Below are 72,089 nucleotides of genomic sequence, written 5' to 3' on the forward strand. Positions count from 1 at the left end.
GCGGAGCCAGGGCTCCAGCGAATCTCCCCACCACGAGGCGATGTCGTCGGCGAGGCTCCCCACCCCCACCGCCCGTGCTCCTCGCCTCCGCCTCCGCCCCCTGCCACCGGAAGAATATGGAGGCCCCGGGCTCCCCCTACACGTCCTCGCCCGACACCGCATCCAAGCGCGCCCCGCTCCTCCCCGCCGCCCCCACAGGACCGCCCCAACACCGACCAAGACCCCGCCTCGTACCAACGCAGGCGACGGATCCGTGAGATCCGAGCCCCCGCGCGCCGTCCCGGGCCCGAGATCTCCGCCGTCGCGGGGATGGGGTCGCGGCACCCGACGCGCATGAGCTCCCCGGCGAGTAGCCGTTCCCCTACGAGAAGAAGGTGAGGAGGACACACACCCCGTCCCTGCCGTAGCTTAGTTGTTTCCTCGATTCGGCCTCGCTAGTCTGTCTCATGCGGCGTACGGAGCTTCGGCAGATGCGGGGGGCTAGGGACCACCTGCCGGTTTCCGCCAGGCTCTCCTACGAGTCCGTTCGGTTTACGAGCTCGGAACCGCGCCTAGTTGGTGGCAGTAGCTTTGCTTGGGGAGTTGGTGCAGTTGGATTGCTGCTGATTGGGGACAGTAACAGTGTGCATTCATCCCCAATTGCGGTGGTTGCAATTTGGGGAGACTCCAGTTGTTGTTCTATGCTGACTAGGAGGACGAACTGCACTCTTGGTTGCTGTTAACCACCCCAACACCTCCCCAATTTTGGTGGCTGGGCTGGGGAATCAGTAAGGGTTTTGTGTTCAAGATTCTGCTTTTGGATCCAGGGTGACAAATGAAAACGCTACCCGTGATCAATAAATTACGATTCATCTTTTTCTAGGTGTAAATGTACAACTAGCTAATATTTTCGAGACGAAAGCTATTTAAATGTGGCATTGCCTTTTTAAGTACCAAACAAATCTGTGGATTATATTTGATGATTTGCATTTGAATGTTCTGGTTTGAAGGTAAATCATGTATATATGTTACAATCAGCTAACAATTTAAGTGCATAAGTTTTTTGAAGGAACTCCTGTAAGAACAAATCTATTTTAGAGGGCAAGTAAAAGTATTTCACGAACAACTCTGTGTGCCTTTCATCAAGCTGTTTGGGTACTGGTATTGCCTCTATATTGCATCAGGATGTTGGATATCACATACCATAGGCAGAAACAACTAGTTGGTCAAATACGAAGCTTAACCTGAACTGAACTTAAAACCTGAATTTCTGAACGCCCTGGTCCTTCTCCTTCGTGTTGCTGCTGCGTCACACCCTCATGCTACTATCTACCTAGACACATCTATTTTAACCACCAAAAATATATTTTAGAGGGCATGGTCAGTTTTTGAGATATTCATCTGCTCGCTCAATATACACCACCAAAAATTAATTTTCAAACTGTCGACGGAGGAGGTGAGAAACCCGCATGGAATAGCTGATAAATCATACTCCTATAGTAACGAGTGTTAGAAATTTGTTGTACCTATTGATACCAGCTTGGATTTTGTGGCCATGCGCACAAGAGTCTGAAAGTTTTGAGAGGCAAACCAGATCAGCATGCTGAAATTGTGGGACAAGTTATCACCGAATATTTTCAGGCAAGAACTAAATCACAGTAACGAATGGCCTCCTAATATAAGATAGTGTTAAAATGTGCAGCAATAAACCAGAGCCAGCATTCAGCGATACACTAGTTACTGGTGCAGCTCATCACAAGTAAAATCAAGGAACAAAATGAGCAAGAGCCATTGCGAGAAACCAAAGACGTGGATTGCCGAGTACAGCACCAAGATCAGAATCGCATTTGACTTCATAGGTCTTTTTCTCTTTTAGACAATTTCAATTTGGACGACCGATTTGTCACGAGCAGGAAAATTTTGCATCACCTTTTCGAAATTTGATCACCTCCTATGCACCTCCAGTTTGGACCCAAAGGTTGGAAAGAAGAGGTGATACATGCTTCCTGCCAGCGTCACATCCTCATGCTGCTATCTACCCAGACACTAACTCTAAGAGGCTATGCTAGAGAAACAATGAACCCCTGACCTTGTTTCGGCTAGCCAAGGTCCACAGCTGCCAACTCAGGCTGACTACCTGACTCGGAAATGCAAGGAAAAAAGTGTTTACATGTTAGAACAGGGTATTTGCCACACCATTGTGCCACATGAGTATAGTCAGTTTTGAGATATTCAGTTTTCTGATGTGTGCTCTTCTCACAGTGTAAGTCCATCGTCCATTATCCGATTGTTTTTCACATTCATTTAACCACTCGACGATTGTGTTGTTTTCTGTCTTGCTTTCACTCACAGAATTGATGTTGCCTCATTGATTGATTGCAGGCTCGCTCGACTTGCGTGTGTGTTCTTCACCACCATTCTTTTGCAAACCCTGGTAAGCTTCAGTAACTCTTGTTTCGGTTAATTACTCGCTGTCTGCGCTTCAGTAACTCTGAGACACTGTTACTCTGCTTTCACATTCTAGTCAGTTCTACACTTGGTTCATGCTCTGTTAGTCTGTCTATGTATTGTGTTGTGGAGTGGAATGGAATGTGTGAAAGATTTGTGCCATGGTTGCTGCGCAGGTTTACTTTAGTTAGAAGCATCATAATTCAATCAGCAAAGCCACACAAGCTACAAAAATCATTAAAAAATGATTGTTCCATTCAGAGACTTGCTCTGCACCATGAAAATGAGAATCAGAGAACCCAAAATTTTAATATCCACTTGGTCAAACAACAAAGAACATGACCATCGTAAATATGCTGCGCTTTAAGCTTCATATTGAAAATACTATACTACTCACAACATCCCAAGATAAGTGTCGCTGCTTTAGTATACTAACTCAATACTAAATTTTCGTCACTTATTTTGGGATAGAGGGAGTACTATTGTAGGTTTGCAGCAGGGTTGTGTCTTTTTCCAATAGGTGTATATATACAAACTGGTTTTTGGAATGCATTAGAAATAGCAAAACAAATGGTCACTAGGACGGATCGATATTCTCATGATAAAATTATGTTCTTGTTTCCTGTTTGACAACTCCACTTGGTAATCTTGTTTACATCATTTTTGATTTCTCTAAGTTGGTCTAATGCATTGCAATTTAGTTGTCCCGTATTACTTTTTTTCGATGCATACAGTTGTTCTTCATTTGCTACTAGTATCACATCATTTTTCCTATTTGGCCTGGATGAGTATTGCAGTACTGCTTGTGATGCTGTCGTCAAAGCTCTTGCCGGCGATGGAAGTCGAGGAAACTACAAAGAGGGAACAGTTGTTATCTGGAATAACGAATCTACCTGTGTCTTCTCAAATGGAATTCTGTTTGTTTTTGCTAGTGGAATGAAGTCCATTGTAGTGACAGTAGCAGATGTTTTTGCTATGGTGACACTAGTCCATTGTAGTGACAGCAACAGATGTACCGAAGATGGAAGTTGAGAGTGAAATGAAGTCCATAGTAGTGTCAATAGCAGATGTGCCATTGTTCTATTTCTCAAGTGGAATTCTGTTTGTTTTTGCTATATTTCTGTGTAAGGAAATGTATTTAGGAGATGTCTTATTGTGTTATGTATACTTGGAAGGTGTATTATGTGATGTTATATGATGGATGATCTAATTTGACTTGGAGTTCTGTTGATTTGAATATGAAATACTGTTGGATTTTATATTGGACAAATAATTGGGTTGAAAAGGCCCAAAAAATAGAAATGAAACCAAGTTCTCGAACAAAAAGTTGCTGAATTCAAAAATGTAAAAAGGCCAAAACTGAAACTGGATCAAATGTATTTGGGCATGAAAAGGCGAGGGCCCAAATTAGAATGATAAAAAAAATCGAAAAAATACTAAAGTGGCTGTAAATAGGCCAAGGCCCAAAAAGAAGCCCAATAAGAAAAGCCCAAAAAAATAAAACGAGCCCATGTGATCAATTGAAATGGGTTGGGCTGATTTCAACCATGACGTTTTGATTTCGTCATAATATTGCTACATAGGACTGCCACGTAGGACTGGGTTGGAATGCCAACGACAATTTAGGATCGTCGTAAAGGTTACGACGATCCAGGAATCGTCGTAAAGGTTACGACAATTTTGATCAAAACGTCGCTGCTGTTCATTTGTGACGCTCCGTTTTCGGCGTTTGGTTTTTCGTCGTGAGATCGTCGTAAACTAAAAACCGTGACGATGTAGCGACAAAAATATAGCGTCGTGTATTAGCATATTCCTTGTAGTGTCTAGAAAAACATCCGGGAAGTCACGGACTACCGGAATGTCTTCAAGTTCCGGAAGGGGGTTGGCATTGAGGGAATAGAGTTGGCATTTGGCAACTCGAGTAGAGACATTCACTATCTCACCCGGGGGATGGGTAAGGTGAACATTTCTAGAATGAGTATCAATCTTGGCATAGTGAGGTGACATCTAATCCATACCCAAGATGATATTAATATCCGAAGATTTGAGGGCTATCAATGAGGATAGAAAAACTAGCCTGTCTACTAGAATTTCATTGTCATAGGTTATCCGAGAGGTTTCCCACTTACTACCAGGGGTTTGGACAACTAATGGAATTAGCATATCACAGAAAGACATGTTATGCAACTGTGCATAACTTTCTGAAATGAAGGAATGAGAAGACCCAGTGTCAAAAAGAACAGCCACTGGGTGATGATTAACAAGAAGCGTACCCAGTATGATGTCGAGAAACTCTACAGCTTCTTCTGGTGAGACATAGTTCACACGGCCACGTGCAGGAGTTGGCTTCACATAGTAAGCTTTGCCCGACTTGCCTTGCCCGACGGACTTCCCGAGTTGCTTGGCACCCACATTCTGAGGACACTCACGGGAATAGTGCCCTGGTTCTCCACACTTGTAATAGATCACTTGGTTGGCACATGGTGCAGCATTGCTAGCTGGACCACCATAGGTTTTTGCTGGAGGGTTGGTCTGATTCGTCTGAGGCACCACATAGGATGGCCTCGGAGTGTATCTTGGCAGCACAGAACTGTTTGGAACCCATAGCCTGCGTTTTGGAAACGCGGAACCAGATGACGAGCCAAAGTCACGGGAGTGCTTCTTTGTGGCTTCGAAGTCGGTATGACCAGTCTCGGCACTAATCGCCTTGTTGACCAGGGCGTGGAAGCTTGTACACTCACTACTGGAATCAAAGAATTTGCCATCTGCCGGGACTTTGTCGTCTGCTGGCTGATGGCAAAGAAGCTCTTTGCCGTCAGCTACCAAAAAATATATGGCAAAGATCTGACAGATGGCAAAGAAGTGTTTTGCCATGAGTCGCTTCTTTGCCGTCAGCTAGCGGACGGCAAAGACGGTCCAAGCTGATGGCAAAGACATGGCTGACGGCAAAGATGACCCATGCAGACGGCAAAGAAAAATCGCAGTTGTAGCCATTACATTTGCCATCTGCCGGCTCTTTGCCGTCCGCCAAGAGCTCCTTTGCCGTCTGCCTCGGAGCACAGCGGACGGCAAAGACATCAACCCACTAACGGCTGCCCACTGTAACGCTCCAACCCCACGTTGTTGTTTCAAAAAAAAACCCCACCTCGTCGCCCTCCTCCCGCACGCTCCCTCCCCCATCCAGCTTCCGCCCACCGGCCGGCGCCTCCCCGCCCTCCCCACCGGCCGGCACCTCCCCGCCCTCCCCGCCCTCCCCACCGTCGCCACCTCCTCCCCCACCGGCCGGCGCCTCCTCGCCCTCCCCACCGTCGCCACCCCCCTCCCCATCGGCTCCCCCCTGCAGGCCGCACCTCTCCTCCGATCCGGCCACGCCGTCAGGAGCACGAGCAGCTCCCCTGACGCTCGTCCTCGCCCCGGACGCCCTGGAGCCTCGTCGCCCGCACCCTCCTCCGCCGCCCCATCCCGCCGGCGACTTCGCCACCTAGCCGGAGCAGCCACCTCCCCGGAGGAACTCCTCTCCCCTGCCAGCAAAAACGGTGAGATTCATCTGTATAGGAGAAAATGAAAAAAAATGAGTTCGTACTGCTATTTACCATCAATTTGGTAGTAATTCTTGGACACATGACACATCATACCTACACAAAGAAAATATTCTCATGCTAATATCTATTCTCTTTGAATAAATGATACAAAATAAAGGAGGTGACACCTTCGAATATGTAGAATGGCACAATGTTGTTATAGAAATTATGCAAATACAAATATATTTTTGTCTGCTGTGGAAATATGATTAACATATAAATGTCAGTTTTACTTAATGCGTTGTGTTAAACAAAGGCCATACCAAGTTCCCAAAATTGCTACAGAATTTTGTTTGTGGGAAATAATATTTTTAATCGGAATCATATACTTCAAATGGATGTCCTAATGGAATGAAATCAACTAATGACACAACTAATCTAGAAATTAAGAAGTGGTAAACCAATCATGCAAAAAGGAATCATGTTGTATCAAACACGTATAGACTATAGTATGATGGCACACCAAGATGTGGTTTTTGTACACGCGTGATAAATTAAACTTGTAAGGACAACTTTTTACCTCAAACTAAAATTCTGGACAGAATGGTCTAGAAAACAAATTTTAATCGCTGCATGGGTGAGTGCCCTGTGTTACAATTTCACCATTCAATGATGCAGAATGGATGGAGGCAGCCAGTGATGCATATTTTTATGGTAGTCCCTATGTGCTCCTAGTTCTTGCTTTTCCTGAATCAAAGCAACACATAGGACATGTCAACTGCAACATTATATACATAAGGCAAATAGAGGTACATAAGCGAGGAGTTGCTTTGATTCCTGTGTGTACCAGTGTAACACATAACAATTAGATCAGTAACCATGAGAGCTGTTGCCTGTAAATCGAACATGCCTTTTCTTGGTCTTTTTACTCGATAGCAAATAGAGGACATAAGCGAGGAGTTATGCAGCTGAAAGAGGTCATGAGAACATCACGTTTCATCCCATGGTTAAAAGTAAGTCATAGATCGATTTAACAGAAAAAAAATCCTTAACTCCAGATTTACAGTGACATGTGACAACTTTGGTTTAATTGATTTTCCTAATGATTTAGTGTTCAACAAAATAAATTCTGAGACTGCTGCGAATAATGGTGCGTGTCTGCATGGGGAGCATGTCATTAGCCCTCCATCCCCTATGGCGCTTAGTTTGTGTCATGGCTCTATGTTTGGCCGTTTTGATATGCGCGTGTTAACTTCCTGTTGGTTGTATCCATATCAATTATATAGACCCTGGCATCGACTCTCTATATTTACACCAACTCAATGTGATGTTAAGATGGGTAAAAGTGCCCCTAATATGGAAACAGATTCATGTAAAAGTGTACTATAAGAATTATATCAGGACATTCATTTTTGCTTGGTCAAGAAGGGAGAAAAGTCAATGAGTTCTTCAAGGAAGGATGTTGTATTGGGGCCACATATATTGCATCAAAAGAAACTATTTTTTCTCTTTTTCTTATATTTCAATGGATTAAATAAGACATGTGTTGGCTATAGTTATACCAGCATGTGTCAATGTATCAACATTCCAATGTTAGTATATATGCTACAGATCAATTTAAGTATCAAGCATGCGTCAAAGTATCAAAAGTATCAAAGTATATGCTACAGATCAATTTAAGTATCAAGCATGATAGTATATATGTTTGTTCAGTTTTTTCTAGAATGAGTTACTAAATTGAGTAGACCAAAATTACTATGAAGGAAATAAACATATTATTATAAATAATAGTTTTTTAAATATAATACTACCTAAATAAGTGTTGTTTTGGACACTCACATGGTCAGACATATCTGTAACTTATTCACAAAAACATATTACTATATGAATTAGTCATGATATCTCAAATCCTTTAGGTTTGAATGTTATGTCGGGTTAATGTTGTTTTACAAAACAAATTTCTATTTTCTATGGTATGGAATTTCTAAGTTAATATTTTACAACTAGCCCGTGCAAACGCACGGGTTCACGACTAGTATAGATGAACTTGCCGCCTTGTGCACTCGTAATATGATCACGAACTTCCTTGCAAATGAGCTTTCAGATTTATTTCCTCTACAATATGATCTTGCAGAAAATGCTTGTTTTTACGTGTATATAAATACTCATGTACAGATAATATTACTTCATACTATTGTATAAATCATATTGTACCACGTTTGGATCTCAATTGTTTTAGGGATACCCAAATCAACACTCACCCTCGACCCCCGACCCCCTACCCCCGACCCCCGACAACACTCACCCTCGACCCCCGACCCCCTACCCCGACCACCTCCCGCTCCTTCTCCTTCTTCTTCTCCTTCTTCTCCTTCTTCTTCTCCTTCTTCTCCTTCTTCTTCTTCTCCTCTTCCTTCTCCTTCTCCTCCTCCTCCTCCTCCTCCTCCTCCTCATTTTTCTTCTTCTTCTCCTCTTCCTTCTCCTTCTCCTCCTCGTCCTCCTCCTCCTCCTCCTTCTTTTACTTATTCTTCTCTTTCTCTTCTCCTATAGTTAGCTAGGGTTCCACCTAAATCACATAATTATCTTACTTAGCTAATTTCTCTCCGAAATAACCTATATACACACTACTTCATCTAGTATTATTTTTCTAACTTTCTTATTTGTCATTTTGCAGATTACCTTCACTTCACGGGAAGCTTGGTTGATGGAATGCTTGAAGATGATTTCTACCATGGGTTGTATTGAAACTATTGAAGTATATGAATATATGAAACTTTGTATGCACGTGGATGAAACTGTTGTAATATATGGTTTGGTACGGATGTAACTTGCATAATATGTATGCACTATGGATGAGAGTTATTTTAATATGGTTATGAGTATGGAAAGAAATTTATTTATGTCAAATATATATATATATCCTGATTATTGTTAAAAATGCTGTATATAACAAAAAATAAATAAAAAAGGGGCTGGTTCCCCTCTTTGCCGTCTGCCAACACATGGCAAAGGGGGGAAGGCACATGGCAAAGGGGGAATCTGCCCCCTCTCTCTCCCCTCTTTGCCGTCTGCCAACACATGGCAAAGGGGGGAAGACACATGGCAAAGGGGGAATCTGCCCCCTCTCTCTCCCCTCTTTGTTTTCTGCCAACACATGGCAAAGGGGGAATCTGCCCCCTCTCTCTCCCCTCTTTGCCGTCTGCCAACACATGGCAAAGGGGGGAAGGCAGACGACAAAGAGGGAATCTGCCCCCTCTCTCTCCCCTCTTTGCCGTCTGCCCCCACATGGCAAAGGGGTAAGGCAGACGGCAAAGAGAGGAGGCCTGCCGTTAACACTTAACGGGGACGTTGCAATATATGCCATCCCATTTATTTTGCCGTCTGCCCCCTCATGGCAAAGATTCTTTGCCGTGCGCTTTGTGAAAGCAGACGGCAAAGAGCCTCTTCACCGGATTTTTTTTTGCCGTCTACTTTGCCATGAGGGGGCAGACGGCAAAGGCTTTGCCGTCCGCCTTGGCAGACGGCAAATTTCTGAATTTCAGTAGTGACTCGTGGAGGCGCAAATCACGACGAAGCTCAGGGCTCAGACCCTTACGGAATCTTGCTTGCTTCTTGGCATTAGTAGACACCTCCTCTGTTGCATAGCGGGCGAGATTACCGAACTCGCGGCTATAGGCATCCACGGTCAACTTGCCCTGGGTGAATGCATAGAACTCCTCTCTCTTTCTGTCCATCAGGCCCTCTGGAATATGGTGCACACGGAAGGCTGCACTAAAGTCTGCCCACGTGGCTGCTGGTTCAGCAGGACGCATAGCTTCAAAGTTCTCCCACTACAGATTGGCGGGTCCTTCCAGAAAATACGCTGCAAAGGTCACCTTGTCGGCTTCAGAAACATTCGCAGAGCGAATCTTACGTGAAATACTGCACATCCAATCATCAGCATCTAGGGGATCGACAGAGTGATGGAACTTTGGAGGATTCAGATTCACAAAGTCATTGAGGGACACTGCAACATTCCTAGGCTGACGAGCCGTATTATGCTAAATACGCTCTAACTGTTGGTTGGTCTCCCTATTGTTTCTCTCTGCCTCAAGCATAACTTCCGCCAGAGAGGGCGGGTGAGGCAGGTCTTCCTGCGAGGCTTGACTACCCTCGCCTTGCTCATGAGCAGGGGCACGGTTCAACCTGGTGAACACCATCCTGACAAACAAACTCACAGCTTAGACCAATATCATCATCAATGCTAGCTATGGATTAAGAATGCACTAAACACATGGAATGCGGAAATGAATATCCGAACAGCATGGTAACAAGCAACTGCTATATATACACCATGGTTCATACACACCCTTACATAGTTCAGTACAACCTTAACTGAAGAGCAAACTACTGAAATTATGAAACTACTCATCAGAGGCTTTCAAGCTTCCTATACATTATTTATCTATGCCTCCGGAATTCATTTCACATCACAAGCATACTTCACAAGTCACACAGGACTGTGAACGTACAGCTACTACCATACAATCCTTCCACTCATGGTTCAGGCATCCGCATAGAACATCTCATAAAGATTGCCTCCATGGCCTGGAAGCTCAACTTGCGGATCAGGAAATACTCTGGCCTGAGATCCCTGGGATCCATAAGGACACGGATGTGGCCCTGGTCCCCTGACTAGTGGTAGTAGGGGTCCCCGAAGAGGGGTGAACCCTCCTATAGCGGGCAAGTCAACATGGGCCGGAAGATGGGTTCTAACAGGGTTCAACATCTCCATATCTCCGTACCCTGTCTGGACTACCGGTGCCAGCTGTGTCAAAGCTGTCCATAGACGGGCACGTGTAGCATAAAGCTCCATGCGGAGAGCACGAGCATCCCTGTCTCTGTTCTCTAGCATCTCAGCACTGGACTGCAATAGCGGATCCTTCGTAGAGGAATCAAAATAGACCCCACTGAGGAATCCCTCTTCACCAGGCTGAGAGGCAGGAACATAGCAGAACTCTGAGTTCTGCAGCAGTGCATGTCTCGCCCTCATAATGGTCAACATTGAATAGGCAGCATCTTGTACTGCCATGTCAACAGTGACTCCCAATCCATAGGACCAATGGATTGGCTCCTCAGCTCCAGGGTAGTCTGGAAATACCCTAACAGTGCAGATATACTGGCTCTGGTTGAAGTCTTGGTACTATTCCTCCACTGTGTACTCTGGGTACCAGCCGTAACCGCACACCGACATCACCCTGACCAGCATGGCCGTATGACCCGGCACATCAATGCACCTAGTCAGACGAACCACCTGACGAGAAGGACGGCTAGGCATATGAAAATAGAGAGTAATGCAAAAGCATTAGAGCTCTCAATGCAAAATTGGGCAGCATAACGGCTGTAAATGCTCAAAAACAATTTTGAGACAACCCAAAAATAGAATAGCGTAACCACTCAACTATCAAGTTTAGTTCTCTGATCATCAAACTTACTTCCTTTTCCTAGGGATAAAAGAAACCCAAATATCTCTCGACCCGTAGTCCTATAATCTACCGACCAGAAACACGACCCTAGAAGAAGATGAGTAACCTAGTCCATAATTCCCGCGGAAAAGACGAGGATGACCAGAATAGAATAACTTGAGAAGAGAAAAAGAGTCTTACGTTCCCTTCCACAAAAAATTCCGTTATATATAACTAAAGCAATTCTAGACTCAACTTCGACCAGTTTGGCTTAGTAGTCCTACAGTCAGTCAGGCTCTTATACCAACGCTGTCGGGACCCCGATCCTAAGTCATAGGAATCCAGCATATAACACATCGCATCTCTTTGCGGTCTCACACACGGTTATCTCCATGGCTGCAGCCTTGCCTTAGCCGGGACCGTTTGCGTCTTTTGACTCGCGTATGCAATTGTGTCGCTAGCAATCCAGTGACAGAGAACCCGGATCGACATGTCTAGTCATAAACCAAAGCGGCAGTTCCGCACACAGACAGGCATACATGACCTAGCAAAGCAGGTGTCGGTCACCAGCGAATGTAGACGAGTCGTAGCAAGCTACAGGGACTCCATTACATCACGTGACATTTCCCCAAAGGTGACAGACACATCAGCTAAGAAGGACACATGCCGGTCAACCAATGTGTCCGGAGGAGTAGCGAACTACCATGGCTCGTTGGATCACAAAGGGGCATTTCCCTGTAAGGAATGCTGCTAAAGCCTACGACTAGGTAATCGAACCCCATACATATCAAGTATGAGACACGTACGCATAGCATACTGATATGTATAGATACATCGATGGCATCACAACATAACCATAAACGTACAAGCTTTATTTAAAAGGCTCAGAAGAGCCTCACACATAATATTACAAAGTAGGGGTTTCACGACCCATCATAACAGTCATTCAAGTTACAAGCCAGCGGAAGTAGATAAACTGTCTGAGTACAGATAGATGAAACTAGAAGGCACATGGCCTGACTATACTACAGACCCACCCTAGGGCTATATCGTAGCTGGGATACCAGCTACTCATCGTCGTCGATGTCTACGAAGAACCCTCCATTAGGGTCATTAACAACATCTGCAACAAATATTAAGCAAACATGAGTATGGAGGTATTCAGCAAGACTTTAGGATAACTATCTACTCATGCAATATATCAATAAGGAATTGTGGGGTTTATGCGGAAAGCGAGCATTTGACTCGTGGCTAGACAACTTGCATTTTTTAAACAATTTTTGACAACTTGATTTCTCGCACACGAGTCCACTAACACCACAACAATACTCCATCGTCGAATCATTCCGTCTCCGTACGGAAATGCCGTCCACGGCACTCATGCTTATCTTGACAATTTTATGAATAGCCATTAAAATTATCTATGAACAACATATGTCTCCAAGTAGTCCATATCCGCGGACGCGGCTATTCGAATATATCATAACCCTGCAGGGGTGTACTTCTTCACACACGCTCTCGCCACTTATCGCCATGTGCACGTCATGCACCTCGGTAACCTTCAAGCGGCAGCCCAACGAGGGAGTCAGCCACGACCGTTAACCACACTAATACTTAGTCCAGGTCTATCGCCTATCTGAGGGTAACCCGCACGGATGTCCGGCCGAGGTTTCCGCCATGGCCCCAAACGATGTGCGCAGGGTTCCCAAGCCCACCATCCGGGTGCCACTTGGTACACCGTGCCACTGCCTACCGCATCACAGCCCACCTCTCAGGTCAGCGCTATGCACGACCTCCAACATGACTATAAACACTAGAAACTACTTGCAACTCCTGGACCGAGTACTAAGCGATTAACAAGTCAAGAGGGTCAATTAAGTATCCCAACATGTGGTAGTATCTAGTCTTGGATTACATACACGGAACTCAGTTCCTAAGGAAGGTTCCAATGAAACAACCCGCCATGTACTCCTACATGGCCTTTCACCGATACCTTTACCAAATCAGGTTCAGCACACAACCCTTACTTACTGAACACATTCTCACAATTATGTTCATCTCCCAGATGACAGACCATACACAACTCTAAGCATAGCATGCATAGCAGGAAAAGGCACATCATGGCTCAAGCATCTACCAGGTATGCTAGGTTGCAAGGTTCAGCTATTTACTGAGACAAAGACAGGTCATGCAAAGGGAGTGGGTTCAACTAACGTGGCAAAAGCATTTGAGCATTTGATCCTAATGCAATAATAAGTGCAGGAGCGAGAACATGGGATTTATCGGGATGATCAAAATGGTTGCTTGCCTTGTTGCTCAAAGGAGGGACAATATCCGTCAGTCGGATATTCAGTGGAATCCGGAGGAGCGGAGCCTACCGAAAGAAATGACAACAATCAATAACAATCATATGCAACAAAATGATGCATGAGCATGGCATGAGGACGCAAGGTGGTATGCTAATGTAGCTATCATTTATTAGGTTTGAACTTGATTTGAATCAGATTCAAATATCACTTCAAACGAGGTATTCTCGAATACCATTTTAATTGATTCGACCTGATGCTCAAATCAACTTGTTTTAAACATGCATGGAATGATATGTTAAGTTGCTGGTTGTGATTGAACAATGTTTGATCATAGCATTTGAAGTGGAATTCCAATGATTTTCAAATTCCAACTCCAAAGCATTTATTAAATTTAACCTATTCATTATTCTACATGTTTGGTTCATTAACATTTTCAAACATGTTTGAAAATGACATATTCAGATTCCTTGATTTTTTCTGATACTTTTCATATATAAATTATTTTCATTGGAGTTACAGATTAATTTCTATAATTTTTAGAAGTTTTGGGCATTTTTTGGAAATCTTTTTTTACAGAAAAACCACTTATTGTGTCAGCATGGCATCAGCAGGTCCAACTGGCCGTTGAAAGTCAAACCTGACCAGTGGGACCCACTGGTGAGTGACTTTGGTCAGTTTTAGATTAGTTTTAAACTTAATTAGCTAATTAACAGCACTAGACCCACATGTCAGTGACTTATTAGTTTAATTGATTCTATTTTTATTAACCCAAAACATCCACAGGCTGGCCCCACGCGTCAGTGGCTCAGGCCAGCTGAGATCCACCGGCGGCGAGGTCCTCCTCGCCGGTGATGAGCCTCCGGCGACCACCACTACGGCGGAGGGGCTCGGAAACGGCGCACAGGGGCCAAACTCTGCGCGGAGTGCACCAGAGGAACGACACGTCTCCCGCAGGTTCATTTTTGCACTTAGCCAGGGCTGATCTGGCCGGAGATGACACCGGCGACGAGCTTGGCGGTGGCCAAAGCTCAGGTGTCATCGGGGTCATCGAAACAGAGGGAGCTACGCACGAGACTGAGCTCCTACGGCATGTACGCGACGGCCTGAAGCTGCTGGTGGCCTCAGAAGGACGAGCTGTTCACCGGAAGGCTACCGGCGACGAGCTCCCGCGGCGGATCTCATTGGGCTCCGGTGAAATCAAGTCTAGAGGAAGGGATCGAAGGGGGAAACTTGGGGAAAATCTTGCTAGGCTCACGGGGAGTGCAGTGGAGGGCTTAGACGGCTCGGGGAGGCGCTGTGGGCGACGAATCTATCGAAGCTCGCCGGCGACCGAAGCTTGAAGACGACGGTACCGTGGGCGTTGCAGGGCTCGGGGGACCTTCAGCTTCTGCAGGGATGACTAGCTCATCGAGGCGGAGCGAATGGAGCACTCGGGAGGGAGATCCTGTGGCTAGGGGCACGTGCAGCTCGAGCTTGAGCTCCTGTCAATGGCGGCAGAGGCCAGTGCTCGGGGAGGTTATCCTCGCGCGTGCCAGCGTGAAGCGGCGTCCAGGCAGGCAGGGAGTTGCGTGGAGGCGCCGGGCGTCACGGCGGCCACCTCCTGCTCCTACTGGCGAGGAGGAAGACGACATGGGAGCTGGGCCTGGGCTGAGGTGAGCGACTTGTAAGCTCATTTTCCCTTTTTTCTGTTTTGTTTGTGTTTTGCTAACTATTTTGATTTGCAATTTATTTCAGCTCCAAAATAGTTTACAAAAAATATTTTGAACACACCAGAATATTTGTTGGAATATATCCAACCATTCCTGAAGTTTTCAACATTTTTGAAAACTTAAAGTTTTTGAATTCAAATTTAAACATGAATCCAGTAGCTTTTTTGCATTTAAATAAAATGCCAAATGTGTTATGAAAATAGTTTTCTTCACTGCTTATTTGCTTCCATGAATTATCAGAAAAGTTGAAATTTTCTTGAGGCCATTTTGGGTTCATTGATTTGAACAAGTTTAGAATTTCTTTGAATTTGAGAAGTGGCTAGGGTTTTTGAGTTTTGCTTCACCACTTTCTTTGATCTTGTTGAAATTTTCTTGGATGCAATGCAAAGAATATATGAGCACAATGCTATACTTGATTAGGGTTTCAGGGATGTGACAATCCTCTCATCAATAATAGTGTCCTTTTGCTTTAGAGTTTCCGAATTAATTCTTACGCGAGACCCAAGTTGAGTAATCTGATTATGAAGTTTCTTTTCTAACTCCTCAATTGGTTCATGCGTGATCATTTTATTTTCTATAGCATCAAGCGTTTGCATAACATGTTCCAAAGTTAAATTGGTTTCATTAACAATAATAGGTGGTGTTCCAACAAGGCTTTCAATGGCATTATAGGCATCTAAAGTGTGACACATTAAAAAGTTCACTCCAGTGATGGTGTCGAGAACAAACCAAAACCAAGTTTTCACACCAACATAAAAATTATGGAGAAAAGTAGTGGTGGATAACTTATTAGTGGATTTATTTTGATCATTGCAAATCCTATACCATGCATCTTTCAAACTTTCTCCTCCCCTTTCTTTAAAATTTATAACATCAATATTAGGAGTAACACGAACAAAAGAATAACTAGCCATGACTTCAAACAAGAGTACTAGTAACAAGCAAACGTAAATATTTTTGTATTTTTAGTTTTTATGTGACAAACTAAATATAGCAGCAAAGAAAAATAAGAACAAGTGAATAAAAATTTGTGAGAATCTACTTGATAGTTGGTGATGGGATTCCCCAACAACGGTGCCAGAAATCCTTCTTGATGACTGTGATCTGTGTTGGGTTTTCCATGAAGAGGAACGGGTTATCGCATCACAATGCGGGTAAGTATTTCCTTCAGCTATGAAACCCAGGTTTATCGAATCAATAGTAATACCAATCCTCAAACGTCTTCAGTGACTGCATACAGAGAAACAAACAACTTGCACACAACGCGGGCAGGAGGGTTGTCAATCCCCTTGATCTCGTTATTTGCAAGCAAATGAGATGTGTATATAATTTTTGATAATTGTAAATTGCAAAATAAAATAAAACACAAATAATGGCAGCAAGGTAGTAGTAACATTTGTAAATATATAAGTGAATAGACCCGGAGTTGTTAATCTTGCAAAGATTCAATTCCGTGCGAATTCAAAATTCAAAACCAAGTCAAATTGCAAAAGTTTTCAAACGTACAAACTAAAATGTACGGGATGCGATAAATAATGCCTAAGTAATTGCGTTGTGGGAATAAACATTTTTGGAAGTATTTAAATCCGCTAAATTAAAATAAAGCTAAAACTGGAACTTAAAAAAAACAAAATAATATATTTAAAAGAAAAATAAAAACACCCCACCCCCCCCCCACTAGGCCCCAGCTAGCCCAACCACCCCCACCGGCCCACTAAACCCTGGGGGTATAACCCCCTAAACCTAAATCCCTAGGCCCTCACTCAGTCTCTCCCCCGCAGCCACCAACGGCAACCCACCCCACGCTCCCTCCCCCTCCCGTCCCGATCGAGATCGGATTGGGGGTGGGCCGCGGCCCCGCCGGTACCCCGCCGACGACCACCTTCCCCCACGCCAGCCCCAACTGACCGCTTCCCTGTCGTTCCCTCGCTTCTCCCTCAACGACGCCAGCCTCGCCGGACCACCCCCTCACCGGATCCTGTCGTCCCCATCGGCCCCAGCTCCACCGCCCCCTCCAGTTGCCTCCACTGCCGGCCACCTCCACACCGAGCATGTGCCTCCCACTACATGAGCAGTGAGGCTCTCTCCTCCCTCTCCTCCCTCACCTTTGGTCGCCGCCCACACCCCTCCGGCAACCGCCCGTCGGCCGCTCCCCACCGGGCTTCTCCCCGCCTCGTCCCAGCTCAACCACACTCACACGCCCCCTGGCCTTCCCTCGTGTGCCGCGCTTCGCCCCGGCTTGCCTCCCCAACGCCGGGCCTCACCCCCCCTGTTACCCACCGTGTTGCCTTGGGCATCGGCCTCGGTTGGTCTCGGTCCCGGTCGCCCCTCCCTCCGTGTGTTTTAACAGTGGGGGTTAGCCCCCCACATAGTTAGTTTCGGGTAAAATCAGCCCTTACAATGAATGACAGTAGGGGCTGATACGTATCCAACGTATCTATAATTTTTGATGGTTCCATGCTATTATCTTTTCAACTTTGGATGTTTTATATGCATGAATATGCTATTTTATATATTTTTTTGGGACTAACTTATTAACTCAGTGCCAAGTGACAATTTCTGTTTTTTCCGTGTTTTGGACCCTTTTTCAGACGGAGTCCAAATGGAATGAAACTTTACGATGATTGTTTTTGGACCAAAAGAGACCCCCGAAGCTTTGGAAGAAGGCCAGAAGAGCCATGAGGGAGTCACAAGCCCTGAGGCCGCCACCACCCCCCTAGGTGGCGCCTAACAGGCTTGTGACCTCCTCGTGGGCCCAACCGACGTAATTCCACTGCCATAAATTCCTATAAATTCCCCAAAAAGAAACCTAGATCGGGAGTTCCGCCGCCGCAAGCCTCTGTAGCCACCAAAAACCAATCTGGAGCCCGTTCCAACACCCTGCCGGAGGGAGAATCCATCTCCGGTGGCCATCTTCATCATCCCGGCGATCTCCATGATGAGGAGGGAGTAGTTCTCCCTCGGGGCTGAGCGTATGTACTAGTAGCTATGTGTTTGATCTCTCTGTGTCGTGTTCTTGAGATTTACTGATCTCGATGTACCATGGGCTTTGCTACTATAGTTGGATCTTATGATGTCCTTCCCCTCTCCCTCTTGTAATGGATTGAGTTTCCCCTTTGGAGTTATCTTATCGGATTGAGTCTTTGAGAACACTTGATGTATGTCTATCTGATGTGATCAACTTGCGGGTTTGTGACATTGGGAACCTATGTATATGGGTTGGCACACGTTTGATTCATATGAGTACCTGATGTATGTTTTGGTGATCAACTTGCGGGTTTGTGACATTGGGAACTTATGCATAGGGGTTGGCACACGTTTTGAATCTCCAGTAGAAACTTTGGGGCACTCTTTGAAGTTCTATGTGTTGGTTGAATAGATGATTCTGAGATTATGTGATGCATATCGTATAATCATGCCCACGGACACTTAAGGTGACAATGGAGTATCTAGGTGACATTAGGGTCTTGGTTGATATGTATCTTAAGGTGTTATTCTAGTACGAACTCTATGATGAATCGAACGGAAAGAATAGCTTCGTGTTATTTTACTACGGACTCTTGAATAGATTGATCAGAAAGAATAACTTTGTGGTGGTTTCGTACCAGACAATAATCTCTTCGTTTGTTCCCCGCTATTAGTGACATTGGAGTGACTCTTTGTCGCATGTTGAGGGCTAGTTATATGATCCAATTATGTTATCATTGTTGAGAGAACTTCACTACTGAAAGTATGAACCCTAGGCCTTGTTTCCACGCATTGCAATACCGTTCGTGTTCACTTTTACCATTTGTTACATTGCTGTTTTTGTAATTTCAGATTACAAAAACCTATATCTACCATCGATATTGCACTTGTATCACCATCTCTTCGCCGAACTAGTGCACCTATACAACTTACCATTGTATTAGGTGTGTTGAGGACACAAGAGACTCTTTGTTATTTGGTTCTAGGGTTGCTTGAGAGAGACCATCTTCATCCTACGCCTCCCGCGGATTGATAAACCTTAGGTCACCCACTTGAGGGAAATTTCTAGTGTCCTACAACCCTGTGCACTTGGAGGCCCAACAACGTCTACAAGTAGAAGGTTGTGTAGTAGACATCAGGGGCCCACGCCCAGGCTTATTAGAAAGAAAATGAATTAAAAATAGAAATAGAAAATAAATAGATAATATTATTATAATATTAATAATTAAAATATTAATTAGATTATTAGTGAAGGGCTTAATTAGCTCTTGATTAAATTGCTTACTCAATTGGAATACTTAATTAGTTAGGACTTATAACATGTGGGACCAGCCCCATGAAACAACTAATTAAACATGTTAGCTTAATTTTGTTAATTAATTAAATAGATAATTAAGGATTAATTAGATTAGCTAATTACTCTGCTATGTGGTTAATTAAAAAAGTATGGCAGGTGGGTCCCACACCCATAATTAATTTGTTTTAATTAATTTTAAACCTAATTAATCATGTGTCAATGACATGTGGGACCCGCTGGTGAGAGTTAACGAGTCAATAGGACTCTTGACTGCTCATGTCAGCATGACATCATGCTAATGTCATATGTAATTAATGAATGAAATTAAATCGGTTTAATTTCTAAATAATTAATAGAACTTTAAAAATTAATATTAACTAATTCGTAATCCGCATAAAAATAATTTGTACATGAAAGTTGATCAGGAAAATGAGACGATCCCGGATACGCTATCCGTTCGTGTGTCGTGCGTCTCTAACATAGCGAACATAGAACTTTTCCATCTATTTCGCCTGTTCGGTAGTAATGAGAGACCCGACAAATATCATAAGATATTTTCCCGATCCGTCTATAACGTTTTGTGCCGCGTTAGTGCATGCCTAGCCGTCCATATTGCCATGTCATGCTTAGTGTTGCATATGTGTTTATATTTATTGTTTCGTCCCCCCTCTTCTTAACGGCAGACCCCGAGACTGACGTTGCTGCCGGGTACGACTACCCACCTGACGACCAACCCTTTGCCACAGAGCAACAAGGCAAGCAAGCCCCCCTTGATAATTCCTATATCACCTATTACTTCTCCCTCATGCTTGCATTAGAATTTTGCTACTATTTTAGATAGCTCCTATGTCTGATGCATAGGTTGTTTTTTATAAACTGTTACTTTATTCTACTGCACCTTAAAGTTGTCTAGTATAGGTGGAGGAGTGATCCCTGTGCCCCTTAGTTCAATTGCCCCCACTTTATCGTCAAGTCTCGATCAACTGATCGACGAGCCAAGACCGACACAGCACTCACACACCCATTAGTTATACGATGTTGCAGAGCTACTATCGAGTACCAAGGGTGACACATCGTTACATACTCCGATGTTAGCGTTGTAGTGTAGTTGACCGGTGGTGGTTCTCGGAGGGTGATTCCTCCTTCACCACCTCCGATAACGACTCTGTCGTACAACTCATCAAGCGTGGCCATCGAGGGTGATTCCTCCCTCACCACCTTGACGGTTACATCATTCGGAATCCATCGAGGGTAATACCTCGGATCTCTTTGATGTTATAGCCAGACAGTTACTTGGCCTTGTTACTGGGAACATTGATGAATGATTTGTTGCGGGTGGATTCCCGTGTGGATGATATGTTGAATTAATTAAATGCTAAGGATTTGGGTATTGGATCTGGGTTGGTCGGAGACCTTTTCGCACTAACCGTCTACGTGGGAGAAGTTCTGGGTACCAGACGTAGTAGTATCAATCGAAGCTCTTCAAATGTCAGCAATGGAGCGGCGCGCCCCCGAGTGGCCTGGATAAGCATCGTTCTTGTATAAGAGGTTCTAGGACTGATATCGGCCACCCACACAACGTGCATGAGCGTAATGGGTGATGGACCCATGAACCCTGCACAATTAGGATTTAGACCAGCGGGCTGGCCTCTCTGTTGAGCCTAGGTGGGGATGTGACGTGTTGATGTTCGAAGGCCGGGCATGACCCAGGAAAGTGTGTCCGGACAGAGTTTGTCGAGTGTGACGGGAAACTTGGTGCACCCCTGCTGGGATGAAAATTAACTATTTGGATAGTTGTGTCCACGGTTACAGGACAATTTGGAGTTGTGCCCCTCTCTTATACAACCTGAGCTGTTACTTAACTGGAATGTTTGCTCCGGGATTACTTCCTCGCAGGGAGTCGAGGAAGAATCTCTGGGCGTGACTTCAATTAATATTGGTGCAACAATATGACTATTAATTGTGTTACTTGCTCTACTCTCGTCTACTGCTGCAAGACCCCTCAAGATGCTAGTCTTCCATAGGACTAGTCCCCTCTCTCTATTCTCGCATTACTACACTCAGTCCACATATAACCCTTCCTTTGATGCTGATGCATACTTAGCACAGTTCTTATGTCAGTCTTGCGAGTACTTTGGATGACTACTCACCGTTGCTTTGCTCCCCCTTTTTCCCTTGACCCATTGCTGCAAACAGATAATGGAGCCCAGGAGATGGCATATCCCGACAACGACGACTGCTACCCCGACAGTTCCTACTACTACATGGAGGCCGCTCATGACTAGGAGTAGTTTAGGAGGTTCCCAAGTAGGAGGCCTCGCCTTGTTCGATCGGTGTATCTTTTGTGCTAGCCTTCTCTAAGGTCTTATCATGTTTCATGTGTTTACTCAGATATTTGTTGCTTCCTCTGAATCGTGTGTTTATCGAGCTTCTGTATTCTAGCCCTCAAGGCCCCTGGCTTCTAATATGAAGCTTGTATGTTTTTATTTCTGTCTAGAGTTGTGTTGTGATATCTTCCCGTGAGTCGTTGAGCTTGGTCGTACGCATTTGCATGTATGATTAGCATACGATCAAATCGAGGTATCACAAGTTGGTATCAGAGCCGAATGCATGTAGGTACCCCCTTTCCAACTCCTTGGCCGAAGTTGAGTCTAGTACTTGAAAAGCTTTACTAACATTGTTGTGTGGCTTACGGGCCCACATCTCTATCGGGTGGTATTAGTATCTTTTACTCCTTTTCTATACTCTGGGTTTTAATCTCTCTTCTCTTTTGGGTCAAAGATTTTGCTAACTCTAACATTAGGTTCTCGTAATCACATCGACCTGGAGAGCTGGATTATCTACTGTTGTACTTCTGGTTGAATATTTCACACACCGTTATTTGACATCCTTGATGTTTCCTTTTCAGATGTGTCCCGCAAGGCAGATCGTACGCCTGACTATGGCTGTCGATGTGACTGGGTTCCCGGCCATTCTGGTCGACCTCTTGACCATGCTGGGATATCGTTGGTACCCCGAGTACACTGTGTACGAGGACTACTGCGAGTTAAACCAGCAATAGTTCCAGGCTGAGGTTCTCATCTTCGATCAGACGGACATCTCCACCCATGAGCTCCACACCTTCTACGGTGTTGGGTTGCCGATCGATATGGTTGTCCATGATGCGACCTATATCGCTATCACCCGCCCCCGTGGAGCGTACCCTCGTTTGGAGGAGGCTGCCTTCAGATACATCTCGTATGTTCCTGCCGGGGATGAGACTGGATCTGTTCTCACAGCCTACGCTGCTCACGTTTGGGAGCACAACGATCGATCCTACGCCGCTGTCACCGTCAGCTACCAGGATTTAGCCGTTTTCTCCAATGTTGATCTAGCATTATCGCTATGTCTTGTTGTTGTATCCTTCCACCGCGTGCCTGCGTGCCGCCTAGTGAGTCCAGGTTATCGCCTAATGCGTCCAGGTTATCGCCAAATTTCGAATTTGTAATCGATGGTCTATAATCGAACTTATGTATGGGTCTGTATGCCGAACTTGACAACTATGAAGTATCTATCGCATTCCTTTCGTCATCCTTGATTGCTTCATGAATGACTACTATGCATTTGCAATTATTTTATGCTAAACTACCCCTGTTAAATATTTAGGAGGATGGTTAGACCAGCTGGCCGCCCGCATGGCCCCGCTAAGGATGCACCACCCCCGCCTCCTAAATATATGGCGGGGATGATCCAACAGTTTGAACCAAACCGCCAGTTTATGCAAGGGCTCATGGACTAGTTCCAAAGGCCGAACATGAATTAGTAGCAAGGAGTGACACTGCAAGACTTCTGCCGCCTCAAACCTATGATTTACCGCAGATCAACTCATCCTCTCGAAGCTGATGACTGGCTCCATGACATTGCGTACGAGCTAGAGATTGCCAATGTGCCCCTGGCGAGCTATGTCAACTTTGCAGCTTACTTTCTGAAGTGTCCCGCAGCTCAATGGTGGGACAGTCATAGGCGCTCTCAGCCCGCTAGAACTATCATCACTTGGACAGAGTTCAAGGTTGCCTTCCGTTCTCGCTACATTCCTCAGGGAATCATGGACCTAAAGAAGCATGAGTTCCGCAAGCTTGACCAGGGCAACAAACCTGTGGATGCTTATCAATGGGAGTTTTTGGACTTATCCCGCTATGCTGAAGAAGAAATTGCAACTCATGCTCGTAGACACGAAAAATTCCGTGATGGCCTCCACCCTAACATCAAGCTGGCGCTCCTTGTTCAGGACTATGTTGATTTCGCCACCCTAGTGAACAAGACCATTCAGGTTGAGACTAGTCTGCAAGAATAAAAGGATAGCAGCAAGCGCAACCGTGACATGGGTTCATCTTCGGGCCCATCTGCACACAAGCGGAAGATTTGGATTCCCCACAACATGTACCATGCACCTGCTCCTACTCCTAGGTTGTCCTATACTTCACCTCGTCTGCCTCCGCCACAACCTAGGCAGCCGAGGCTTCCACCTCCACCGCCTCGAGTTCCTCCTTCCGGTCCTGAGGACGGGTTGTGCTTCAAGTGTGGCCGTCCAGGTCACCATGCTAGAGACTGCATGCAGAATCCGAACCAGATGGCACTTCCCTCAACTGGCACTGGCAACAACCAGAACTGCAACAACAATGTGAAGCCTCCTTATGTTCGTGGTTAGGCCAACAACATTGATATGGGTCAAGCTCAAGACCAGCCTGCTACCGTGATGGGCACACTTCTCGTTAACTCTGTACTTGCTTCTGTATCGTTTGATACAGTAGCATTACATTCCTTTATGTCAGAAAACTTTGCATACATGCATGACATTAGAAGCGAAGAGATGAGCCTTCTGATAGTGGTAAACACCCCCGGGGGGCCAATGTGGAACCTCTGTAGTTTGCCCCAATGTTCCTATAGAAATCGAAGGATTGGAATTCCTGGCCGCTCCCATTTTATTGAAGTCTTCCCACATTGACCTTTTACTAGGAATGGACAGGTTGAAGGCTCATACGGCTTCAATTGTTTGTGCCACCAAAATTGTCCAACTCCTACACCCTTCAAATGAATTAATAAGCTATCAAGCTCATCTCGTCCGAGATGCTGAGGCCCGGCTGTATGCCTTGAATGCATTAAATGCGTCGCCTCTTGAAGGGATCGAGGACATTCCAATTGTCCGTGGATTTCCAGATGTTTTCCAGAAGAACTTCTAGGGATTTCCCCTGCTCGAGCTCTCGAGTTTGTCATCGACTTGGTACCCGGTACCACCCGTCAGTTGTGCTTCCCTGGCAATAGCTCCAGAAAAGGGTTGATCCTGCAATCTCTAGTGTTAGCTAGACGAATGCTTATAACAACTAACCTTCTCCTACAACGGCACCAGAAGAATGCTGATAGCACTCCCCGGCAATGAAACTGGAAGAATGTTGTTGATGGCCCACCAGCGCGTGGGTTCGCAACAGTTTTCGAGGGTAGAGTATTCGACCCAAATTTGTAGGTACGCCAGTCAGGAGGTGAGAGTATACTCTCAAGTATTAGCAGCTGAATTTGTCAGATTCAACCACACCTGAAAGATTAGTATATGCAAGCACAATAGTGACAGTGAAGTAGTAACAGCGAAGTAGCGGGTATCGGCAGTGTAACGAGCAATAGAAGTGGCAAGGAACAACAGTAGTGATAGCAGTAGCAAGTAGCAACAGTAGCAAGCGACAGTAGTAGCAACAGTAGAAGCAAAGCAAGACAAGTGACAGCAGTAGCAACAGTAGTAGCAGCAGCAGAGCAAGACAAGTAACAACAGTAGCAACAGTAGCAGCAGCAGAGCAAGACAAGTAACGGCAATAGCAACAGTAGGACAAACTCATAGGCATTGGGTCGGTGATTTGTTTGGATGATATTCATCATGCAACAGCTATAACACGGAGAGATAAGTGGCTAGCTCCCGTTTGTCAATGTGATGTAGGCATGCATTCCGTGTGTCGTCATACGTGCTTAGGGAAAAGAACTTGCATGACATCTATTGTCCATCCCTCCCGTGGCAGCGGGGTCCAAAAGGAAACTACGGGATATTAAGGTTCTCCTTTTAATAAAGAACCGGACCAGCACATTAGCACCTGGTGAACTAATGAACTCCTCAAACTATGGTCATCACCGGGAGTGGTTCCGGTTATTGTCACTCCGGGGTTGCCGGATCATAACACAAAGTAGGTAACTACAACTTGCAAGATCGGATGTAAAACACACATATATTGGTGACAACATAATAATTTCAGATCTGAAATCATGGCACTCGGGCCCTAGTGACAAGCATTAAGCATGGCAAAGTAGCAGCAACATCAAATCTCAGAACATAGTGGATACTAGGGATCAATCCCCATCAAAACTAACTCGATTACATGATAGATCTCATCCTACTCATCACTGTCCAGCGAGCCTACAAATAGATTACTCACGAACGACGAAGAGCTTCATGGAATTGGAGAGGGAAGAAGGTTGGTGATGACGATGGCGACAATTTTCCCTCTCCAGAGCCCAAGACGGACCCAGATCTGCCCTCCAGATGAAGAAGAGGTGGTGGCGGCACCTCCGTATCGAAAACGCGACAAAAACTTCTCTTTTTATTTTATCTGGGACGAAAGGCAACTTATAGAGCTGGAGTTGTAGGCGGCAGGTGCTTGTGGTCCCCACAAGCCTGCCCACCGCCACTAGGGGGGTGGTGGCGGAGCAGGGGCTTGTGGCCCATTGGCCCACCCCCTCAGGTGGATTCTGGCGCAGGTATTTTTGATATTTTCCAAAAATGCTCCTCGTAAATTTTTAGGACGTTCGGAGAACTTTGATTTCTGCACAAAAATAACACCAAGGCAATTCTGCTGAAAACAGCGTGAGTCGAGGTTAGTTCCATTCAAATCATGCAAATTATAGTCCAAAACAAGGGCAAAAGAGTTTGGAAAAGTAGATACGTTGCAGACGTATCAACTCCCCCAAGCTTAAAACCTTGCTTGTCCTCAAGCAACTCAGTTGACAAACTGAGAGAGAAAGAAAAACTTTGACAAACTCTGTTTGATCTTGTTATTGCAACTATGTCTTACTCATAACCAGAATTTCAGCAAGATCACAAGTTAACCACATAAGCAAATGACACAAAGGTCTCACGGTATACTAATATCAATTGCATAATCAGCTAACGAGCAAATAATAATGAGTTTCAAATACCAACACTTCAATCAAAACAATCATGAAGCCATATGAATAGGTGGTATCTCGCTAGCTCTTTCCGAGACCGCAAAACATAAATCCAGAGCACTTTCAAAGATCAAGGGCTGACTAAACATTGTAATTCATAGCATCGAAGATCCAGTCATAGTCGTACTCAATATCAATCAAAAGCAAAGCATAGAAATGACGGAGGTGCTCTCTAATTGGTGCTTATAAAAGAGGAGGATGACTCGACAGGAAAATAAATAGACAGGCCCTTCGCAGAGGGAAGCATTGATTTGCAGAGGTGCCAGAGCTCAAGCTTTGAAAACAGAGATAATAATTTTGGGTGGCATGCTTCCATTGTCAACGCAATGACCAAGAGTTCTCAATATCTTCCAGGCTACTCATGCTATAGGCGGTTCCCAAACAGAAAAGTAAAGTTTTAACTCCCCCACCACCAATCAATCACACTCCACAGCTAGTCGAATCCTCGGGTACCGTCCATACTAACATCAATCCGGGGGGAGTCTTGTTTTAAAGTAATGTTTTCGATTTAAGCGTGGAACTGGGCATCCCAAATACTGGCCCCTTTCTCGTGCAGGACTGTGAATAAACACATGTCGAGGATAACACTCCTAGCATGGAAGATACCAATATCCCTCAGTCACCACATGAGCGGTTCGGGCATGCAAAACAGATTTATTTCTTGAAGGTTAGAGAATGGCACATGCAAATTTACTTGGAACGGCAGGTAGATACCATAAATAGGTAGGTATGGTGGGCTCTCATGGAAATACTTTTGGGTTTATGGAAGTGGATGCACAAGCAGTATTCTCGCTTAGTTCAAGTGAAGGCTAGCAAAAGACTGGGAAGCGACCAACTAGAGAGCGACAACAGTCATCAAGATGCCATGAGTTTGACTAGCATTGAATGCAAGCATGAACATGATATAAATCACCATGAACACGAACATCATAGAGGCTATGTTGATTTTGTTTCAACTACATGCATGAATATGCGCCAAGTCAAGCCAGTTGAAACATTCAAAGGAGAGTACCATCCTATCATACTACATCATAGTCATCTCAAAATCTATGTTGGCAATCAAGACAAACCATTATAAGCTCTCAGCTAAATAAGCATGGCATCAGAAACTATGATCTCTAAATTGTCATTGCAAACAAGGTTCTCTCACAACAAAGCTAAATCTGGGTCGACAAGCTAGTCATATTTACAAAAACAAAATAGATAGAGTTCATACCACCTTTTCAGTCTCAGTCACTTCATCATATATCATCATTGTTGCCTTTCATTTGCACGATCGAACGATGAAAATGATAATAAGCGCATTAGACTAAGCTGAATCTGCAGGCAAACACAAAGGAGAAGACAAAATAATATGGCTCTTTGAAAGCTAAACAGGTAAGCATGTAAGAACCACTAAGCATTGTAAGCAATATCTTCTACCTTGACACAAAGAAAAAGAAAACTATTTACACGGGAAAGCTCCCAACAAGCAAAAGGAGAAAGAAAAATATTTTTGGGTTTTCTCAAAAGGACACAAAACAAGAAAACAAGAAAATGAAAAGAAACTAGCATGGATAATATAGTGGCAAAGTGTAAACATCGGCTAACAAAATGAAAGCATAAGCATGAATGTAAAGTCGGTGAGAACACGTACTCCCCCAAGCTTAGGCTTTTGGCCTAGCTTGGTCTACTCCCATGGATGATCCTGGCGAAACCCAAAGTCATAATGGGTGTTATACGGGAGTGCTGCAGCCACTGCCTGAATAGCTGCCTCACGAAGTCGAGCAGCATTCGCCTCCTTCTCATACTACTCTGGCTCTCCTATGGTTATGTAGTATCTTCATTTTACCTGAATGTCAAAGAAAGCAGGAGCAGGAAGGGTAATATGGAAAACATGCTGCCGGTTAAATATCAAGTGGTATAGGAGGGATCCATGATCTCTCTCAAGGAACTGGTAGCGTGTTAGAGTGACACGATCAAGGTAGGCTTTACGGAGAGGAGGGTCTTGTGGACGGATGGATACCCCAAGAAAATTTGCTAAGCATGTAGCATAAACTCCGCCAAAGAAATCCCCCTCACTGGCATTTTTATTCAGCCTCCTTGCTATAATAGCTCCCATATTGAAGCTCCTGTCACCTGTTACTGCGCTATTAAGGATACTAAGGTCGGAAGCGCATAGGTGACAATGTGCACCCTTGCCGTTAATGCACCTACCTATGAAGAGGGCAAGGTAGTGCAAGGCAGGGAAATGGATGCTTCCTATGGTGGCTTGCGTGATATCTCTGGTTTCTGCAATAGTTATATTGGAGACAAAGTCTCTGACAGAAGACTTAGGAGGATCAATAAAACTACCTCCATCGGGTATGTTGCAAATCTTATTGAAATCCTTCAGACCCACGGTATAGGATTTATCGTACAGATCAAACAGTATGGATGATTCATGCCCAGCTAAAAATTTAAATCTGCGCATGAAAGAGGCAGTGAGTATAGCATACTGTTCACATTTATCTGAGAGGAATTCTTCTAACCCGGCATTGCGGACAAGTGCATCGAACTCATCCTTGAAGCCTGCTTCGATCATGAACTCATAGGAAGGCCATTCACATGGTTGCACCGGTGCGTCCCTTAGTTGAAAAGGTTCAGGCTCCCGAAAGGAGACACGGGGACCCTTCTTACTTGAGGAACCACCATGAAACTTCCTCCTGAACATAATTTCCTTTTGCTGAAATTTTTGAAGTTCAAGAGAAAAGTGAATGAGGACCAACTATACCTTGTAGCAACTACTCCTACTACTGCCTAGAGACCGTATCACACGCTAAAACTACTTGGGACCAACTAAAATCAACATTTCTAGCTCAAGAACAGGCTCACCAAGGTAGCAAGAATCCGCGAAGGATAAAGCACTAGAGCAAAAACTAATTGGACCAACGGAGGAGTCACTTACCAAGGAGTAATTTCCCCAAGACGGTTCGAAGAATAGTGCTTTGAGCAAGGAGATCGAAAATCACAGCCAAATGAGCAAGAACACGGGTTTGAGCTGCGAAACAATTTTTTCTGGAGGTGGAGGAAGAGGCTGGGAGCTGGAATGAGTGGAGGGGGTGCCTGTGGGCCCCACAAGCTTGCACCCCGCCACCAGGGGGTAGGTGGTGGTGGGGGGGGGGGCTTGTGGCCCACTGGTCAGGCCCCCTGACCAGCTCTCAGGCTCAGAATTTTTCAAAAATTCCAGAAAAAATCATACTAAATTTTCAGGACCATCGGAGAACTTTTATTTTCGAGGTATTTTTCTCCGGGACGCTAAAACTGAAAACATGGAAAGCAAAACTAATTCCATCATTTTTCTTCTAAGCAAAAGAAAATGAAGACTCAAAACAGAGGTATGTGACTCTCTGATTCATCCGTTTCATGGTCATCGGAAGAAATTCGTCAATGGGGTTGATCAAGTCCTTATGACAAAACCTTCTCGAATCGCATGAGAGAACGGAGAATTTTCGAATAGCCACTAAGTCACCTCAATGGGGATATGGATCTCCGCAACAAGCAAATCATACTTCATCTTGACACGAGGAATAGGGCATTCAAAACTCCCAATGAGAATCGATGAAGTCTTTTCGATAGCATTGATGCAATGTACTCGATATCGTTTCCTCGGAAAGTGCACTGTGTGCTCATTACCGTTGACGTGGAAAGTGACATTGCCTTTGTTGCAATCTATAACAGCCCCTGAAGTGTTTAAAAAGGGTCTTCCGAGGATGATAGCCATGGCATCGTCCTCGGGAATATCCAAGATAACAAAGTCTGTTAAGATAGTGGTATTAGCAACCACAACAGGCACATCCTTGCAAATGCCGATAGGGAAAGCAGTTGATATGTCGGCCCTTTGCAGAGAAATTTCAGTGGGTGTTAACTTATCCAACTCAAGTCTACGATAAATAGAAAGTGGCATAACACTAACACCAGCTCCAAGGTCACATAAGGCAGTTCTTACGTAGTTTCCTTTAATTGAGCAAGGTATAGTGGGCACTCCGGGATCACCAAGTTTCTTAGGAGTTCCACCTTTGAAAGTGTAGTTGGCAAGCATGGTGGAGATCTGAAGATCTGGTATCTTCCATTTATTAGTCACGATATCTTTCATGTACTTGGCATACGGAGACATCTTGAGCATATCAGTTAACCGCATCTGTAGAAAGACGGGTCTTATCCTCTCAACAAAGTGCTCAAAATCCTCATCATCCTTTTTCTTGGATGGCTTAGGAGGAAAGGGCATAGGTCTCTGAACCCATGGCTCTCTTTCTTTACCATGCTTCCTCGCAGTAAAGTCATTCTTGTCGTATCTCTTAGGTTGTGGATTATCAGGATTAACCGAAGGTTCAATCTCCACATCCTCATCATTGCTAGGTTGAGAATTATTATGAGCATCACTGTCCATATTGTCACCAGGTTCATGTTCATCACCTGATTGTGTTTCTGCATCAGACGCAGAAATATCATTAAGTTCTTCAAGCGTGCAGGTTTCTATCATCCTTCTTCTTCTCCTTAGGATGACTAGGTGTATCCGCATTGATTCCTTGAGATCCTTGATCAATTTTCTTAGGATGACCTTCAGGATACAAAGGTTCCTGAGTCATTTTTCCTCCTCTAGTAATGACTCTGACATAGTTGACATTTAATTCATTGAGCAGGTAATTCTGAGCTTTAAGTACTTGTTCTACGTGAGTAGTAATCATAGAGGCATGTTTACTCAGAAGCTTCAAAGCATTGACATTTCTGTCTACACAAGCACTTAGATGGCTAACATACGAGCACTTTGGTCCAAATGTCTGTTACATAATCATTAAAACTCTGTTGTTTGGCAACAAAGTTGTCAAATTCATCAAAGCATAGGCTAGCAGGTTTATCAAAAGGAATATCACTCTCATCAAATCTACGCAGAGAATTCACTTCTACTACCTGTATCGGGTTATCGAGACCGTGGATCTCTTTGATAGGTGGTAGATTTTTTACATCTTCAGATCTAATGCCTTTCTCTTGCATAGATTTCTTGGCTTCTTGCATATCTTTGGGACTGAGGAATAGAATACCTCTTTTCTTAGGAGTTGGCTTAGGAGGTTGTTCGGGAATAGTCCAAGCATTATCGTTGATCAAGAGATTATTCAGTAGAGTTTCAGCTTGTTCTACAGTTCGTTCCCTAAAAGCACAACCGACACAACTATTTTGGTAGTCTCTAGAGGCATCGGTAAGTCCGTTATAGAGGATATCAAGTATCTCGTTCTTCTTAAGAGAGTGATCAGGCAAAGCATTTTGTAGCTGGACGACCCTCCCCCAAGCTTGTGGAAGACTCTCTTCTTGGAGTTGAGAAAAGGTGTATATTTCCTTCAAGGTAGCTAGCTTCTTATGGGCAGGGAAATATTTCTCACAAAAGTAATAGACCATCTCCTGGGGACTACGCACACATCCAGGAGTAAGAGAGGTGAACGAGGCTTTAGCATCATCCTTTAGAGGAAACAACTTAAGGATATAGTAGTGGCGGATCTTTTCCTCATTAGTGAAAAGGTTGGCTATTTCGGACAGTTTGGCAAGATGGGCTATGACCGTCTCAGACTCATAACCGTGAAAAGGATCAGATTCGACTAGAGAGATTATCTCAGGGTCGACAGAGAATTCATAATCCTTATCGGTGACAAAGATAGGCGAAGTGGCAAACTTCGGATCAGTTTTCATCCTAACTTCCCGAGATTTTTCCTTCCACTTGAGAACTAATTTCTCAGCGTCATAGGCATCCTTACACGCAAGAAAATCCTCAGCTATCTCTCCCTCCATAACGTAACCCTTAGGTATATAAGTAAATTCATATCTAGGAGGCAGTATCAGAAGCTTTACGAGCATTGGCAGTAACTCTAGCAATATGAGCATCAAGGAACGCTGCTAGTGGAACATCAGGCAAAGGAGTATCTCTAGCAGTATGAAGCATAGCATCATCAGGCATAGTAGCATCTCTAGCAGTATCAAGCATAGTATCTATAGTAGTATCAGGCATAGTACCAAGCATACTATCAGGCATAGCATCATCAGGCATAGTATCAAGCATAGCATCTCTAGCAGTAGTATCACAAGCATCATCAAGCACATGCGACAAATCAAGATTTCTAGTAGGAGGTGAAGTCGCAAACTTACTCATAACTGAAGGTGAATCAGTGTAGAGCTAGATCACAATTCCTTACCTCCCCTTGTAGTTGAGGGCAAGACTTTGGTCTTCGGATCCTTCAGATTCTTCATAGTGATCAGCAGATACAAATCCCAAGTGACTCAAAGAATATAGCAATACCTCCCTGGTAACGGAGCGAGAAAAATGCTGACGTCAGCTGTGCTTCCCTGGAAATAGCTCCACAAAAGGGCCGATCCTGCAATATCTAGTGTTAGCTAGACGAATGCTTATAACAACTAACCTTCTCCTGCAACGGCACCAGAAGAATGCTGATAGCACTCCCCGGCAATTAAACTGGAAGAATGTTGTTGATGGCCCACCAGCCCGTGGGTTCGCAGCTGTTTTCGAGGATAGAGTATTCGACCCAAATTTGTAGGTACGCCAGTCAGGAGGTGAGAGTATACTCTCAAGTATTAGCACCTGAATTTGTCAGATTCAACCACACCTGAAAGATTAGTATCTGCAAGCACAATAGTGACAGCGAAGTAGTAACAACAAAGTAGCGGGTATCGGCAGTGTAACGAGCAATAGCAGTGGCAAGGAACAGCAGTAGAAAGTAGCAACAGTAGCAGCAGAGCAAGACAAGTAACAACAGTAGCAACAATAGTAGCAGTAGTAGAGCAAGACAAGTAACAGCAGTAGCAACAGTAGTGGCAGCAGAGCAAGACAAGTAACAACAGTAGCAACAGTAGGACAAACTCGTAGGCATTGGGTCGGTGATTTGTTTAGATGATATTCATCATGCAACAGCTATAACACGGAGAGATAAGTGGCTAGCTTCCGTTCGTCAAAGTGATGTAGGTATGCATTCCGTGTGTCATCATACGTGCTTAGGGAAAATAACTTGCATGACATCTATTGTCCATCCCTCCCATGGCAGTGGGGTCCAAAAGGAAACTACGGGATATTAAGGTTCTCCTTTTAATAAAGAATCGGACCAACGCATTAGCACTTGGTGAACACATGAACTCCTCAAACTATGGTCATCACCGGAAGTGGTTCCGGTTATTGTCACTCCGGGGTTGCCGGATCATAACACATAGTAGGTAACTACAACTTGCAAGATCGGATCTAAAACACACATATATTGGTGACAACATAATAATTTCAGATCTGAAATCATGGCACTTGGGCCCTAGTGACAAGCATTAAGCATGGCAAAGTAGTAGCAATAACAAATCTCAGAACATAGTGGATACTAGGGATCAATCCCCATCAAAACTAACTTGATTACATGATAGATCTCATCCTACTCATCACCGTCCAGCGAGCCTACGAATAGATTACTCACGAACAACGAAGAGCTTCATGGAATTGGAGAGGGAAGAAGGTTGGTGATGACGATGGCGACAATTTCCCCTCTCCGGAGCACAGCACGGACTCCAGATCTGCCCTCCAGATGAAGAACAGGTGGTGGCGGCGCCTCCGTATCGAAAACGCGACGACAATTTCTCTTTTTATTTTTTCTGGGACGAAAGGCAACTTATAGAGCTGGAGTTGGGGGCGGCAGGTGCCTGTGGGCCCCACAAGCCTGCCCACCGCCACCAGGGGGTGGTGGCGGAGCAGGGGCTTGTGGCCCACTGGCCCACCCCCTCAGGTGGATTCTGGCACAGGTATTTTTGATATTTTCCAAAACTGCTCCCCGTAAATTTTCAGGACGTTTGGAGAAATTTGATTTCTGCAGAAAAATAACACCAAGGCAATTCTGCTGAAAACAGCGTCAGTCCAGGTTAGTTACATTCAAATCATGCAAATTACAGTCCAAAACAAGGGCAAAAGAGTTTGGAAAAGTAGATACATTGGAGACGTATCACACGCCTATCGCTAAGCATCCTTATAAAATGACACCACATGAACTTCTTGAACTTAAGCAAGAAATTGACAATTTGCTTTGGCTGGGTTTCATTCGTCCGAGTCCCTGTGCTTGGGGAGCACCTTCGCTCTTTGTTAAGAAGGATTGAACATATCATTTGGTTTAAGGCTACTTTCCTATCAATCAGGCCACTATTCAAAACAAATATCCTCTTCCTCGGATAAAAGATCTGTATGATTAACTTGCTGGTTCCTCAGTCTTCTATAAGCTCGACTTGAGGTTGGGATACCACCATATCCGTGTTCGCAAGGAGGATATCCCAAAGACCGCCTTTGTTACTAGCTATGGATTATACGAGTACACCGTCATGTCCTTCGGCTTAACCAATGCACCGACAACCTTCTCTTGGTTAATGAATTATATATTCACGGACTACCTCGACAAATTCGTCGTGGTATATCTGGATGATATTCTTGTATATTCGAAGAATAAAGAAGAGCATGTCGAACATCTTTGCCTTGTATTGGATGAGCTTCGGCAGCATAAACTTTATGCAAAGTATTCCAAATGTGAGTTCTGGATGGATGAAGTGACGTACCTTGGTCATGTGATCTCCAAAGATGGTATTGCGGTCAACCCTGAGCGAGTTCAAGCTATTCTTGATTGGACTCCCCTGAAGAATGTCAAGCAAGTTAGAAGTTTTCTTGGACTCGCCAGCTATTGCCGTCAATTCGTTGAGAACTTCTCCAAGATTCCAAAGCCCTTAACCAATCTGCTTCACAAAGGCGTTAAGTTTGAGTGGACTAATAAATGTCAAGAAAGTTTCCAAGCACTCAAGGACAAACTGACATCCGCTCTGGTACTTTCTCCTTCGGATACAAAAAGGGATTTCGTTATATATTGTGATGCTTCTCGTCAAGGGATAAGCTGTTACCTGATGCAAGATTGCAAAGTGATTGCTTATGCCTCACGTCAGCTACGTGCTTATGATGAGAACTATTCAGTTCATGATCTTGAACTTGCTGCAATTGTACATACAGTAAAAGAATGGCGACAATACCTTCTCGGTAATCGCTGTGAGATCTACACCGACCATCAAAGTCTGAAGTACCTGTTCACTCAGACAGATCTGAACCTCCGTTGGCAGAGATGGATGGAGCGTATAGCAGATTTTTATTGTGGTATATTGTATACCCCCGGCAAGGCTAACATATGGCTGATGCCTTGAGTCGCAAGTCATTCTGAAACCACCTCGAGGTTCATAAGGTTCAGGACCATCTCCAAGAGGAATTTCGTAAGCTGAACCTCCATATTGTTCCTCAGGGTTACCTTGTTCCCCCTCGTGACGCATTTCCCCCATTGAACCTCCGTGTTGTTAATCAGGGTTACCTCAGTAACGTAGATGCTGAACCAGATCTCGTGTCCCGCATTAAAAATATGAAACTCTATGACGATGATGTTGAGAGGATTAAACACTATCTGGCAGAAGGTAAACCCTATTGCTTCACTGTTGTGGACCTTGTACTTCAAGGGTCGCTTATTCGTACCAACTGAGAGGAAAAACCTGAGAATGACCGAAGAGGTGATGAAAGAAGCTCATGATACCCTGTTGTCTATACATCCGGGTAGAACCAAGATGTACCAAGACATTCGCCAAAGATACTCGTGGTCAAATATGGAGCCACACATTGCACGATATGTTGTAGAATGTGATTTTTGCCGGTGAATCAAAGTGGAACATCAAAAGCCTGCTGGAACTCTGCAACCTATCCCTATTCCTGAATGGAAATGGGACCATGTTGAAATGGACTTTGTCACTCGATTTCCCAGATCTCAGAAAGGTAATGATGCTATTCTTTTCGTCATTGACCGACTGTCCAAAGTTGCACATATTCTCACCGTCAAGGAAACAATTACTCCTAGTCAACTGGCAGATGTTTTTATGTCCATAATTGTTTCACTTCATGGTATTCCGTTGATAATCATCTCGGACCATGGCAGGTTGTTCACTTAAAGATTTTGGGAAACTTTTCAGAAGGCTATGGGAACTCATATGTCCTTTAGTACCACATTTCACCCTTAATCCCAGGGACAAGTTGAACGAGTCAACCAAATTCTCAAAGACAAGCTTCGAGCTTGTGTCATCACTTTCGGTAAGAAACGGGAGGAACCTCTCCCGTATGCCGAGTTCTCCTACAATAATAGCTATCAAGCTAGTCTGAAGATGGTCCCTTTCGAAGTGTTGTATGGACGAAGGTGTCGAACTCCTCCCAATTGGTCAGAAACTAGGGAACGATCACTCTTCGGTCCGGATATTATCCAACATGCTGAAGATCAAGTCTGCATTATTCATGAGAATCTGAAGGCTGCTCAGTCTCGTCCGAAAAGTCAGTATGACCGTCATCATCAATATATGGACTATGAACCTGGCGAAAAGGCTTATCTTCATGCCACACCAATGAGAGGTGCGCACTGTTTTGGGATCAAGGCCAAGTTAGCTCCTCGCTATATTGGTCCTTTCACTATTCTCAAAAGGCGTGGAAAAGTAGCTTATCAATTGGAACTCTTGGCGAACCTTTCTCAGGTTCACAATGTCTTCCATGTGTCTCGGCTCCGTCGCTACTTCAAAGATCCTATTCGAGAAGTGGATCATGATATGCTTGAGATGCAACAAAACCTCTCGTATAAAGAGCATCTGGTCCGCATTCTCGAACAGACTGAACGTCAGACTCGTCGCAAGGTCACTAAGTTCCTTAAAGTGCAGTCGTCAATTCATTCTGAAGTTGAAGCCACTTGGGAACGTGATGATCATCTTCGTGATGAATACCCCGAGCTCTTTCCTTCTACCTCTTAATTCTCGGGACGAGAATTCATATTAGTATGGGAGAGTTGTGACATCCTGGATTTGTGCTACAGTAATCTCTGTAATTGAGCTACGGTAATCCCATGCTAATGATGCCACGTCACCATGTTACAGTTTTTAATCTCGCGAAGATTCAGTCCCATGCGAATTCAAAATTCAAAACCAAGTCAAACGGAAAAGGTTTTCAAATGTAGGGGATGCAATAAATAATGCATAAGTAATTGCATTGTGGGAATCAACATTTTTGAAGTATTTAAATCCGCTAAATTAAAATAAAGATACAAAAGGAAATTATAAAAAAAAACTAAAAGAAAAAGAAAAACACCCACCCCCACCCCACTAGGCCTGCCCGAGCGAGCCCAACCACCCCCACCGGCCCATTAAACCCTGGGGGTATAACCCCCCCCAAACCATAAATCCCTAGCCACCCACTCACTCTCTCCCCCGCAGACACCAACCGGCAACCCACCCCACGGTCCCTCCCCCTCCCCTCGGGGCTGGGCCGCGCCGCCCCGCCAGTCGCCTTCCCCCTCGCCGGCCCCCGCCGGCCGCTTCCCTGTCGTTCCCTCGCCTCTCCCTCAACGACGCCAGCCTCGCCGGACAACCCACTCGCCGGGCGTCCCCGCCCGCCCCATCTCCACCGCCCCCTCTGGTTGCCTCCACGGTCGGCCACCTCCACACCGAGCCTCTGCCTCCCACTACATCGGCAGTGATCCCCTCTCCTCCCCTCCTCCCTTTCCTCCCCCACCTTTGGTCGCCGCCCTCGCCTCTCCGGCCTCCGCCCATCGGCCGATCCCCACGGGGCTTCGCCCCGGCTCGCCTCCACTCGCCCTCTCCGGTGCGCCCCCGTTGGCCTCCCCTCGCACACCACACATCTCTTTGGCTCCCCTCCCCAGTGTCGGGCCTCCCCCGCCCCCCGTTAGCCACCAGCGTCTCCTTGGACCTTGGCCGCGGTTGTCCTCGGCCCTGGTTTCCCCACCCTCCCTGCGTTTTCGCAGTGGGGTTAGCCCTCTCGTAGTTAATTTGGGGTAAAATCCCCCCTTATAGTGACTGACACCAGGGGCCCACGCCCATGCTTATTAGAACGAAAATTAATTTTAAAAAGAAAATAGAAAATAAATAGATAAAATTATTATAATATTAATAATTAAAGTATTAATTAGATTATGAGTTAAGGACTTAATTTGCTCTTGATTAAATTGCTTAATTAATTGGATTGCTTAATTATTTAGGAGTTATGACATGTGGGACGAACCCCATCAAACAACTAATTAAACCTATTAGTTTAATTCTGTTAATTAATTCAATAGATAATTAAGGATTAATTAGATTAGCTAATTACTCTACTAATTAGTTAATTAAAGAGAGTATGGCACGTGGGTCCCACGCCCATAATTAATTTGTATTAATTAATTTAAACCTAATTAATTCTGTGTTAATGACATGTCGGACCCGCTCGTCAAAGTTGACAAGTCAATATGACTGTTGAGTGCTGATGTGAGCATGACATCATGTTGATGTCATATATAATTAATGAATTAAGATAAATATGTTTAATTCCTAAATAATTAAAAAAAACATTAAAAACTAATATAAAATAATCCATAATCCGGAGAAAAATATTTTGTACATGAAAGTTTATCAGAAAAATGAGACGAACCCGGTTACGTCATCCGTTCATGTGTCACACGTCTCTAGCATAGCGAATATGGAACTTTTCCATCCGTTTCGCCTGCCCGGTTGTTGCGAGACACATCGGAAATATCAATAGATATTATCCCGATCCGTCTATAATGATTAATGTTGTGTTAGTGCATGCCTAGCCCTGCATATTGCCATGTCATGCTTAGTGTTGCATCTGTGTTTGTATTTATTCTTTCTTCCCACCTCTTCTTACCAGTAGACCCCGAGACTAACGCTGGTGCTGGGTACAACTACCCACCTGACGACCAACCCTTTGCCGCAGAGCAATAGGCAAGCAACCCCCCTTGATCATTCCTATATCACCTATTCTTTCTCCCTCATGCTTGCATTAGAATTTTGCTATTGTTGTAGATAGCTCCTATATGTGATGCATAGCCTCTTTTTGATAAACTGTTACTTTATTCTACCGCACCTTAAAATTGTTTAGTATAGGTGGAGGAGTGATCCCTTTGCCCCCTTAGTTCAGTTGCCCCCGCTTTATCGCCAAGTCTCGATCAACTGATCGACGAGCCAAGACTGACACATCACTCACACCCCCCTTGGTTGTATGACGCTGTAGAGCAACTATGGAGTACCGAGGGTGACACCTCGTTACGTACTCCAATGTTAGCGTTGTAGTGTAGTTCATAGGCGGTGGTTCTAAGAGGGTGATTCCTCCTTCACCACCTTCGATAACGACTCTGTCATACAACCCATCAAGCATGGTCCATCGAGGGTGATTCCTCCCTCACCACCTTGACGGTTACATCATCCGGAATCCATCGAGGGTGATTCCTCCGATCCCTGTGATATTAAAGCCACACAATTACTTGACCTAGTTACTGGGAACATTGATGAATGATGTGTTGCGGGTGGATTCCCGCGTGGATGAGACGTTGAATTAATTAAAATGCTAAGGATTTGGTTATTTGATCTGGGGTGGTCGGAGACCTTTTCGCACTAACCATCTACGTGGGAGTGATACATCTCCATCGGATCTACTTTTCCAAACTCTTTTGCCCTTGTTTTGGACTCTAATTTGCATGATTTGAATGGAACTAACCCGGACTGACGCTGTTTTCAGCAGAATTGCCATGGTGTTGTTTTTGTGCACAAATGAAAGTTCTTGGAACATCCTAAAAATTTATGGAGACTATTTCTGGAAAATAGGAAAAATACCTGCGCAAAGATCCAACGGAGGGGACAGGCTAGTAGGCCACAAGGCCTGTAGCCGCGGCCTCCCCTGGCGACGGCTACCAAGCTTGTGGGGCCCACGTGGCTCTGCCACCCCCAATTCCAGCGCTCTTTATTCCCTTTCGTCCCGGAAAAAATTAGGAGAGAAGATTTCATCGCGTTTGCGATACGGAGGCGCCGCCACATCCTGTTCTTCATCTGGAGGGCAGATCTGGAGTCCGTTTTGGGCTCCGGATCAAGGAAATCGTCGCCATCGTCATCATCAACCTTCTTCCCTCTCCAATTCCATGAAGCTCTTCATCGTTCGTGAGTAACCTATTCATAGGCTCGCTGGGCGGTGATGAGTAGGATGAGATCTATCATGTAATCGAGTTAGTTTTGAAGGGGATTGATCCCTAGTATCCACTCTGTTCTGAGATTGATGTTGCTACTACTTTGCCATGCTTAATGCTTGTCACTAGGGCCCGAGTGACATGATTTCAGATCTGAAATTATTATGTTGTCACCAATATATGTGTGTTTCATATCCGATCTTGCAAGTTGTAGTTATCTACTATGTGTTATGATTCGGCAACCCTGGAGTGACAATAACCGGAACCACTTCCGGTGATGACCATAGTTTGAGGAGTTCATGTGTTCACCAAGTGCTAATGCATTGTTCCGGTTCTTTATTAAAAGGAGAACCTTAATATCCCGTAGTATCCATTTGGACCTCGCTGCCACGGGAGGGATGGACAATAGATATCACGCAAGTTCTTTTCCCTAAGCATGTATGACTACACACCGAATGCATGCCTACATCACATTGATGAACAGGAGCTAGCCACATATCTCTCCGTGTTATTATCTTCTGTGAGAGTGTTATAATCTATCCTGGATGTGTGAGTAGTCCCCAGGATATGGTCTATTACTTCTGTGAGAAATATTTCCCTGCCGTAAGAAGCAAGTTGCCTTGCAGGAAATATACAACTTTGCTCAACTCAAAGAAGAGAGTCTCCCACAAGCTTGGGGGAGGCTCATCCAGCTACAAATGATTTGCCTGATCACCCTCTTACGAAGAACGAGATACTTGATATCTTCTATAACGGACTCACCTATGCTTCTAGAGACCACTTAGACAGTTGTGTTGGTTGTGTTTTTAGGGAACGAACTGTAGAACAAGCTGAGGTCCTGTTGAATAACATCTTGAGCAACGATAATGCTTTGACTATTCCCGAGCCTACTCCTAAGAAAAGAGGTATTCTATTCCTCAGCCCCGAAGATATGCAAGAAGCAAAGAAATATATGCAAGAGAAAGGCATTAGATCTGAAGATGTCAAAAATCTACCACCTATCGAAGAGATCCATGGTCTCGATAACCCGATACAGGTAGTAGAAGTAAATTCTCTACGTAGGTTTGATGAGAGTGATATTCCTTTCGATAAACCTGCTAGCCAATGGTTTGATGAATTTGAAAACTTTGTTGCCGAACAATAGAGTTTCAATGATTATGTTAACAGACAATTGGAACAAAGTATTGTATGCTTAGACAGAAATGTCAATGATCTGAAGCTTCTGAGTAAACATGCCTCTATGATTACTAGTCAGGTAGAACAACTACTTAAATCTCAGAATGACTTACTCAATGAATTAAATGAAAACTCTGTCAAAGTCATTACTAGAGGAGGCAAAATGACTCAGGAACCATTGTATCCTGAAGGCCATCCTAAGAGAATTGATCAAGATTCTCAAGGAATTAATGTTGATACACCCAGTCATCCTAAGAAGAAGAAGAAGGATGATAGAAACCTACATGTCAGTTTACCAAATACTGTCACACCTGAAGAACCAAATGATATTTCTGCGTCTGATGCAGAAACACAATCTGGTGATGAACATGAACCTGGTGACAATATGGACATCAATGTTCATAATGATGCTCAACCTAGCAATGATAAGGATGTGGAGATTGAACCTATGGTTAATCCTGATAACCCACAACCTAACAGATACGATAAGAATGACTTCACTGCTAGGAAGCATGGTAAAGAAAGGGAGCCATGGGTTCAGAGACCTATGCCCTTTCCGCCTAAGCCATCCAAGAAAAAGGATGACGAGGATTTTGAGCGCTTTGTTGAGATTATCAGACCTGTCTTTCTGTAGAAGCGGTTAATTGATATGCTCAAAATGTCTCCATATTCCAAGTACATGAAAGATATCGTGACTAATGGAAGATACCAGATCTTGAGATCTCCACCATGCTTGCCAATTGCACTTTCAAAGGTGGAACTCCTAAGAAACTTGGTGATCCCGGAGTGCCCACTATACCTTGCTCCATTAAAGGAAACTACATAAGAACTGCCTTATGTGACCTTGGAGCTGGTGTTAGTGTTATGCCTCTGTCTCTTTATCATAGACTTGAACTGGATAAGTTGACACCCACTAAAATTTCTCTGCAAATGGCCGACAAATCAACCGCTTTCCCTATCGGCATTTCCGAGGATGTGCCTGTTGTGGTTGCTAACACCACTATCTTAACAGACTTTGTTATCTTGGATATTCCTAAGGACGATGCCATCGCTGTCATCCTCGGAAGACCATTTTTAAACACTGCAGGGGCTGTTATTGATTGCAACAAAGGCAATCTCACTTTCCATGTCAACAGTAATGAGCATACAGTGCACTTCCGAAGAAACGATATCAAGTACATTGCATCAATGCTATCGAAAAAACTTCATCGATTCTTATTGGGAATTTGAAAGCCCTATTCCTCGTGTCAAGATGAAGTATGATTTTCTTGTTGGGGAGATTCATATCCCCATTGAGGTGACTTAGTGGCTATTCGACAATTCTCCGTTTCCTTTTGCAATTTGAAAAGGTTTTGTCAAGAGGATTTGATCAACCCCATTGACGGATTTCTTTCGATGACCATGAAATGGATGAATCAAGGAGTCACATACCTCTGTTTTAAGCTTTCATTTTCTGTTGCTTAGAAGAAAAATGATAGATTTAGTTTAGTTTTTCATGTTTTCTGTTTTAGCGTCCCGGAGAAAAATACCCGGAAAATAGAAGTTCTCCGATGGTCCTGAAAATCAAATATGACTTTTTCTGGAATTTTTGAAAATTACTGGGACTGAGAGCTGGCCTGGGGGCCACACCAGTGGGCCACAACCCTGTAGCCGCGACCTCCCCCCTGGCGGCGGCTACGAAGCTTGTGGGGCCCACAGGGACCCCCTCCACTCATTCCAGCTCCTATCCTCTTATTCTACCTCTAGAAAAATTGTTTCGCAGCTCAAACCCGTGTTCTTGCTCATTTGGCTGTGATTTTCGATCTCCTTGCTGAAAGCACCATTCTCCGAACCGTTTTGGGGAAATTACTCCTTGGTAAGTGACTCCTCCATTGGTCCAATTAGTTTCTACTCTAGTGCTTTATCCTTCGCATATTCTTGCTACCTTGGTGACCCTGTTCTTGAGCTTGAAATGCTGATTTTAGCTGGTCCCAAGTAGTTTTAGCGCGTGATACGGTCTCTAGGCACTAGTAGGAGTAGTTGCTACTTGGTGTGGTTGGTCTTTATTGACTTTTCTCTTGAACTTCAAAAATTTCAGCAAAAGGAAATTATGTTTAGGAGGAAGTTTCATGGTGGTTCCTCAAGTAAGAAGGGTCCCCGTCTTTCTATTCGCGAGGCTGATCCTTCTCAACTAAGGGACGCACCGGTACAACCGTGTGAATGGCCTTCCGATGAGTTCATGACCGAAGCAGGCTTCAAGGATGAGTTTGATATACACTTGTCCGCAATGCCGGGTTAGAAGTATTCCTCTCAGATAAATGTGAATGGTATGCTATGCTCACTGCCTGTTTCGTGCGTAGATTTAAATTTTCAGTTGGCCGTGACTCATCTATACTGTTTGATCTGTATGATAAATCCTACACCATGGATTTGGAGGATTTCAATAGGATTTGCAAGATACCCGATGGGGGTAGTCTTAATGACCCTGCTAAGTCTTCGGTTAGAGATTTTGTCTCTAGTATAACTGTTGGAGAAACGAGAGACATCACGCAAGCTACCATAGGAAGCATTCATTTCCGTGCCTTGCACTATGATACGTCTCAAACGTATCTATAATTTTTGATGGTTTCATGCTGTTATCTTGTCATCTTTGGATGTTTTATGTACCTTTTATATCTTTTTTGGGACTAACTTATTAATTCAGTGCCAAGTGCCAGTTCCTGTGTTTTCTGTGTTTTTGGCTCTTTTCAGATCTGATTTTGGAAAGGAGTCCAAACGGAATAAAATCCCCAAAATGATTTTTTTCCCGAACGGAAGAAAATCAGGGGGCTTGTGGGCCAAGCCAGGAGGGCTACAGGGAGCCCGCAAGCCCCCACTCCGCCACCAGGGTGGCGGCGGTGGGTAGGCTTGTGGCCTCACCTGGCACCCCCCTGACCTAGATCTTTCGCCTATATATTCCCTAAAATACAGCAAAAAATCAAGGGATCCACGAAAATACTTCTCCGCCGCCGCAAGCTTCCGTTTCCACGAGATCTCATCTGGATACCATTCCCGGTGCCCTGCCGGAGGGGACTTTGGAGGTGGAGGGCTTCTACATCAACATCATCGCCCCTCCAATGACTCGTGATAGTTCACTTCAGACCTACGGGTCCGTAGTTAGTAGCTTGATGACTTCTTCTCTCTCTTGGATCTTCAATACAAAGTTCTCCATGATCTTCACGGAGATCTATCCGATGTAATCTTCTTTGGCGGTGTTTTTGTTGAGATTCGATGAATTGTGGATTTGTGATCAGATTATCTATGATATATATTTGAGTCTTTGCTGATTTCTTATATGCATGATTTGATATCCTTGTAAGTCTCTCCGAGTCTTGGATTTTGTTTGGCCAACTAGATCTATGATTCTTGCAATGTGAGAAGTGCTTGGTTTTGGGTTCTTGCCGTGTGGTGACCTTTCCCAATGATAGTAGGGGCAGCAAGGCACACATCATGTAGTTTCCATCAAGGGTAACAAGGTGGGCTCTGTCGTAGATATGAGATTGTCCATCTACATCATGTCATCTTGCTTCAAGCGTTACTCTGTTCTTTTGGACTTAATACACTAGATGCATGCTGGATAGGAGTCAACGTGTGGAGTAATTGTAGTAGTTGCAGAAAGTATCGGTCTACTTGTTTTGGACGTGATGCATATAGATATAATCATTTCCATAGATGACGTCACGACTTTGCGCGGTTCTATCAATTGCTCGATAGTAATTTGTTCACCCACCGTCTACTTGCTTTCATGAGAGAAGCCACTAGTAAACACTACGGCCCCCGGGTCTATTTACACCTATTGTTTCCACTTTCGCTTTTACTTTGCTTTTTTACTTTGTTGCTTTCAGTTCTCACTTGGAAAACAATCTATAAGGGATTGACAACCCCTTCATAGCGTTGGGAGCAAGCTTTTTGTGTTTGTGCAGGCTCTTGTGATACTCCTTCACTGGATCGATACCTTGGTTCTCAAACAGAGGGAAATACTTACCACCGCTGCGCTACATCACCCTTTCCGCTTCGAGGGAACACCAACGCAAGGATCCAAGACCACGGGGGAAATCCTTTGCATATTTGCCTAGGAAGTCCCTTAAGGCGTAGCCGTAGCAGAAGGATTCCTGGTGCCATCAACACACCTATTTCTAGCGCCGTTGGAAGGTCTTTTGTTGCAGTAGCACACTACTTTGCCCTCTTCATAGGTAGATGCATTAACGGCAAGGTTTCACATTGTCACCTATGCGCATCCGACCTTAGTATCCTTAAGAGCGCAGTAACAGGTGACATGAGCTTCAACATGGGAGCTATAATAGCGAGGCTGAATAATAATGCCATTGATGGGGATTTATTTGGTGGAATTTATGCTACGCGCTTAGCAAATTTTCTTGGAGTACGCATCCGTTCAGGAGACTCCCCTCTCCGTACAGCCTACCTTGATCATGTCGCTCTAACACGCTACAAGTTCCTTGAGAGGGGTGATGAATCCCTCCTATATCGTTTGATATTTAACCGACGGCGTGTTTTCCATATTACCCTTCCTGCTCCTGCTTTCTTTGACTTTCAGGTAAAACGGAGATACTACATAACCATAGGAGAGGCAGAGGAGTATGAGAGGGAGGCGACGGCTGCTCGTCTTCGTGAGGCAGCTATTCAGGCAGTGGCTGCAGCGCTCCCGTATAACCCCGATTATGATTTTGTGTTTCTCCAGGACCATCCTTGGGAGTAGACCAAGCTAGGCCAAAAGCCTAAGCTTGGGGGAGTACGTGTTCTCACCGACTTTACATTCATGCTTATGCTTTCACTTTGTTAGCCGGTGTTTACACTTTGCCACTGTATTATCCATGCTAGTTCATTTTTTATTCTTGTTTTCTTGTTTTGTGTCCTTTTGAGAAAACCCAAAAAGATTTTCCTTTCTTCTTTTGCTTGTTGGAAGCTTTCCCGTGTAAATAATTTTCTTTTTCTTTGGGTCAAGGTAGAAGATATTGGTTACAATGTTAAGTGGCTCTTGCATGCATACCTGTTTAGCTTTCAAAGAGCCATATTACTTTGTCTTCTCCTTTGTGTTTGCGTGTAGATTCAGCTTAGTCCAATGCACGAGCACTCTTATTATTGCTCATATCGTTCGATCGTGCAAGTGAAAGGCAATAATGATGATATATGATGATGTGACTGAGACTGGAAAAGCTGGTATGAACTCTATCTATTTTGTTTTTGTAAATATGACTAGCTTGTCATCCCAGATTCAGCTTTGTTGTGAGAGAAACATGTTTGCAATGACAACTTAGAGATCATAGTTTCTGATGCCATGCTTATTTATCTAGGAGCTTATAATGGTTTTTCTTGAATGCCAACTTAGATTTTGAGATGACTATCATTCAAGTGGCTTGACTTGGCGCATGTTCATCCATGTAGTTGAAACAAAATCAACATAGCCTCTATGATGTTCGTGTTCATTGTGATTTATATCATATTCATGCTTGCACTCAATGTTAGTCAAACTCATTGCATCTTGATGATTGTTGTCGCTGTCTAGTTGGTCGCTTCCCAGTCTTTTGCTAGCCTTCACTTGTACTAAGAGGAATACTGCTTGTGCATCCACTTCCGTGAACCCAAAAGTTGTGCCTTATGAGTCCACCATACCTACCTATGTGTGGTATCTACCTGCCGTTCCAAGTAAATTTGCATCTTTTATTCTCTAAACCTTCAAGAAATAACTTGTTTTGCATGCCCGAACCGCTCATGTGGCGACAGGGGGCTATTGGTATCTTCCATGTTAGGCGTGTTATCCTCGACATGTGTTTATTCACTGTCATTCACGAGAAAGGGGCCGGTAATTGGAATGCCCAGTTCCACGCTTAAATCGAAAACATAACTGTAAAAGAAGACCCCCCCTCCCCCGAATTGATGTTAGTATGGACGGTACCCGAGGATTCGGCTAGCCATGGAGTGTGATTGATTGGTGGTGGGGGAGTTAAAACTTTACTTTTCTGTTTGGGAACCGCCTACAGCATGAGTAGCATGAAAGATATTGAGAACTCTTGGTCATTGCGTTGACAATGAAAGAATGCAACCCAAAATTATTATCTCTATTTTCAAAGCTTGAGCTCTGGCACCTCTGCAAATCACTGCTTCCCTCTACGAAGGGCCTGTCTATTTATTTTCCTGTTGAGTCATCCTCCTCTTGTATAAGCACCAATTAAAGAGCACTTCTGTCATTTTTATGCTTTCCTTTTGATTGATATTGAGTATGACTATGACTGGATCTTCATTGCTATGAATTACAATGTTTAGTGAGCCCTTGATCTTTGAAAGTGCTCTGCATTTATGTTTTGCGGTCTCAGAAAGAGCTAGCGAGATACCACCTATTCATATTGCTTCATGCTTGTTTTGATTGAATTGTTGGTATCTGAAACTCATAATTATTTGCTCGCTAGCTGATTATGCCATTGATATTAGTTTACCGTGAGACCTTTGTGTCACTTGCTTATGTGGTTAACTTGTGATTTTGCTGAAATTTTGGTTATGACTTAGACATAGTTGCAACAACAAGATCAAACAGAGTTTGTCAAAGTTTTTCTTTCTCTTTCAGTTTGTCAACTGAGTTGCTCGAGGACAAGCAAGGTTTTAAGCTTGGGGGAGTTGATACGTCTCCATCGTATCTACTTTTCCTAACACTTTTGCCCTTGTTTTGGACTCTAATTTGCATGATTTGAATGGAACTAACCCGGACTGATGCTGTTTTTAGCAGAATTGTCATGGTGTTGTTTTTGTGCAGAAATGAAAGTTCTTGGAACGTCCTGAAAATTTAGAGAGAATATTTCTGGAAAATATGAAAAATGCCGGCGCAAAGATCCACCGGAGGGGACGGGCCAGTGGGCCACAAGCCCTGTAGCCGCGGCCTTCCCCCTCGCGGCGGCTACCAAGCTTGTTGGGCCCACGTGCCTCTGCCGCCACCAATTCCAGCGCTATTTATTCCCTATCGTCCCGGAAAAAATCAGGACAGAAGATTTCATCGCGTTCGTGATACGGAGGCGCCGCCACATCAAGTTCTACATCTGGAGGGCAGATCTGGAGTCCGTTTTGGGCTCCGGATCAAGGAAATTGTCGCCAACGTCATCATCAACCTTCTTCCCTCTCCAATTCCATGAAGCTCTTCATCGTTTGTGATTCGTAGGCTCGCTGGGCGGTGATAAGTAGGATGAGATCTATCATGTAATCGAGTTAGTTTTGACGGGGATTGATCCCTAGTATCCACTATGTTGTGAGATTGATGTTGCTACTACTTTACCATGCTTAATGCTTGTCACTAGGGCCCGAGTGCCATGATTTCAGGTCTGAAATTATTATGTTGTCACCAATATATGTGTGTTTTAGATCCGATCTTGCAAGTTGTAGTTACCAACTATGTGTTATGATCCGGCAACCCCGGAGTGACAATAACCGGAACAACTCCCGGTGATGACCATAGCTTGAGGAGTTCATGTGTTCACCAAGTGCTAATGCGTTGTTCCGGTTCTTTATTAAAAGGAGAACCTTAATATCTCGTAGTATCCATTTGGACCCCGCTGCCATGGGAGGGATGGACAATAGATGTCATGCAAGTTCTTTTCCCTAAGCACGTATGACTACACACGGAATGCATGCCTACATCACATTGACGAACGGGAGCTAGCCACATATCTCTCTGTGTTATAACTATTAAATGATGAATGTCATCCGACAAATCACCGATCCATTGCCTACGAGTTTGATCCACTACTGCTGTTACTTGCTCTCCTGCTACTGCTGTTACTACTGTTGTTGCTATTGTTACTTGCTACTGCTGCTACTTGCTACTATTGCTATTTGCTACTCTTGTCACTACTGATGTTCCTTGCCACTAATGTTACTCGTTGCACTGCTGCTACCTCGTACAATACTTTTTCTCGCACCGTTGCCGGGAAAGAATATTTCCCGTCCACGGGCAACTTCTGGCGCCATTGATACAACAGTTAGGAATACTCTGCCTAGTCACCAGATCTTTTCTGGCACCATTGTTATCATACTATTTTGATGTTGACACTTTGCTTGCAGACACTAATCTTTCGGGTGTGGTTGAATCTGACGCATTCAGTTGCTAATACTTGAGAATATACATTCACCTCCCGTCATGCGAACCGACAAATTTGGGTTGAATACTCTACCCTCGAAAACTGCCTCGATCCCACGCGCTGGTGGGCTATTGCAAGACAATTTCTAATTGTTGCGCAATTGGGAGCAACTCTTTTCTGGCTCAATTGCCGTGGAGGCATCAAGTCAGGAATAGTTGCACGTTAACAACGTTTTTCTGGCGCCAGTTGCCGGGGACTGCTAACAGGGAGGAGTTATGGGTCTCGGCGTCGTAGTATGAGCCGATTCTCTTCAGACATCAGCAATGGAGCGGCATGCCCGAGTTGCCCGGATAAGCATCGTTCTTGTATAAGAGGTGCTAGGACTGACAACGGCCGCCCACGCAACGTGCAGCAGCGCAATGGGTGATGGACCCTTGAACCGTGGGCGCTTAGCATTTAGACCGGCGGGCTGACCTCTCTGTTGAGCCTAGGTGGGGCTATGACGTGTTGATGTTCACAGGTCAGGCATGACCCAGGAAAGTGTGTCCGGCCAGAGTTTATCAGGCGTGATGGGAAACTTGGTGCACCAGTGCAGGGATGAAAATTAACTATTCTGATAGCTGTGTCCACGTTTACAGGATGATTTGGAGTTGGGCTATGATCTTATACATCTTGAATTGTTAGTTAACTACAATGTTTTCTTCGGGATTACTTCCTTGCAGGGACTCGAGGAAGAATCCGTGGGCATGCCTTTAATTAATATTACTACAACAATATGACTAGTAATTGTGTTACTTGCTCTACTCTCGTCTATTGTTGCAAGACCCGTGAAGATACTAGTCTTCGATAGGACTAGCCCCCTCTCTCTGTTCTCGCATTGCTACAATCGGTCCACACAAAACCCCTTCCTTTGATATCGATACATACTTAGCATAGTTCTAATGTCAGTCTTGCAAGTACTTTGGATGAGGACTCACCGTTGCTTTTCTCCCCCTTTCCCCGTTGACCCATTGCTACGATCAGATGATGGAGCCCAGGAGACGGCTTATCCCGCCAACGACTACTGTTACCCCGACGGTGCCTACTACAACATGGAGGCCGTTGACGACCAGGAGTAGTTTAGGAGGTTCCCACGAAGGAGGCCCCACCTCGTTCGATCGATGTATCTTTTGTGCTAGCCTTCTCTAAGGCATTATCCTATTTCATGTCTTTACTGAGATATTTGCTGCTTCCGCTGACTTGTGTGTTTATCAAGATTCCGTATTCTAGCCCTCGAGGCCCCTCGCTTGTAATATGAAGCTTGCATGTTTTTATTTGTGTCTAGAGTTGTGTTGTCATATCTTCCCGTGAGTCCTTGAGCTTGGTCATACACATTTGCATGTATGATTAGCGTACGATCAAATCGAGGGCGTCACAGATGATCATGCAATTAAGAATCATAATAATGAGAGGTGACTCAAGTACTTTTCATGAATAATCTGAACATAAATCCACAATTCATCGGATCGCAACAAACACACCATACATAGTGATTACATCAGAGAGATCAAAGCGAAGATGCGATGAACATGGTATTGAAGATCATAAGAGAGAGAGATTGCCATCTGGGTACTGCCTACGGACCCGTAGGTGTGTGGTGAACTACTCACACATCATGGTGAGGGGCAACAAGGTTGATGTAGAGGCCCTCCGTGATTGATCTCCCCTCTGGCAGATCGTTGAAATGGAGGGTTTAGATGGACTCCCTTCGGAACAGAGACTCGAAGCGGCGGAAAAAGTGTTTTGGGTGTGCTCCTAGGGTTTTTAGAATATTAGTGAATTTGTAGGCCAGAGAGGGACTTCGGGAAGCATCCAAGGGGCAAAAGCCATCACTGCGCGGCCGCGCCCTATTGTCTTGTGCCTCCCTCGTGCGGCCTGTCATCCACTTCCGATGTTTGCAGGTCTTCGTATATTCCAAAAAAATCATATTTAAGTTTCGTGGCATTTGTACTTCGTTTCGTAAGGTAAACCTGCAAAGCGGAAAACACGCAGAATACAAGAAATGGCACCGGGCACTGGGTCAATAGTTTAGTGCAAAAAAATTCTATAAATTGGTATATAAATGCCCAAAAAGTATCCTAGAATGATAATATAACATCATGGAACGAATCAAAAATTATATATACACTGGAGATATATTACTCCATCGTGTGGCTTCTGGGCGAGAAAAAATCATAAAACAATTCTCGGCAATTTGACTTCGTTTGTTAGGTAAACCTAAAAAGTAAAAACCACACAAAAAATAGAAACTGGAATTTGGTACTGGGTCAATAGGTTAGTGCTCAAAAATTATATAAATTGGTAAATTATTACGCAAAAAGTATCCTAGGATGATAATATATGAGCATGGAACAATAAAAAATTATAGATACGATGGAGATGTATCAAGCATCCCCAAGCTTAATTTATGCTCGTCCCCGAGTAGGTAATCAATAAAAACATAATTTTTGATGTTACATGCTACCTAATATGTAATCTTTTGCATGTATCCTCATTGATAAAAGATGAATTAACAAAGATCAACATAGTAATATTCATAAGCACAAGCAACAAAATCATCAGTCTTTCAAAGTATACGATCCTAAAAGAATGTTTACCCCCATTCATATTTCATATTAGCAACGCTTGGTTCCATCTTCACCACATTTATGCAAATGTCAAGCACCACGGTGTCCAATTCAGGCAATTGGATCATACTCTTTCAATGTTAATCAACTTTTTATTCTTCACGCAGTACATGAGTGTGAACCATGGACATAGCATAAGGGTGGAATAGAATATGGTGGTAGATATCAAAGGGGTAAAGAGTGGAGAAGATAGTCTCACATAAACTAGGCATGCCAATAGTAGATGGAGTTTCCCATCGGTATATGTCAATGCAAGGAGTAGGGATTGCCATGCAAATGATGCACTAGACCTATAAGTGTATGAAAACTCAACTCAAGCTAAGTGGGGTGTGCATCCAACTTGCTTGCTCATGAATACCTCGGGCATTTGAGGAAGCCCATCAATTTAATATGCAAGAAAAGTTTATAATAATGAAAAGGTAATTCCCACTAGCATATGAAAATAACATAACATGAGACTATATATGAAGACCAAGGTGCCACTTTGAGGCACAAGTGTGGTAAAGGATAGTGGCAAAGTCCCTTCTCTATTTTCCTCTCATTCATTTTTTTATTTTTTTTATTATGGTAGGCTCATTTGACCTCCCTCATTTTTATTTCCTCACTGGGATAATGCTCTAATAATGATGGTCATCACATTTTTATTTACTTACAACTCATGAAAGCTCAATATGAAGAACTATGAAGAAATATGACTCAGTATGAATGCCTCTCGTATTGTACTCGGATGTGCAATGATCTAGCATGACATGTATCAGTAATATGATGAATTGTGGCTTTGCCACAAATGTTATGTCATATATATACGATCATGCAAGGCAATACGATGATGAACGAACTAGTCATCTTATGTAACAGTGGAATTTGCATGGCAATATATCTCGGAATGGATATGGAACTGTCATGATAGGTAGCTATGGTGGCTGTTTTGAGAAAGATAGAGGATGTCTTATGTGTGACAGAGTGTATCATGCCAAGCGGTTTGGATGCACCAACAAAGTTTGCACCGATCGTCGAGGTCAGAATGAACAAAGCACGGTACCGAAGAGGCTAGCAAAATATGAGGAGTTGAGATTGCGTATGTCCATGGTTTCACATTAGTCATGTAGAACTTATTCCAATTTTTGATTAGTTTTATCACAAATCAAAGCACTACTTGCATGCCCCGAGGGAGGGGGTTGGGAGGAGTTAACCATCGCGCGCCTCCAACTCGAAACAACACTAGGATTTCAACGAGGAATAGAAATGCTCAGACATCCCCGCCATGCCTTTTTTATATCTAGACAAACATAAAATTAACACCTCTTACTACGAGTACTTCTACGAATCAACAATGATGCACTCACACCTTTCCATATCATGAAATCAATATCATTAACCCACAATTTCTCTTTATGTGCTGATACGTCTCCAATGTATCTATAATTTTTTATTGTTCCATGCTGATTTATTATCATTCTACGATATTTTTTGGGCATTTATATACCAATTTATAATATGTTTTAGCACTAACATATTGACCTAGTGTCGAGCGCCAGTTCTTGTTTTCTGCGTGCTTTTTTGCTTTGCAGGTTTACCCTAACAAACGAAGTCCAAATGCCACGAAACTTTAATATGATTTTTCTAGCACTATATGAAGACCAGCAAGCATCGGAAGTGGATGAGAGGCCGCATGAGGGAGGCGCAAGCCAACAGGGTGCGACCCAGGGCTTGGTCGCGCTCTGATGGCTTGTTGCCCCCCTCGATGCCTCCCGACGTCCCTCTCTGGCCTATAGATTCACAAATATTTCGAAAACCTTGGTATCACTCCTGAAACACTTTTTCCGCTGCCGCAAGTCTCTGTTCCAACGGAGGTCATCTAAACCTCCATTCCGGCGATCTGCCGGAGGGGAGATCAATCATGGAGGGTCTCTACATGAACCTTGCTTCCGTCACCATGATGTGTGAGTAGTTCACCACAGACCTACAGATCCGTAGGAAGTACCTAGATGGCAATCTGTCTCTTTTGATCTTCAATGCCATGTTCATCGCATCTTCGCTTTGATCTATCCGATGTAATCACTATGTATGGTGTGTTTGTTGGGATCCGATGAATTGTGGGTTTATGTTCAGGTTATTCATGAAAAGTATTTGAGTCACCTATGATTATTATGATTCTTAATTGCATGATCATCATAGCTTCGTAATGCTCTTCGATCTGTTGAGATAGTTTGGCCAACTAGATTAATATTTCTTCAGTGGGAGTGGTGCATTGTAGTAGGTTCAACCTGGCGAATTTCTATATCCCAGTGATAGAAGGGGACAAGATGTGTCTTTGTGTTGCTTCTACTAAGGATAAAACGATGGGTTTTATTCATATTCATTGAGTTTACTTTGTCTACATCATGTCATTGTTCTCCAAGCATTCCTGTGTTTTTACTTAATACGTAGAGAGGCAAGCATAGAAGCGCTCTTGAAGTGGAGTAATAGTAATAGGTGCACGCAGGAGTCAATCTATTTTCTTATGGACGTGATGCCTATATACACATGATCATTGCCGTGAAAATCGCATAATTATTCGATGTTCTATCAACTACCCAACAGTAATTTGTTTACCCACCATATGCCTTTCCCATGAGAGATGCCATTAGGGAACACTACGGCCCCCGGGTCTATTCACTTATATGTTTACAAATGCTACTACTACCTTGCTGCCATTATTTGTGTTTTATCCTATTTTGCAATTTACAATTATCTACACACCTCATTTGCTTGCAAATAACGAGATCGAGGGGATTGACAACCCTCTTGCCCGCGTTGGGTCCAAGTTGTTTGTTTCTTTGTGTGCAGTCGCTGAAGACGGTTGATGATTGGTATTCCTATTGGTTCGATAAACCTTGGTTTCATAACTGAGGGAAATACTTACCCTCATTATGATGCGATAACCCGTTCCTCTTCACGGAAAGCCCAACGCAGATCACAGTCATCATGTGCTACATGATGGTTTTGATTATCATTCATTGGATACCTATTATTTTTGGACTATCCTTATGACCCACACAAATTAATGCTACTATTTACTAACTCTGAAACAAATATAAGTGAATAACAAGAGTGCGAATATTTCTATAAAACCTCTATGCCACCGTGCTCAAAAAGATATAAGTTAAGTACCAGAGCAACTGCTATGCTCAAAAGATATAAGTGTAGCACATAGAGTATTCTAACAAATCATGATGAATGTGTCTCTCGCAAGTTGGTATGTCCAGCAAATGATGATTGTGGAAAACTAAAAGTAAAAGCAAACAAAAGGAAATGACGCTTCAAGCAAAACTCATATCATATGATGAGTAAAGATGTAGCTCCAAGTGTTATACTGATGGATCAAGACGAAAGAGGGGATGCCTTACAGGGCATCCCCAACCTTAAATGCTTGATTCTTCCCAGAATATTGCCTTGGGGTGCCTTGGAATCACAAAGCTTAGACTCTTGCCAATCATTATTCCTTTTTCCATCATGATAACACCCAAAACTTGAAAACTTGAATCACGGAAACTCAACAAAACTTCGTGAGCTCCATTAGTATAAGCAACATATCAAATACTTAGGTATTGTTGTAAATTGACTCGTATTTTATTATTGCATAATAGGTATTGTATTGTAACTTCTCCATGACTTATACCCCCCCAGTCACCGATACAATCCATAGCATTATCAAAACAAGCAAATTATGCAAGCAAAAATAGAATCTGTCTAAAACAGAATAGTGTGTAGTGATCTGTAGAGAACCTATACATATGTAACTCCAAGAATTCTGAAAATTAGGAAGACCTGAGGAATTTGCATAGAAATATTTTGTAAAAGATGAGCTTAAAAATACATTCCAGTTAAATAGGACAAATTTTGGACTGTACGTCAAACTTTCTGCTTTTTGCACTGTATCAATTATACTTATCATACAAGTCATCGTAAAGGCTTTACTTGGTACAAGAACTAATATAAACATAAAAATGATAATTATAGAGGAAATAATCATGTCATCAAACCAAAAACAGAAAGCAAGAGGAAAAATTCAAGATAACTATTGGGTTGGTCCCAACAAGCGCTATTGTTTTATGCCCCTAGCTAGGCATAATGCGTATGATCAAAGTGTTGTCATCTTTGACATCAAGCTCCTCAATAACAATAGGAGACTTAAAAATATTAGCCTTTATCAGGTTTACATAGTTTGGATGCACACTTATCATTTCGATATCTTTGTTCCTTTTAGTATGAGGGGTACTAATGCTCTTAGGAATATATATGAATTTGGGACTTTTACTTCGAGAGGTACTAGCATTAGTTTTGGAGGGTGTGAAAGGGGAACCTACTTTATCAATAAGTTCCTCCACTTTATCAATCCTATTCATACTTTCTTCTATCATCTCATCAATAATAGTATTCTTCTCATTCAAAGTTTTCAAAGTCATTCCTACCCATGACCCAAATTCAATGGTATGGTTATGAAGCTTTTTGTCTAACTCCTGAATTTGTTCATTAGCAGTAATTTTCTTTTCAATAGCATAAAGCCTATGCATGACATCTTTCTAAGTTAAAATGGTTCCATCCACAATGGTGGGAGGTGATCCCACAGGATTTTCAATAGCATTATAGGCATCCAAAGTTTGACACATTAAGAAATTACCACCGGTGATGGTGTGAAGAACAAACCTATACCAAGTTGTCACACCCGCATAAAAATTGTGAAGCAAGGTAGTAGTGGATTGCTTATGAGTTTATGTATTTTGAGCACTGCAAATCTTTCAAACTTTCTCCTCCCCTTTGTTTAAAATTGAACACTTAATTCTCTGAAGTGAGCAAAAGAGAGGAGGAACTAGCCATAGTAACAAGGAGGACAAGTAAACTAGAGAGCAAGCAAACTAGTGACAAACAAAGATATATTTTTTTGTAATTTTGTATTTTTCTAAGCAAGCAAAATATAACAGAAAATAAAAAGAAGAACAAGTGAATGATAATTTTTGTGAAGTTACTTGATAGTTGGTGATGATACTCCCCCGCAACAGCGCAAAAAATCCTTCCTCATACTTGTGATCTGCGTGGGGTTTTCCATGAAGAGGAACTATTAATCACAACACAATATGGGGTAGTATTTCCCTCAGTTATGAAACCAAGATTTATCAAAACAATAGGAATATCAATCATCATCCGTCTTCAGCGGCTGCACAGAAAAGAGAAAATAACTTGCACCGAACGCGGGCAAGAGAGTTGTCAATCCCCTGGATCTCGTTATTTGGAAGCAAATGAGGTGTGTAGATAATTGTAGAGTATTGTAAATTTCAGAAAAAATTAAAAAAATAAGAACAACAAGGAAAATATAAGTTTTCTAAATATAAATGAATAGACCCACGGGTCATAGTGTTCTCTAGTGGCATCCCACATGAAAGCAACATATGGTGGGTAAACGAATTACTATTCGGCAATTGACAGAAAAGTGGATAGTTATGCAATTTTCACGGTAATGATCATGTGTATATAGGAATCAGGTCCGTAAGAAAGTAGGTCGAATCTTGCCTGCACCTACTAGTATTACTCCACTTCTAGAGCGCTTCTATGCTTGCCTCTCTACGTATTAAGTTCATGACAAACAGAGTAATGCTTGGAGAATGATGACATGATGTAGACAAAATAAACTCAACCAATATGAATAAAACCCTTCGTTTTATCCTTAGTGGCAACAACACAACGACGCAAAGTGACCTCTTCTATCACTAGGATATGGGAACTCGTCTGGTTGAACCCACTACAATGCAGCCCTCTCATTGAAGAAATACCAAACTACTTGGCCAAAGCAATTCAATAGATCGAAGAGAATTATGAAGCTATGATGATCATGAAAATAAGAATCATAGTAATTTCAGAGAAGACTCAAATACTTTTCATGAATAATATGAACAAAAACTCACAATTCATGGCATCCGAACAAAAACATCATAGAAAAGAATTACATTGGATAGGTCAAAGTGAAGATGCGATGATCATTATATTGAAGATCAAGAGAGAGAGAGAGAGAAAGAGAGAGAGATATCCATATGGACACTAATTATGCATCATCACGAGGGCAACAAGGTTGATGAAGAGGCTATGTGATCGATCCCCCTCCGGAAGGGTGCCATAACGGAACTCGACATGGGATCATAGTGGAACACAAACTTGCGGCGGCAGAAAAAATGTTTGTCTCTGATATTTGGGGTTTTTGGAATATAATTGAATTTATAGGCCAGAGAACAGAAGCAGAGGGTCCACCACGGAGGGACAAGCCATCGGGTTGTGGCACCCCGATAGAGGGCCGATGCACGCCCGTCCCCAGGATAAGACCAAACGCATGCCAAAGACATGATACAACAATTCCACGCAAAAATCGCTTTATTAATATAATGGAGTATTAAAATAATGTTTCTTACAACAATATTACATAACTTCAAGGTTAACTAAATGGCAGTAGAGGTCTTGATTCAATGGCAACGATGTCTCGGGCTGGGCTCTATAACTCACAGGACTGGCTGGGTTACGATCTAGCACGACGAATCTTCTCCTGCAATAGGCCACGTGCAAGGTCAGGTGAGTACTTTGAATATACTCGCAAGACAACCAAATACATAACATCCAAACAAGCAGATAACAAAGCTAGCTCTATAATTATATAATAATTATTTTAAGCATAGCATGGAATTAACAGGAAAGCAGCATAACAGGGATCAAGCATGTAATCTATCTAACTAGCATGGAAAAGATAACAATAAGTGCTTAAATTACTTACTGCTACCGAAACTTACTCTCTTCTAGGTTATCCCACAACCCTCGATATACTCATAATCCAACCTGAACGGATCCAAATCCCATCCAAATCATATGGTCATTTGACCACTCATCATATAGACATCTCCTGGCTAACATATCATGTTCCCGACATCCTCTGATGTTCACACAAGATGAGTTCTTCCATCATTACTAACACTGATATGGTTGACCACCAAGTGAGGTCTGGACGGGCTCTCCAATGCCATGGACTTGGGTATTCGAATAGATTCTTACACTCTGTAGAGGTTGCGCACTTTACCCACTTCATGGAGTACTAACCTCGTGATCCCATTCGGGTGGACCAGTGTTGCTCCAATGAAACTTGTCTGACCCGTGACTCTTCCATCATACCACCGGCATGCATCCTCCCCCGGAGTCCTGCCCTTGGTGGCCCTGTGTCCTCATGACACCTACAATCGTCGTGGCCAAACTAAACTTTCCGAGAAGGGGACGCCGACAAAACTCAACTGGGTCACAGGGTTATCACCGCCTACCTGATCAGGGTAGTGCGCGTGCATAACCCTCCCTCTTTGGAGGTGCCGGTGAAAGAGCACGCGATCAGACCAAGTCAAGGTCGTCCCATACCGGCAAATGTTGTTGCACGGGTGAGCCCGGACAAGTGACTCAAGATCAACCAACTAGGTTGCATTTGTTAACTCACTCAACCTATCCATCACCGTATCATTATCTCAACAAGCATAGCAACACAATAGTGTGGATAAGCATGGTATGATATCAAACCCTAGTACTACATGTCAACATAATTATTAGTATGTTAATATGCAAACAAGACATGGTATTAGATGGAAAGTGATTCTAGTAGCTACTACCGATATCATCACAAGTGTATGCAAATGCAGGCTAACAGGTGATATAGATAAACACACTGGGTGCAAGCAAAGTCATCACCCAAGTCCGGAGCTAATGATAAGAGGTTGGTTTGCCTGGGGGTCGACGACTACGCTGGAAAGAAGCGCGACCACCTCGAGGAAGGCTTTGCCGGAAGGGTTCTCTCTCGAAGGGCTTGATCAAAGGGGAAGGGCAAAACAGTCATTTCTACTGTGAGGATGCGTAATGAAAATAGTACTATCAAAGCGGCCTCGACAAGACGAAAGCGTGGGCGCTGGTTTTACATCAATCGGAGCTACGGTCGCGAAGATACGTCTGTTTGAGTACCAGGGACCAATATGTAAAAAGATTTACTTCATCCAGGTCCCTGGCAGCAAGAACAGAGGCGCCTTCGACAAAGTACGCTTTCCAGCAGGGAAATCGTATTTCTGAGAATGCGCTTCCACTTATTGCACTGGACCCGGGCACTCTCTCACTTATAGCCGGGCCCCACCTTATACACTCCCTCCCTCTCTGACGCGCAAGGCCCGCCCCATCTCTCTCTCTCTCGTCCTCCTGCCTTCTTCTACCTCCTCCTCGTGCTCGCGAGACAGAAAGAAGGCGGCAGCGCCGGTGTTCGCCTAGACGACTCCAGCCACCCCCGACCAGACGGAGGCCACCGGAGGGCTCGCTAGCCAGTGGTGCGTTCATGGGCGAGTTCCACGGCCAGTGGGGGGCCCAGTGGCGCAGCAGCACGAGGCAACCACGGCTTGGTCCCGATGGGATTCCGACGACCGGAGAGTCCTCAGCAGTAGGCGAAGGTGGGGACGAGGTCCCTAGATCATGTCGCGTCTGTAGATGGGCTCGTACGGAGCCGGGGACGGCCGGAGAGAGGGATTGGGCGCGGAGGCCGAGGGAAAACGGTGGCGGCCTTTGGCCATTGGAGAGGGGAAGGGAGTTCCGGGGCTCGAGGGAGGGGGTGAGGAAGTTGCTGGCGAGGAGAGGGCTCGGGTATGCTACTTATAGCTTGGGGAGGAAGCTAGACGACACCGGACGGAGCTTCAAGAGCTATGGCGAGATTTCGGTCGTCAGACACCTCCAGGAGCAAGAGAACAAGGGGGAGAGGACTCTGGAGGGTTCACGCACGCCATGAGAACCTCCTTGACACTCCTGGACAGGCTAAAGCTTGCTGGAGACATGCTCCCGTCACTCCAATGCACAGGGCGCCGATTTGGCATGTTCTGCCCGTGGTCACCACGTGGCCACGGCATTGCCATGCAGCGCACGCGTCCAAAACCTGTCTGGGGTGTTCTACAAGCTTCCTTGAGATGAGCTGACCCATCAAACCCCATACTACAACTCTAGTGTGACCTCTCCTTGCTCAACAAGAAGCCAACAACAACGTGTTTGTGCTATGGTGTGGCCACCACAGTGTACCTCTTGGCATGATCTTGGGCAGGGGTCAATCATCTAGTAAGGTCACTACTCTGGCAAACTCTCAGCTCAAATGAGCAAAGATAACTAGTACTTCCTTTGTAACTTCGCAATCTAACCAAAATTGAAGAAGATGATGTTGGGGCCAAATGGCTAGATGAAAATGGCTAAATTTTGGTGGAGATCAATAATTTTCGCATATGGAGTCACTTTAAGAATTTCATACCATTTGCATAAGTATAACTAGTACCTCCTTCACAGTGCTCCAACCTAGACAGAAACTTTGATAATTTACTGAGGAAGGATGAATTGACGGAATGACCTAAATTTTCGTTTACAAGGGTAATTTATCCTAATGAACTACCCTGCAAAATTTCAGCCCAAGGGAATCAAGGAATCAAGCACTTCCTTTGCAAACAGGAAATCTGGAAATAATTTGCAAAGCGATGTTGTGCTCAACTTTTGAATTGGGGGACTTGATATTTTGATGGAAATAGTGAATATATGGATATGAGAAGCTCCACAAATTATTTGGGATTTTTCTAGCTAACAAACGGTACTTCCTTTGGAAAGGCCCAAATTGGAATATTGGCTTTAAATAGGAAAAAGACAATTTTACCCATTTAATAATGACAAATATTTTATGTTAGCTCAATATGATCACAAAGAATATCTCCACAAGTTTTCATGACCTTGGGAGATGGAGAGATATTTTCTTGGATTTAATTCCTCAGAGAAGCAGTAAAAGGAATTAATTCTAGAGGAGAAATATTACATATAAGTTGGCAATATTTTTGCACATCTAGGGTTTATGAGGGAAGAAGGAGCTCTAGAAATTTTAGGAGGATTAACAGAGCAAGGGAAATGGTGGCTCCTTCGTAAACACAAAGGTAGGATTCCCGGTTTCAATATTTCGAAGCTAGGGTTTGAAAGAGGTTCGGGGTTTACTCAACAAGGGAATGCCAGCACAAGGACATGGGAAAAGCACAGAGAGGTTGAGGATAGGATGGATTCACCTGGTCATTTGCCAAATTCCAGAGGACAAAATTTGGGAGAGAAAAGCTAGGAAGGAATAACAACAAAAAAATCGATAACCTGATTTTTGGGGTGTTACAAACCTTCCCCCCTTAGAAGAATCTCGTCCTCGAGATTCCTAGGGTTAGCTTAGAACAAAACTACTATGCCTCCTATGAAAACCTCTGGGCTTGGATCTTAACCCTGTGGTTGAAAACAACCGAGTTAAGAGTACCAAAACTGGTACACCCATATCGAGACACAAATATCGCGGGATCTACTCCACAGGCGGGGGTCACTAGGTAGCCTTCTCTTTTTTAGAAAAAGGAGAATTTTCTTTTTCCGAAAATGCTTGGGGCACCACAATGAATAATGACCCCTTTCTCTGTCAGGTGGGACCAGGGCCCACTTGCAGCCTCCTTCTTCTTTCTCCGGACAACGACTCTCACTCTCTCTCACTCTTGCGACGCCTGGAGTGCGGCTAGGCACTGCGCACACCTAGCTCCTAGGCCATAAAGCACCCTACAACGATAGTGCACGGCGTGCATGAGGCCGACGCAGAGAGCACTCCCATCGCAGGCCAACTCTGGTCGACACTGCTCGCGGATTCGCTCCTGGACGCTCGTGATCGAGCAGCGCGCGACCTCCTTGACCTGGCTCACCGTACACCGCGCCGGGGCTATGAAAACGACCGCGGTTCCCTCTCTCTTCTACCTCGCATCCTACCTCACTTCTTTCTTCTCTTTTCAGTTGCAGGAGCGCGAGGCAAAGCACTAATGGCGGGCGTGGGGTCGGAGCTGCTCACGATCCTCCGGGCTGGTATATTGGCAGCGTTAGTTGGTGGCTCGCTGCTACTGTGCACGATGATCCTTGATGATCGTCGCGATGCCGCTGCTAGAGGGATGGTTGGGGGTCAACTACGTCATCTCAGGCCGGCGGAATAAGCGTGGGCGGTGGCGACAAGGGGCGACTTGTCAACATCACACAAGATGGTGACAGAGGCGCTGCTGGGTCTAGGGTCAGTGTGGTGCAGTCAGCGGAGCTCTACCAGTGTGGAGACCACGCTGCTGGTTGCTCCTCGTTGAACAACATCCACAACGAGTGGCTACTGGGGTAGAATTATGGTTTAGGTTTTGGTCTGGAAGGGTTGTTATGGTCTATACTGTAATAAGATTTCTCAGAATATCTCCGAGATTATAACCAGCATGGAGACATTGCTCACACAATTCAGAGGTAACCTATTCAGACTAATATGCAAGCAGATGCAGAATGTTCATGGAGCCAGGAAACATATCAAGCAGATTACACTAAGGTGTATTAATGGTAGTGGGTGTATGTACACCTGGCATACATACACCTACACCAGCTCGCATTTTATTAGGTTCTCTGGGCGAGTCCGTTGTTATTAGGTGTAAGTGCTCTATTTACTAGAATCTTGTTAAGAATCCACTGCCAGCTCTGTTAAACATTTCTGTTTAACAGGGTGACAGATGAACCAAGCACACAACGTAAATAAGCATACATGGCATTACAACAGAACACAGGCACAAGCAATGCAAGCATTACAACAACACACAGTCCTACTGGGCGGCTAATAAAAACAACTCACTCCAAACTATAGCATCCAAATCCTAGACACGGGCGAAGAAACAGTCTTCGCAAAACACATACTCACAGCATGTCCTAGCTTTGCTCACTGTCGAAGCCACAAATGGGCCTACTCTTGCTGGAGCTCTCCTGAGGGACAGAGGCTGAGCCAACTGTTGTCTTGATCGTCGGGCACCTCTATGGGTTGGGGCTCAACTGCTGGAGCCGCAGGGGGAACTTGATGGAAAACATCCCGACGACGAAGTCGCCGGATAGCTCCTAGAATGGAGTTTCTCTGGATGTTCCCAGGTTGATATGGGTCCACAGATTGCGAGGGTGATACTAGCTGCGAAGTGGCACTGGGTTTGGCAACAGGGAACGGGTGGACTGGGGTGCAACTTGATGGGCCGCACAGTATGCTTTCATAACAACCCGTGTAGTGTCATGGTCAACGGCTTTGAACTCTATGAGAATGCCGGAGAGCAATAGTCCCTGGGCAGCAAAAAACTGGAGTAGTAGACCTATTGATGGGTATGTGTCTTCGGCTGCGCCGGAGAAATCGCAACCTACGTCTGAAATAGAGGGAAAATAGCGAAACTCATGCATCTTCGCCACTTGCCAAAACTGGAAACGAAGATGGGTGATGGCTTCCGCAGCAGCTATCTGGATGGCCAACACGGGGGTGGGCATGGGTTTGCCTGAAAATTCATGGGCTTCCCATTCGCTGCTAGACCTGGGTTTATATGCACCTTTGCATAGAATCGGCAAAGATGGGGAACGGGTTCCGATAGGAACACCAAATACACTGGAGGCTTACTACGGCCAAGGGCTTAGGTGATCATACTCGAAAGGATGGGCGGAAAGCTAGGATAACCATTAGCCAACGTTCGACTATGGAAAGTGGGTGTTTTGGAAGAACTGGCCATGCTTCTGGTTTGGGGATACTAGTATGGGTTTTCTTGCACGAATCTGGCTTACTGGATGGACGGAGCTGCAACTCACAAGTGGGAGGGGTTAAATACGCAGTCGGGCTGGAACACACCAGGATGGCGTGGATCCTTCTCATGCCAGTTAGAAGATACGCCAGCACGTCCGACAACTGGGTAGGGTCATGGTCCAATCTAGAGTGGCTGGGTGGGCGGACAACTCGGTAGGGACACGTCCATTCTGACTGCACCACCTATTGGTCAATAGTGCTCATGTCGGATGCCAGAGACGAGTCTAAACTATTGGGCTCACTACCGGTTGAACCTAGGATGGTCTTGGTGCTAGGGTTCGTACAGCCAGCCTGGCTTTGATACCATGTCTTGTGGCACCCCAATAGAGGGCCGACGCACGCCCGTCCCCACGATAAGACCAGACGCACGCGAAAGACATGATACAACAATTCCAGGCAAAAATGGCTTTATCAATATAATGGAGTATTACAATATTGTTGCTTACAACAATATTACATAACTCCAAGGTTAACTAAATGGAAGGAGAGGTCTTGATTCAGCGAGAATGATGTCTCTCAATGGGCTCCATAACTCACAGGACTGGTTGGGTTACGATCTAGCACGACGAATCTTCTCCTGCAACTGGCCACGTGCAAGGCGAGGTGAGTACTTTGAATGTACTCGCAAGACAACCAAATACATAGCATCCAAACAAGCAGATGACAAAGCTAGCTCTATAATTATATAATAACTATTTTAAGCATAGCATGGAATTAACAAGAAAACAGCATAACATGGATCAAGCGTGTAATCTACCTAACTAGCATTGCAAACATCACAACAAGTGCTTAAATTAGTTACTGGTACTGAATGTAAACTTACTCTCTTCTGGGTTATCCCACAACCCTCGATATACTCATAATCCAACCTGAACGGATCCAAATCCCATCCAAATCATATGGTCATTTGACCACTCATCATATAGCCATCTCCTGGCTAACATATCATGTTCTCGACATCCTCTGATGTTCACACAAGATGAGTTCTTCCATCATTACAAACACTGATATGGTTGACCACCTAGTGAGGCCTGGACGGGCTGTCCAATACCATTGATTTGGCTATTAGAATAGATTCTTGCACTCTGCAGAGGTTGCGGACTTTACCCACATCATGGAGAACTGACCTCGTGCTCCCATTCGGGTGGAGCAGTGTTGCTCCAACGAAACTTGTCTGACCCGTGGCTCTTCCATCGTACCACCGGCATTCATCCTCCTCCGGAGTCCTGCCCTGGGTGTCCCTATGTCCTCATGACACCTGCCATCGTCGTGGCCAAACTAAACTATCTCAAACGGGGACGCCGGCACACCTCAACTGGCTCACAGGGTTATCACCGCCTACCTGATCTGGGTAGCACGCGTACATAACCCTCCCTCTTTGGAGGTACAGGTGAAAGAGCACGCGATCAGACCAAGTCAAGGCCGTCCCATACCGGCAAATGTGGTTGCACGGGTGAGCCCGGACAGGTGACTCAAGATCAACCAACTAGGTTGCATTTGTTAACTCACTCAACCTATCCATCACCGTATCATTATCTCGACAAGCGTAGCAACACAATAGTGTGGATAAGCATGGTATGATATCAAACCCTAGTACTACATGTCAACATAATTATTAGTATGTCAATATGCAAACAAGTTATGGTATTAGATGGAAAGTGATGCTAGTAGCTACTACCGATATCATCACAGGTGTATGCTAATGCAGGCTAACATTTGATACAAATAAACACACAGGGTGCAAGGAAAGTCATCACGCAAGTCCGGAGCTAATTATAAGAGGTTGGCTTTCCTGGGGGTCGACGACTATGCTGGAAAGAACCGTGACCACCTCGAGGAAGGGTTTGCCGGAAGGGTTCTCTCTCGAAGGTCTCGATCGGAGGGAAATGTCAAAACAATCATTTCTACTATGAGGATGCATAATGAAAATGGTACTACCGAAATGGGCTCAATGAGACGAAAGCATGGGCGCTGGTTTTACCTCAATCGGAGCTACGGTCGCGAATATACGTTTGTTTGAGTACCAGGGACCAATCTGTAAAAAGATTTACTTCAAACAGGTCCCTGGGAGCAAGTTAGAACGCGCCTTCGACGAAGTACGCTTTCTAGCAGGGAAAGCGTATTTCTGAGAATGCGCTTCCACCTATTGCACTAGGCCCGAGAACTCTCTCACTTACAGTCGGGCCCCACCTTATCCACTCCCTCTCTTTCTCTCTAACACGCGTGGCCCGCCCCATATCACTCTCTCCTCCTCCTGCCTTCTTCTACCTCCTAGTCGTGGTCGCGAGACAGAGAGAGGGCGCCGGCACCGGCGTTCACCAGGACGGCTCCGGCCACCCCAACTAGACGGAGGCCACCGGAGGGCTCGCCAGCGAGTGGCGCGTTCATGGGAGAGGTCCACGACCAGTGGGGGAGGCCCGGTGGCGCAGCAGCACGTGACAACCACGACTCAGCCCCGGCAGGATTCTGGCGACCGGATAGTCCTCAGGAGCAGGGGAAGGTGGGGATGAGGTCCCTGGGTCATGGCGCGTCCATAGATTGGCTCGGACGGAGCCAGGGACGGTCGGAGAGAGGGATTGGGCACGGAGGCCGAGGGAAAACGGTGGTGGCCTTGGGCTATTGGATAGGGGAAGGGATCTACAAGGCTCGAGGGAGGAGGCAAGGAAGTTTCTAGCGAGGAGAGGGCTTGGGGCACGCTACTTATAGCTCGGGGAAGAAGCTAGACGACGTCAGACGGAGCTACGAGAGCCATGGGGAGATTTCGGTCGTCAAACACCTCCAAGAGAAATGGGGCGAGGGGGAGAGGACTCTGGAGGGTTGACGCACGCAATGGGAACCTCCTCGACACTCCTGGACAGGATGGAGCTTGCTGGAGACGTGCTCCCGCCACTCCAATGCACAGGGCACCGATTTGGCATGCTCTGCCCGTGGTCACCACGTGGCCACGACATTACAACGCAACACACGTGTCCAAAACCTGTGTGGGGTGTTCTACAAGCTTCCTTGAGATGAGCTGACCCATCATACCCCATACTACAGCTCTGGTGTGACCTCTCCTTGCTCAACCAGAAGCCAACAACAAGGTGTTTGTGTTATGGTGTGGCCACCATAGTGCACCTCTTGGCATGATCTTGGGCAGGGGTCAATCATCTACTAAGGTCACTACTCTAGCAAAATCTCACCTCAAATGAGCAAAGATAACTAGCACTTCCTTTGTAACTTGGCAATCTGACCAGAATTGAAGAAGATGATGCTGGGGTCAAATGGCTAGATGAAAATGGCTAAATTTTGGTGGAGATCAATTATTTAAGCATATGGAGTCACTGTAATAATTTCATACTATTTGCATATGTATAATTGGTACTTCCTTCATAATGCTCCAATCTGGACAGAAACTTATATAATTTACTAAGGAAAGATAAATTGATGGAATAAGCTAAATTTTGGTTTACAAGGGTAATTTATCCTAATGACCTACCGTGAAATATTTCAGCCCAACGGAATCAAGGAATCAAGCACTTCCTTTGCAAAGAGAAATTCTGGATAGAATTTGCAAAGGGATGTTGTGCTCAAGTTTTGAATTGCGGGACTTGATATTTTGATGGAAATGGTGAATATATGGATATGAGAAGCTCCACAAATTATTTGGGATTTTTCCTAGCTATCAAAATGGTAGTTCCTTTGGAAAGGCCCCAAATTGGAATATTGGCTTTAAATAGGAAAAGGCAATTTTCCCCATTTAATAATGAAAAATATTTTATGGGAGCTCAATATGATCAAAGAATATCTCCACAAGTTTTGATGAACTTGGGAGATGGGTAGATATTTTCTTGGATTTAATCCCTCAAAGAAGCGGAAAAAGGAATTAATTCTAGAGGACAAATATTGCATATAACTTGGCAATATTTTTGCACATCTAGGGTTTATGAAGGAAGAAGGAGCTCTGGAAATTTTGGGAGGATTAACAGAGCAAGGGAAATTGTAGCTCCTTTGTAAACACAAAGGCAGGATACCTCGCTTCAATATTTTGGAGCTAGGGATTGAAAGAGGTTTAGGGTTTACTCAATAAGGGCATGCTAGCACAAGGACACGGGAAAAGCACTGAGAGGTTGAGGATAGGCTGGATTCACCTGGTCATTTGCCAAATTCCAGAGGAAAAATATTGGGAGAGAAAAGATAGGAAGGAATAACAACAGAAAAATCGATAACCCGATTTTTGGGTTGTTACACAGGGCGCACCGACCCCCTAGCGGCGCACTATTGACTTGTGCCTCCCTCGTGTGGCTTCCGCCATTCTCCTTAAGATTCCACATCTTCTTTTGGTCTAGAAAAAGTCATAAAATTTTTTTGGGGCAATTGGCTTCATTTGGTACAGCAAACCTGCAAAGTAAAAAATACGCATAAAACACCAACTCGCACTGGCACTCGGTCAATAGGTTAGTGCTAAAAAATAATATAAATTCGTAAATTATGACCCTGAAAGTATACTAGGATGATACTAATCAGCATAGTATAATCGAATATTATGGATACGTTGGAGACGTCTCTCAAACGCTTATAGATAAGAACGAAAGAGAATGAGGAGCACTAATGGAGAACTTGGGAGCGAGGCGGGCGACGGGTGGAGGTCTAAGGGCTCGATTCCCGGTGAGCCAACTTGGCGATGGATTGTTCACATGCATCCTACTGAGCCCGCACGACAGATTGCTTGCATGCGTCTAGTCTAATCAAACCTGCACCCCATCACCTCCTAGCCAATAATAAGAGGGACGCGTGGCAGCATGGGATTGTAGTTCAAATTCTAAATATGCACACTATTCGCCAAGAAAATTCGGTTAATGTATAAAAATGTACAAATGAACCCTGGATAATTCCAAATTTTAACATGAGACTCCTACTAATCCATATTGCCTCTGGAAAAAAAATCAAGGAGAGAAGAGGCAAAAAATGTCGTTTCATCCACAAAGGTGACACGTTCCCTATAAGAACCAAAAGGCTTCTAGTGAGAAGCTCTTATTTGTTAGCAAGAATCATGCGCAATGCAGTATAAAATATCTTGGGGTCTAGCTGATGTCTGCTAGAACTACGTCGGTATTTCCCCAAAGAAGAAGGGATGATGCAGTTTAGCGATGGTAGGTATTTCCCTCAGTGATGAGACCAAGGTTATCGAACCAGTAGGAGAACCTCCACAAACCACGTAAACATCACTTGCACACAAATAACAAGTACTCGCAACCCGACGTGTTAATGGCATTGTCAACCCCTTTCGGGTACGGCGCCTCAAGATAGGAAAATAACATGAGATAAAAGTAGTATATAGGATAAATAGATCGCGGAACAAATAAATTGCAGCAAGGTATTTTTGTATTTTTGGTTTCATAGATCTAAAAATAAAAGGAAAGGTCAATAGACCGCAAAGGCAAATATGACGAAAAGTGACCCGGGGGTCGTAGGTTTCACTGTTGGCTTCTCTTGAGAAAAATAGCAAACGGTGGGAAAACAATTTTTGTTGGGCAATTGATAGAACTTTAAATAATCATGATGATATCCAGGCAATGATCATTATATAGGCATCACATCCAGGATTAGTAGACCGACTCCTGCCTCCATCTACTACTATTACTCCACACATCGACCGATATCCAACATGCATCTAGTGTATTAAGTTCATGGAAAAATGGAGTAATGCAATAAGAACGATGACATGATGTAGACAAGATCTATTTATGTAGAAATAGACCCTGTCTTGTTATCCTTAATAGCAAGAATACATACGTGTTGTTTCCCTTTCTGTCACTAGGATCAAGCACTGTAAGATTGAACCTATCACAAAGCACCTCTTCCCATTGCAAGATAAATAGATCAAGTTGGCCAAACGAAGCCCAAATATCGGAGAAGAAATACGAGGCTATAATCAATCACGCATATAAGAGATCAAAGAAGACTCAAATAACTTTCATGGATAAAAACATATATCTGATCATAAACTCAAAGTTCATCGGATCCCAACAAACACATCGCAAAAAGACTTACATCATATGGATCTCCAAGAGACCATTGTATTGATAATCAAGAGAGAGAGAGGAAGTCATCTAGCTACTAACTACGGACATGTAGGTCTACAAAGAACTACTCACGCATCATCGAAGAGGCACCAATGGACATGATAAATCCCTCCGTGGTGGTGTCTAGATTGGATATGGTTTTTCTGGACTCTGCGATGGCTGGAATTGATTTTCGTCCTCCCTCCTAGGGTTTCTGGAATATTGGAGTATTTATAGAGCAAAGAGGTGGTGCGGGAGGCCAACGAGGAGGGCGCAACCCACCGGGGAGCGCCTAGGCCCCCAGGCGCGCCCTGGTGGGTTGTGCTCCCATCGGAGCTCCCCTCAAGTCCTTTCCTGGCCCGGTGGATGTCTTCTAGCCTAAAAAAATCCATAAAAAGTTTAGTTGCGTTTGGACTCCGTTT

Source organism: Hordeum vulgare, chromosome 5H (genome assembly GCF_904849725.1).
Source record: "Hordeum vulgare subsp. vulgare chromosome 5H, MorexV3_pseudomolecules_assembly, whole genome shotgun sequence".
In the NCBI taxonomy this organism is placed as follows: Eukaryota; Viridiplantae; Streptophyta; class Magnoliopsida; order Poales; family Poaceae; genus Hordeum; species Hordeum vulgare.